Consider the following 71434-nt stretch of genomic DNA (forward strand, 5'->3'; position numbering starts at 1 on the left):
AAACTTCACATTACTGAGAAATAAACCAGCAGCATCTGCTTGTCTGAACCCAGTCGCAGAAAGTGGCTCATCCACTCCTTGTCCTACAATATAAAAACCCATTACCATTAAGACATGTACATTTTAGATCATTCAGTAGCTCAGCAAGCATGGCAGCAACAAATGCTATGGTCAGGCATAGTAACGTGCTTCTCCTTCGGGAAAGCCAACCCCTGGTCCCTGTTCCTCTGGTCTTCCCTAAACTCAGTCACACAAATTGTACAAAAAAGGGAGTGCACACTAGACAGAAGCATCACTGTCGATGGTATTTGTATTAATGGATACACATGACAAATTTAAACATAAACCAGAGATCTATGTTTTTTAAATGTGAGTAGTCATTTTACATCATTTGTTGTTTTTAAGAATGGTTGCTGGTAGGCTTCCTGCAAGAGGAATCTCACAACTGAAACTCTGTACACAGATTTGCTGATTGTAAATTAGGAAAAAAGACAGTTATCAACTGCTCAATACTAAAATACATGTATGGAAAAAACAAGCACATCCTGAAAATATGAAGCACCCACTCCTCCCCATTCCCCAGTGTTGACAATGCCTTGAAGAAATGAGGCAGCAAGAAGGGATTCTGTGCAAAGCGGAAAGCAGCAGACTCTCTTTGCCAAAAACGCAGTTTCACAGGAATTTTACAGCTGATGTAAACACAATCTGTCATGGTCTCTCCCTTACTCCACCTTGCACACTGACACCGGTGCTCATGCAGCTGCACAGCCTAGCTGAAAAGCAGCAACCCTTCCAAAAATTGTTCTCAGTCAGAGGAGGATGTGAAACTAACTGGCCACAGAGTTCCAAAGGCAGCGCTGACAGAACCAGCACTGTGGTATTCCAATTTGAATGAAACAGGTGTCCTCCTGTCACAGCCTGTAAGAGAACCAAGAACTGTAGCAGAAGGACAAACCTATAATAAACTCCTGTGTCCACACTTGCATCACCTATTTTACTTTTGTAGGGAGCCAAAGCAGGAAGCATGCATTTCTCATTAGATCCACAACGACAAAAACAAGTTTTCACCAAGCAAATGAGCAATCATTTATATGCTTCCCATAGCAAAATACAGGACACAGTAAGTCCAAAACATGAGGTTCACAGAATCCTAAGAGTTGGAAAGGACCTCCAGAGATCATTGAGTCCAACCCCTCTGCCAAAGCAGGTTTCCTAGGACAGGCTGCACATGTAGGTGTCCAGACAGGTCTTGAATATCTCCAGAAATGGAGATTCCACCACCCCCATGTGCAGCCTGTCCCAGGGCTCTGTAACTGTCACTGTGAAAAAGTTCTTCCCCATATTGGTGCGGAACTTCCTGTGCTCCAACTTGAGGCCATTGCCCCTTGTCCTGTCTCCACAGACAACAGAAAATAGACTGGCCATTTCCCTTTGTCTCCCACACTTCAGATATTTATACACATTGATCAGATCCCCTCTCAGTATTCTTTTTTCAAGGCTGAACAGCTCCAGCTCACTCAGCCTTTCCTCTTAGGGGAAATGCTCCAGGCCCTTAATCATCTTTGTAGCCCTCCTCTGGACTCCTTCCAAGATATCCTTGTCTTTTTTATACTGGGGAGCCCAGAACTGTATCCAGTTCTGAGCACCTGGTCTGCAGTTCGGCCATTAATAGGTTGTACCCCATCACTCTGGTATAGGTCTTATGCCTCTCAAAAGACAAAGGTGCAGATGCTTCTGTACGAGCTGGCAATGTTCACTTTCTACACAGTGGCCAGGAGGGAAGAGAAGAATCTTACTACATGTCATCTGCCAGAGGGACAGGAACTTAAAAGACATCACTGATACTTCTAAGAACGTAAAGCAGGAGAGCGCTGCTTCTTCACTTTATTATGAGCACAAAGCTATGTTGCAAGAACTGTAAAGTGCAATATCAAAACAGAGGTAAGAAAATCTAGAAGCATGATTCTTCCTCACAAAACACAGCCTTGTATAAATGTTATTTATTTGGAGCACAAGCCCACTAGGTTCCTTCCAGCAGCAAGACTTGGTTTTCCTACAACAGATATTCAAGCAGCTCAGTGTTTTCAGCTCTGGGTGTACAGGTCAGCAGTCACTGAGGAAAAGTCTGGCTTAAGACTGCCTTCCTAGAAAAAAAGCTAGAATAAAACAATTCAAGCCTTTAAACAATCTTTTCATTCTTCCAATCTTTTCATTCTTCCCTGCTGTACTGTCAGCTCTTCTCTCAGTGGCAGATTTACCTTTTTAAGGCAGCAGCCTCCTTTACAACATGACCCTTTATACAGCCTTCTGAGGCTCCTTACCAACTTCACCATACCAACATTCACCTGACTGGTTCTTTGCCAGAGCTGCAGCTTTCATTTCTCATCTAAATCCTAGAAGCTCATTCCCCAGGCTTGAAACAACCCAGATTTAACACTGGGACTCTCTGGCATCCTTAGTAACAGGTACTGCTACCACTTTATTTGATTACAGGCAACTATTTTTTTCCCTTTTTAGAAAAAGGAACCATTCTAATATTCCTGTCGACACCAGAAATCATTATTTTTTGATACTCTGTGGAGACAAACTTAGAATCTTTACAGTTCTCAACAGTTACCAAGGTAATATACTGGCTTACAAATAAAGTCTCTTAGAATTTGCAATATTATTCTGTAATAACACTTAACATTTCAACATTTGGTTACTGCTTCTCTCACGGTGCAGGGAAGAGTAATTTGCCACCTCTAGCAAGCTAGTAGAAGAACTGATACTAACCTTGAAGTATCTTGTCTTTGTTGTATCTTGTTTCTCCACTGGAAGACATTATAAACATAAAAAAAAATCACAGCAATTTTACAGAATGTTCAAGCACATTATTATATTAGATAGCAACAGGAGACAGCAAAGTCTGAATATGCCTCTTTTCAATAAGATGCACCAGAAGACTTTATAATTTTTTAAAAAGCAACAAACAAACCACCAAACTATTTTCAAGCAGCCAACCCCAACCATGCTGTCAACATTTACTGTGACAAACCAACCTGGAGTAAAGGGGCATAATTTCTTAAATTTACCATAAATGCATTATAATTTATCTATTACAGAATCACAAGGTTGGAAGAGACCTTTGAAGATCATTAAGTCCAACCATTCCCATCCTATGCTAAACCATATCCCTAAGTACCTAATCAACCCTTTTTTTGAACACACCCAGGGAAGGTGACTCAACCCCCTCCCTGGGCAGCCTGTTCCAGGCCCTAACAACTCTTTCAGTAATTTTTTTTTCTAACATCTAATTGGAACCTGCCCTGGCGCAGCTTTGTGCCATTTCCCCTTGTTCTATCTCCTGTCACCTGGCTGAAGAGACCATCGCCCACCTCTCCACAATCTCCCTTCAGGTAGTTGTAGGTGGTGATAAGGTCTCCCCTCAGCCCCCTCTTCTCCAGGCTAAACACCACCAGCTACCTCAGCCATTCCTCATACGATTTGCCCTCCAGCCCCTTCACCAGCCTGCTTGCCCTTCTCTGCACTTGCTCAAGGACCTCAATGTCCTTCTTATGGTGGGGAGCCCAGAATTGGACACAGTACTCGAGGTGTGGCCTCACCAATGCCGAGTACAGGGGCACAATTACCTCCACTCATGACTGGCCTACAGCTGGATTTGGTTCCATTCACCACCACCCTTTGGGCCCGTCCATCCAGCCAGTTTTTAACCCAGTTGAGGGTCCACCTGTCAAGGCCAGTGGCAGCCAGTTTCTCGGTCAGAATGCTGTGAGAAACCGTGTCAAAGGCTTTACTGAAGTCCAGGTAGACCACATCCACAGCCTTCCCCTTGTCCATTAAGCGGGTCACCTTGTCATAGAAGGTGATCAAGTTAGTTTGACAGGATCTACCTTTTGTAAACCCACGTTGACTAGGCCTGATCCCCTGGCCATCACACATGTGCTGCATGATAGCTCCCAAGATGACCCTCTCCATGATCTTCCCCAGGACTGAGGTCAGACTGACAGGCCTGTAGCTCCCCGGATCCTCCTTCCAGCCGTTCTTATATATGGGGGTAACATCTGCCAGCCTCCAGTCGAGTGGAACTTCCCCAGTCTGCCAGGATTTCTGATAGATGATGGAAAGGGGTTGGGCTGGCACATCTGTCAGTTCTCTCAGCACCCTCGGGTGAATCTCATCTGGCCCCATTGACTTGTTAGTGTCTAACTGGCCAAGTAGGTCGCTAAACATTTCCTCCTCAACCATGGGAATTATGCTATTCTTCCCCTCTCTGTCAGCCAGATCCTGAGGATGAGTACTCAGGGAATACCCATCTTTACTATTATAGACTGAGGTAAAGAAGGAATTAAGGACCTCAGCCTTGTCCTTATCCCTTGTCAGTAATGTTCCCTCAGCATCCAATAAGGGCTGGAGATTCTCCTTGATCCTCCTCTTACTGTTAATGTACCTGTAGAAGGACTTTTTATTATCTTTTACAGAACTGGCCAGTCTGAGTTCCAGTTCAGCTTTAGCCCTTCTGACTTTCTCCCTACATGATCTCACTAAATTCCTAGTCGGCCCAAGACACCTGCCCCTTCTTCCAACGCTCATATTTTTCCCTCTTTTCCCGAAGATCTTCCTGGATCTCCCTACTCAGCCAAGCTGGCTTCCTCCCTCGTCGACTCCTCTTCCAACAGAAGCAGTCTGGGCCTGAGAGACTGAGAGACATTCAATGATTTCTGACTCCACCCCACAGCAATGACCCATGCTGGGGCAGTTGGTGAAGAGCTGAAGTCCTGTGAGAAAGGACTGACATGGGAGAAGTTTGTGGAGGACTGTCCCCTGTGGGTAGGACCCCACACTGGAGCAGGGGAAGGGTGTGAGGAATGCTCCTCCAGTTAAGAAGGAAAACAACTTGTGAGGAACTGACCAAAACCCCCATCCCCCATTTCCCACTGCCTCCCAGCCATGACATCCTTGGAGGGAGAAAGAAGGGAGAGAAATCATGAGTAAAGTGAAGTCTGCTAAGAAGAGAGGGGTGGGGGGAGGTGCTTTAAAATCTGGCCACAGTTCTCATTACCCGACTTTGGTGTCACTGAGTGTGTGTAGTATAATAAGTTAGAGAGTTTTCTTTCCTTTATTCTGTGTTGAGTCTGTTGTGCCCATGATACTGATTGCAGGATGATTTCTCCCTGTCCTTATCTCGACTCCTGAGCCTCTCAATATGTATTTTCTCCCCTGTCCAGCGAAAAAGGGGAGTGATAGAGTGGCTTTGGTGGGTGTCTGGCCTCCAGCTGAGGTCCAACAACTACAGTGGTGGAAGAGCAGAATGTGCAAGTAGCGCTAAGACAGCACAGCATACACAACCAAGGAACTTCCATCCATTTGCTGGTGAATAAACCAGGATCTTTCTGAAGCATCTGCAAGTGAGACACCTGGAGACTTCAAGTTCAACAAATTGCTTCAGGTTCACAGGTTTTCTAGCTGATGTAAAAGTAAGACTGTAACAGGAGTGCCACATCAGCAGACACAGGTCCCTAAGGGAAGTCAAGAATATCTCTTAACTGCAGGAAAATCAGGGAGAGAAAAGAAAAAACAAACCCAAACAAGTCATCGCTCCAGTTGCACTAATCAGGTGTTAAACTGTGTTATGCTAAAGGAGAAAAAAAAGCTTTGCTTTCAGAAAGATTAACGAGTTGACTACTGTCAATTGCTGGAAGCTGGAGGTGAGTAACTAGTTAACCACAGATCTTGCCAACTTATTTTTGTGCAAAGAAAATCTCCCATTAATGATTTCAACTAAGTCACAGACGCCAAGTCTGTAACGTTTCACAGCAGAAACGTTAGACTACCGCTCCTGAGTAAGCTCTTCACCCTTCCACAGAGCTTTTGGCAGGAGAAAGGTCCTGTGACCAGCCACCTTCGAGCTCACAAACAGCACTTCCTAAAACGCTGTGCACAGCCCTGCCACCCCACCGACACCACACCGCGCCGGCATGACGGTACCTGGCCGTGCTGAGGCACACGGCGCCAGGCTCACGCCGCGAAGTCACCCCGGAGGCAATAACCACACAGATCCCGCGGGGTCAGGCACCTCCCTCCCTCTCTCCTTCCTTCCTTCCCTCCCTCCCCGCCCCTCCGGGTCTCAGGGCAGGGATACCGCCGGACGCCGGGGCCCCCGGGGCTGCCAAGCGGCCCAGCGCGCCCGTCAGCGGACGTTACCCCTGAGGGAACGGCGCGCGCCTAACGGACCGCCCCGGGGCGGGGAAGGAACAGAACTCTGCAGCTGGCGTCACAGCCCGTCCCGGCACCGGGGCCGGGGGGGGAGAGGGGAGGACAACAGGGAGTAGGGGGAAGGGCAAAGACGAGGCCCGGCTCTGGCCGGGCCGGGGCGGGGAGGGGGGAGAGCGGGGTGATGGGGGTACCGCGGTACTCACTGCCGGACGACGGTCAGCCCGAAGCGAACCATAGCGCGTCCGCGCAGGCCTGGCCTGGCCTCGCCTCGCCTCGCCTCGCCTCACCTCACGTCGCGTCACGCCGCCACCTCCCGCCTGCACTGCGGCGCCCGGCCGCCCCGCGCGCCCGGCGGTGACGTCACGGCCACGCCCCCCCCTCTCCACCGGCCCGGCGCGTGCGAACGGGTCCCGGCGCCGCCTGTTCGCGGAACGGCTGCTCGCCGGGGCGGGGCGGGGGGAAGGAGGGAGGTGGCGTCATAGAATCATAGATAGACTCATAGACTCGCCTGGGTTGGAAGAGATCCTGTAGATCATCGAGCCCAACCCCAGGCTGACCCTGCCCAGTCCGGCCTCTAGACCGTGTCCCCAAGCACAACATCTACACGCCTTTAGATCCCTCCAGGGATGGTGACTCCACCACTCCCCTGGGCAGCCTGTTCCAGGGCTTGACAGCGCTTTCAGTAAAGAAATTCTTCCCCATATCTAACCTAAATCTCCCCTGGTGCAATTTCAATCCATTGCCTCTCACCCCATCACTTGTCACTGGGGAGAAGAGACCAACCCCGACAACTCTGCAACCGCCTTGCAGGTTCATGGTAGCCCTAAAACCCCACATGTTTTGGGTATTTGGGGTTTTTTTTTAAAGCATTTCCTAAGGTCTCAAGGAGCATGTTTTTACTTTGCCCTTTGTCGGGCGGCTTTCACCTTAAAACCCTAGTTTTCACATAATCCTGTAATTCAGGGCCTGGAAACCTGGGTAAGTTTACCACATGGCAGAAGATGCAGTGTCTGATGATGTTCTGTCTTGTTATGTCAACTAAATTAAGCAAGGACTCTAATGGGCGACCGGACTTTGCTCAGAGTAATCTCAGTAGTTGAATAAATTACACTAATTGCAAGTCAGTTAAAGTTCCTGGAAATCAAATCATAGCCCCGAGTCATCACCGGCAAAGCCGTGACGCGTTCTGAGGCAACAGTTTCAGGCTCGATGTTGGCAAGGCAAAGTTGCATGGGACATAACCGTATGCAAGGCAGGCAACCACAGCACAAAGCCATGTGCTGAGGAAGTCCAGAGCTTCCCTATGTTTTCTGGAAAATGGGACTGGCTGTCATCATCTCCTTCAGGCCCTATGTACCCACATCATTTCAGCTTTTGGGATGTAGATGGGAGATTGAGTAATGCAGTCTTGGGATGCATAGGCCTGGGGACGGGTGAGCTTCGTATTAAGATGGAGGCTGCTTTCTCTCCACAACCGTGTGGGAAATAACAAGAGACAAGTTGGGGGAGTTGCAGGGAGAGAGAAAAGCAAGCCTACCGCCTACCTCTGTGAAAACCATCACACACACATACTATGTCACAGTGACCTTTTCAAACTCAGGGTTAAAGCTGACGTCTGATCTAGATACAATAAATGGACTCTCTTTTACCTGGCAGTATTCTTTCTGAACCATCTGAGAGCATTTGCAGGAAGACACAATACACCTTTGGATTTTGTAGTTCACACTGTTGTTGCCAATGCGTAACTTGATTGGTGAGGAAGAGGATTCTTCCTTCAGTTGCTGGCGTGTGACATTCAGACTCTCACTTTCCCTCGTGAGGGTGAAAAAGCAACACAAAACCAAAAAAAAGTCTTACAAAGGTAGATATTTATTTTGCTGTTCCTTCACCACTTCCTGTTTTTGAAGATTTGTGAAGAAACATACGTACATCTCAGCAAACTGCAAGAGTATGGCATCAAAGGTATTTTCCTCAACACAGAAATACAACATTCACCTCAGGAAACATTCACCTGCATGACCCTGGAGTGTGCCCTTGTAGCCAAGAAGGCCAATGGTACCTGGGCTGTATTAGGAAGACTGTGGCCAGAAGGTTGAGGGAGGTCATCCTCCCCCTCCACTCTGCCCTGGTGAGGCCACAAAGTACCATGTCCAGTTCTGGGCTCCCCAGTCCAAGAAAGACAGGGAACTACCAGCAGTGGAGGCCTACAAGGATGATGAAGGGACTAAAGCATCTCTTGTATGAGGAAAGGCCAAGAGCGCTGGGTCTGTTTAGTTGGGGAAGGGAAGACTGAAAGGGGATCTCATCAACATTTATAAATATCTAAAGGGCGAGTGTCAAGAGGAAAGAGACACACTCTATTCAGCTGTGCACAGCAACAGGACAAGGGGCAACAGGCACAAACTGGAACACGGGAAGTTCCATCTCAATGTGAGGAAAAGCTTCTTCACTGTGAGGGTGGCAGAGCACTGGCACAGGCTGCTCAGAGAGGTTGTGGAGTCTCTTTCTCTGGAGGTATTCAAAACCCACCTGGATGCCTGTCTGTGCAACCTGCTGTAGGTGATGCTGCTTTAGCAGTGGGGGTGGACTAGATGGTTTCCAGAGGTCCCTTCCAACTCCTGCCCTTCTGTGATTCTGTGAAAGGTCATGCTGTCCAGAAATACTAAGGATTAAAATTGGTTGACGTTTCAGGAAATTAACCATAAAGATTTGGTCAAATCACTGTGTTATTGATATGGAATACAATAACAGGTAATATGTATTATAAGGCTGCAAAAAGCCAGGAAAGAAATGTGAAAGCCACTTAAGGCTGAACAAAAATATCCAGGGAGCTATAATAGCACACAAGAACTGAGAAAATAGTATTTAAAGTTAATATTTTAATCATTTTGCTAATGGTGATTTCTAATAGACAATGACCCAAATGCAATTATTTAATAATACCATTATGAAATTACTGCTGGTAAAATGGATAAAGTAACAGGAGACCACAAATCATCCTTTTCTTCTGAGAAGCCTGAAGTTTTATGGATTACAGACTATCCAATTAACCAAAATACTAGTTAGTCAGATAGCTGAGAGAATTTCCTTTAGGATTTTACAACCAGATCGAATAAATTCTATCTAAAAATCAGAGAAATTCTCCTGGGTTGCCCAGAGATCTGACCTACCTTTGAAACTGGTTTGTGCTTTAGAACCAAAAACATTCTCCATGAAGACTAAACCATAATTCTTTCATTTTACAGCGGTTTAACACAGATGATAAATTAAATATTTAATACAATGGTAGGTCTGTTTCATTCCCTTTTTATCTTCCTTTGGCAGCGTGACACTACCCTGTATTTCTACAGTGCCTCTCCTCCACAGATTTCAGAACTGACATTTTCAAAGGGTGAGACTAGTGACATGTCTAGCCTCTAAATGAGCCAGTGCCAAATGACTCAGCTCCGACCTATTTCTATTGTATCACCATTAAAAACAACTGTGTTTTGCTACGATGGTAAGACCCCAGCTGTGTGAAAACAAATGTGAGCCAGCACTGTGAGCGTCTCTATTCTTATAAGTGCAGGGTTTGATACAGGTCCCTTTGCAAAAGTGACAGCCCTTCAGGCAAAGTTTTAAAGGGACTTGAAGGGTCTGAAGTCACGCAGCTTGGGCTTGTGAGAAAACAGCTCCAGAGGCTGGCAGCTTCTAACTTACAGCCTCGTGGTTTGGCGACTAGATCATGTTTCCCTTTTCCATTGATTAGCCCTCTTGTTTTTGCTCCTTCATCGTTATAGCATGTGTGGGTATGTTTTTTTTCCTGAGCATTAAAACTCTTACTTGTCATTCCTTCCTCCTTGGTAATTTCTCTGCTTTTCTGTAGCACGTCATGTCAGTCCGTGTTCGTGAGCCAATTTTTGTTTAACTGGCCCGTTGAAACAAAGTGTTCACAAAGCACAACTGCTAACACGAGCGCTTTGCCTCAGCAGATGAAGAATAGTATGTTAAGGAAATCATCTTAGGAAGAAAAAGATTGTGCAGAGCTGGCAGTTAAACGTTTTGGAATGAGAAAATTTTATTCTAATAAAAGTTTTAAACCCTAATCCATTCAATTCATCATCATATGGATCTCATACCACGAGCATCAGAGAATACCATCAATCCAGGGAGAGTTATCTACATGAAACATGAAACAACAGTTGGCAGTTGGGAACACAAAACTGAAATAATCAGCTGGGCTATATTCCCTGCAGCTCACTTGCCATCCTCAACTTCATCTTGCTTCCTGCTCTTGCAAGTACCCCAGCCCAGCAGAAGCATAGGATTAATTTATTCCTTCTTTTCCTCCTCCACTCCTCTCCCTGTGTAATATGCCTCTAAAGGGCGTGATGGCATGAAGAAGTTCATAACCTGATCAACTCCAAGCACAGAGGTTGTGCTGTGTCCAGTTCTCGAACTGGACAGGCCGGAGAAGGCGGCTGTGCAACACCTTTGCGGCAGCTACACCAGTGGCTGTCATGAAAAAAGTAACTTCAGGAAAGTGATCACTTATTTTTAGAGACGATTTTCAGTGTGATATACCGGCTGCACACAGGGAGCAGGGCCAGCCCCTTCTGTCTGGCTGGCTGAACATAAAACCTTCTGTGCTCCTGCAAGAACAGCACTTTGGACCAGCTTGCCCGAGCCCCCCCAAGTGTAAACGTTCATGCGGCGGCTGCAGGCTTTCTGGTTGACGAAGGCGTTCAGGTGAGCTTCTGGAGGAGTGAGAAGGCTCAGCTAAACATCTTAACTTTCCAGAAGGTTAGGAAAGCCCAGCCAGCTCCTTCCTGGAGCAGTTCCAGGAATAGCTGTATCTGTCGGAGTTACGTTACCGTCATCTAGTGGTCCTGCCGCAGCCTGCACCCTCTGGTCCGAGGGTCCGATTTTAGTCACTTCCCATTCAGAGAGCCTGGCATTTTGCTTGGATTTCCTGTTTCATCTTTTGCTCTGGCACTTCTCACTGTCAAGAAGAATCACACCCAAATGTCACTCCTTTCTGTCGTGAATTTCTGTAACGTATGGCCAAACCTTAATAACTAAACTTGGAAACTAAATAATACCATCAGAGCACTCTGGAAAGATCGATAACTTCTTGTGTGCAAGATGCAAATCCAGAGAAAGTGTAATAATAATAATAATAATAATAATAATAATAATAATAATAATAATAATAATAATAATAATAGACCTTCTTAAAGAAGCAAAAAGGTTTAACTTGAGGGAGCTGGAAAAAATGAGAAAACGTTTTGTTCAGCTGCGCTGGGCGACAATCCCGAATTCAGTCCTCATCCTCCAGCCGGTTATGGTCACAGTTTTGTCCAAGTTCTGAAAACATCAGAAGGGTCAGTCTGTTGCTCTTCAGGGATGCTTGCTAGTCTCCTGCCAGACAAACCAGGGCTTCTTGCTCTGAGAAACCTTACCGAGTAATCTGAGGAGCCGTAGCCCCAAACGCGGACAGTCTGCTGACCTTTCCCTCTCTCCTTCGCTGCTCTGTCCTAATTCTTCTTGTAGTTTCTGCGCGTTACATTTTGGAAGAGCTCAAATAACATCCCAGTTTATTTTTAGAGAAAACTCAATAGCAAGACAGGGTTATCACCACATCATTTCCAGAGAAGGACAGACATTTAAGGAGACAGACGTTTCCACCCTTATTATTTCCCTTTACTTACTGTGCTTTGCCATCAGCTCCTCTCTCTCTCGCACGCGGGTTACATCAGAACTCAGAGCAGCCCCTCCTGCCAGGCATATTGCTTACGTACTTCATACCCAAGCGTAAATACCTCGGCATTACTCACCTTACTTTGCAAGCCTTGATTTAATGTTTCTGCTACCAAGGGATGTCCCTCCCCCACAGTGCACACCGCACCTGAATCCCATGCTGAGTGCTGGCCTGATGTTGCCCCCCGGCAAGCGTCTGTGCCAAGACCTCCACAATTTTCACTGTTGTCCCATGGCAGCAACATCACCTGCCATGCTCCCTTTTTGGTATAAAAATGTTGTGGTACCTGTGCCCCTGCACACAGCTGGAGTGCAGGTCGCCTTTGAGAACCCTTTGCAATGTGCAATTTCCTTCCAAAGAAATGAAAGACCATGTGGGTTTATATTTCAAGGACATACAAAGTAAATGTGGTACATCCAGCTTTTCTCCCAAGATCTAAAGGGATCCCCAAAGTCTTTTTAAAATAAACTTTCCCTTAATTGGGAGAAATGATTCAGTGTGCTGTGGGGGGCAAAGAAGTAGAGCATCGCCTGTTTCCATTCGTGCCAGCTGGCTGACTTCAATTCGCAAACAGCGCAGAGAAGGCTCTCACACAACTCCCTAAAAACCAAATGCCTTTTCTCTGTTTGTGCCCGGAAGTGATCACAGAAGGACGCAAAAGTCAGTAACAGGGGCGCTTGCATGAGCAAAGCTGTGCTCTTTCCTGGCCTGTTTCTTCCCCGTAAAATGTAAGATTAAAATGAACCCTTTCTACTGTATTACATACATTGCCATCAAGCAGCCCATGTGATCGATGGTGCATGTGGTCCTTGCTCTTTAACCATAGAACATTTGGGTTACAGTGTGTTAAATGCTTGAAATTTGTGCGTCCTCCTGTGCATCCTTCCCAGCAGAGTATGGATGACTGATGGGCTGTGGCTGCAGACAGTGGGCTTCAGTGACCTAGAGAGTCCCATGTGCTGATTTTAGTGTGACAAAACACCAATGTAATGCTCAAGGGATAGTGCCATTTTGAGAAAGATGAACCCCTTACCTGTCCTAGCTCTTGGCAGCGAAATCCTGGCTTTTTCTTCTGAAAAAGTAAAAGAAAAGGAAACTACTCGGACAGACTTAACCAAATTTCTACCTGCTTTTACATCAGCTTCACATTTATTGATGTGACTGGTAAGAGAAGAATGAACTTACTAAACCTGTTAAAAGTGTGCAGCAGAGCTCCCACTGTCTTCAGCAGGGATAGAATTTCATTCTGTTCGTGCTGGTTGCATGATATTTGTAGGGAATTCCACTTTTTAGAGCAGCAGTGAATGAAGAGTGGCTGCACAGTTCGTGGACAAATTAAAAATATAGAAATTGCAAAAGAAAACTCTTGAACCAAGCATTAACGATACCTTCTTTGAAACACAAAGGATAGTTCCCTGCTTAGAAAGAAAAACTACATTTCTAGTCCCTACAGAAAAATTTGGGGAAATAAATAAAATATCATCTAACTCTCATACTGAGATTGGAAACACCAAGCAATTGTGTGGGCTTTTTTTCTCTTCTGCAATCTCAGTGCTAAAGCTTTCTTCTCTTTGCCTGCCTTAAACGCAAAAGCCAGTCTAGCATGCAGTTGTTTTAAAGCGTGATTTTGCTATGCTGTCCTCCCTTAAAATCCTCAGGCTGTCCTTATGTAAAGTATAGGATCACGATGGGCAGAAATTGTTTGCAGATGACAAGAAGACGACAATAGAAAAGGGTTTTGCAGGCCACATAATAATGGAACTTAACACCATTGTATGTGGCTTCTCAGCATTCAACCAGCTTTCTTTAAAGGAAGGGAACAGGCTGTTGTCCAATTAATTACAATTTTAGCTTCTGCACCCTATATCCACCAATTCTGAGAACATACATTTACTTTAATGGCAACAAAAAATCTCCGTTCTGTGAAATCTTGATTTAATAAAACCTTTCAAAACACCAAACTGCAGAGCACATCCCTGCACTTCCAGGAGAGCTATTGGTGACACTGTAGTGGGAAAGGAATTAATCCCCTAAAACCTGAGATTAGGCTGGAGAGCACCCCTTTGAGCTTCAACCCGCAAATGGAAGGCGTAAGAACAACCCCCACAAGTTCCAGCTTTTCACAGGCTCTAAGTTACACTTAAGGAGTGCTGCAGATAGCTGGTCATGGTGTTAAATGGTGGCCAGAGGAACATGAAGACTTGTGATGCTTTAAAATCTCTTGTCTTTGGTGCAGATATCCTGTGAAGGGTGAGGCTCACAGGTCACTTTCCAGGGAAATTTTGAGAGACTTTGCCTAAAGCCACAGCTCCCAACATTGAGTGATTATGACTAGAGAGGTCTTCATCTCCTGACTCATAACCTCATGATTTAGTTCATATCTCCTATCCCATCCTTGATTTTTTTTTCCTATTTGTTTTTATCTGATTATTTTTTGCTGGTATGTTTCTTTATTTTAACATGTATCTTTTGAGTAGTTTTCCTTCTCCCTGTCATTACATCTTGGGGGTTGTGATTTTCAGGGCGGGAGTAGGGGTGTGGTTTTATTTCTCTTCTGGTTTTGGCTGTATTATTCGCTTGATATGACAGTGTTACTTTTTCCCCAGTGTGTCTGCCCAAATACTACTACTTTTTTTTGCTGCCTCTTTGCTCTACTGAAGGGTACCCAAAAGCCTGAAACTCTGTAGGAGAAGATGCTACTGGATGGCAGTGGAGAAGGAGAGGTGCTGAGGTCAGGCCAAGTGCGTCACACAGGAGGTCACTCAATCCACAGCAAGCATCCATGAGCAGGAGATGTGTATGGAAGAGGGCGAGCACCCTGCCTCCTGGGTGCAGGCTGAGCATGGAGGCTCATTTCTTCCCCTGGTCTTCACCAAAACGCCCTCTTCTTTTACTCTCAGTTTCCCCAAAGCTTGTAGGAAGCAAACTGGCAGGACTTTTGTGGTAGCCTTTAAATGCAACAAGCAATTGAGCGAAGGTTTAAATAATATTTCAATTTTTTGTAGAAGTGTGGGTTCCCTGTACTTCGGAAGGCACTTCCACCAGCTCATCTTATAGCGGCCTTCCAGTACCTGAAGGTGTCTACAAGAAAGCTGGGGAGGGACTTTTTAAAAGGGCGTGTAGTGATAGGATGAGGAGGAATGGTTTTAAAGAAGGGGGTAGATGTAGATTGGATATTAGGAAGAAATTATTCACTACAAGGGTGGTAAGACACTGGAACAGGTTGGCCAGGGAGGTGGTGGATGCCCCCTCCCTGTCAGTGTTCAAGGCCTGGGCCTTGTGCAGCCTGATCTAGTGAGAGGTGTCCCTGCTTGTGGCAGGGGGGTTGGAACTTGATGATCTTTAAGGTCCCTTCCAGCCCTTACCAGTCTATGGTTCTATCATTCAATTTATTTTCCACAAAATGTTTAAATTCATCAACTTACCATTTTTAGCACTTTGCTCTCCTTAAATTTCAAGGGACCTGTTCACAGAAGAAAAATGCCAGAATTTGCCTACCCAGTACTAGGCAAAGGGCTATGTCTGAGAGGAAAACTGGTTCTGTAGCTGCAACGTTTGACAGTTCACGTTTTACATGCACGTTAACACCATCTGCCTAGAACCACAGAATCACATCTCCTTTTGCACTCTCTCCACACTGAATGAATAAAACCAAGACAGGCAAATTTAGGTCAAGGTGAGTTTATTGTCCATACAGCATACCTAATCCCGCCAAAACACTTTTCTTAGAACCATCTTTAAACTAGTCAAAACAACAGGGTATTAATAAAAATGACAACACTGAACAAAGAAGACCTTGTAAAAGGTAATCAAGACTACACTGTATCAGAGTCTTACCCACCGAAAACAATCTCGCATACTTTCTAGATACTTTTGTTTACACTGATCATGTCTACTACCGCACTCCCTAGCATCCCCTGACCATATAAACATCCACACGTCTTAAAGAGCACATTGTGAGAGAGTAACATTGACTTGATATGGCATCACACTCGATAAAGCAAAAAAAAAAAACAAAAAAAAGAGAAAAAAATTAAAAAAAAGAAAAGAGAAGAGTGTTTGAGAACAGGAACTGTGCAACCGAGAGTGATTTCTGAGGTACATGAGAACATGGTAATAAACATAGTGGAAAAAATCCAGTGGCCAGGTGGTTTGCTGAGTAATTAAGAGCCGTCTAATTAATCACGCATAAATCATTGATATTAAAATGGGGTTAATAATAGTCATTTTCTCTTTCACAAGCATGTTGGGGAATATAAATGAATTGATTATGAGGTGCTCCTATATGTCAGTAACGGGAGGGAGGGGAAGATCATCAAAGTACCGTCAAGAGGAAAAGTTGAGAGAGATAGACTTTTAACAATTGTGCCAAACCTCTGGCACTTCCAAAGGCATAATCAGCAGTGTTGAGTTTTTTTAATTTATCAATAGGAAGGTTTAGGATTTCTGCATTTCAAGGGAAAAAAAAAAACCCTCACACCTCATTTGCAATAGGAGTATGATTTTAATATCCCTTATATAAGGAATACTACGCAGTATTTTTATTTTGAATGTTACTGTAAAAATGCTCAAGCTCCAGGTTTTCCAGCCTTCAAACACAGCACACTTCTGGGTGCAGCCAGATGGTGGGTACATCACTACAGCCGAGTACACGCTTACCCCTGGCAGTGATCCAGGCAGATCCGCAGGGATGCTAGAAGGGTCCAGGACTGCCAAATGGTGCTGTAACTCCCACGCCTGCTCCTTGACCCTCCATGGACCTCACCCTACACCCCCCTTTCCCATCAGTGCTGCAGAGCCCTGGGAGGACAGTCATGCAGCAGGGGATCCCCATGTGGGACTGGAGCACCGCAGGACATCAGATCAAGAGCAGGGGCAGGCACCCTAAATATTGCTCCTGCCTGCGCCCAGCCTATAGCACGGAAGGCAGGGAGCCAGGCAAAGGTGATGGGACGCCATGCCTCCTACACTGACTGCAGCCCAGCATGGGGAGGGCATCCCCCTATGCATGGGGATACACTGGCACACCTCCCTGTCAAGCCACTCTTACTAGTTGTAGGAGGACAGTCAAGGAATGTTCTCATCTGTCGTATATACACTGCACGAGGCTCTGGAGTCTTGCTTTCTCCAGGAGAGACACCATCATGCAACTTTGGGTGCTCTCAACGTGGAACATCAAGGCAGGAGGTGACGGTGGTGAGAACAAGGCTGTCCCCACTGCTGGTTTTGGGAAACATGGACCTGCTCCAGCGAAGCCGCCCACAGAGAGTCAATGTATTTTTTCCACTATGAAAAGGATACCGAAGACCAAAAGGGAGCCAGTGTCGGGCTTCCTGCAACCTCTCCCAGGCGCGGCCGGAGCGGCAGCCCCAGGGAAAAAACCAAACTGTCATGTTGTGAGGTATTGTGAAAATGGGAACCATTTCTGTTTTGTCCAGTAAACCTGAGGTAAGTATACCGTCTTTGTAGGATGTGATCAGGAAGGAAGGGAAGGGAAAAAAAAAAAAAAAAGAAGAAGAAGAAAGGAGGAGAAAAATAAAATAAAATAAAAAAATAATCATGAACACGCTATTAGGGGAAAAAAAAAACCAAAACAAAACTGTACAGGGCATTTCCAGTAAATCAAAGAACTCATCATATCTCCACTTAACCATCTACTTCAGGATTTGAAATTTAAGCAGTAAAATAATATATTATAAAAATGTTTATAAAATAGCAGCACACTCAGTGAAACAATACAGCTAAGTACTGTTAATGTGAATAAGAATGAAACAAATCATAGCTTCTTAGCAGCGCAAAAAAAAAAAAAAACCAAAACCAAAAAACCCCCCAAAACCAAAAAAAAAAAACCAAAACCAAAAAAAAAACCACCCCAAAAAAACCAAACCCCAACGAAACCTTAGAATCTTACTCCATTTTTCTACCCTCATCTAGCCAAATATGGTTGAGTCCATTCATAAAATATTCTTCAAAGTAGCATGTTCTTTCTGGATATTTTTTTTTTTGTCTTAAAAAATGCAAACATCAACGTTTCAACCGACAGCTTCATACTGTATATTTGCAAACTGTTAATACAACTGTGCAAAAAAAAAAAAACCAAAACCACCAAAAAAAAAATAAAAACAAAAAAAAAGAAGTTGCTCCAACCCCTTTGCCATCTAAATGCCTCTTCGTTACAGATGGAGCAGAAAAAATAAATTCAAGTACACTGAATACACCTTTGTAAATAAAACTCTCCGAGTCACACACACCTCGATGTTTACCGCTCGTGGCTTTTGCACCAGCAAGTTTCTTTTGTCGTCCATAGATAAGCATGCAGGTGGGTATTAAGATCCTTCTGTGGCACCGAACAATACGAATCGTCAGGCTTTTATCCGGAATGTCATGACAGGAATGTCATCTGAAGCAGGTGTTGGTATTTCCAGCAACACCGCAACTAACCAAGTACACCAGATACTGGACTATAAAAAGCTATATGCTTTGATTTATTGACTTTCTTTTTTTTTTTTTTCTTTTTTTTTCCTTTTTTTTTCTTTTTTTTTTTTGTTTCTTTCTTTTTTTTTTTTTTTCTCCTCGGCAAAATCATCATAAACCATCTCATTTAATCCCTTAGGAACAATTTTCAAAGTGCTTTTCGAATGAAATGGTTTACAAAAACGCTCACTGTGGATCAGGAAAGTTAATGAAATGCTGAAAAAGCGTTCGGGGGGGCGGTGGGAGAAGATGGGTAGGTAGAAGAGGGGTCGAACCCAAATCTCATGTTCTTTTAACACAGTGAGGATACGTTAAAAAAAAAAGGATGATGGACAGAGCATCATTTAAATGTCTTTATGGCCAAGCTAAGGAGCTGCCAAAAGTTAACATTGACATGAAGCATTAGCGCTGAAAAGGAAGATCATGCTTTTCACAGGTGATCCACTGCATCTTGCGATCCAAAGGTTGGAGGCAGTCTGATTAAGCCGACTAATCGGCGCGTTTCCCCCATCTAAGGTAACTTTGGCTTGGCCCACAGCTGGGTGAACAGGATTGCCCTTATGCCAAAGATGCTGCTGTGTTTAGAATGAACCATTTCTGAAGGGAAAGTAGAAGAAGTCGAGAGGGGAGAGGGAAATTTGGAAAAGAAAAAAGAACACCAAAAACAAACAAACAAAAAACCAACCAAAACAAAACAAAACCCAAAAAACACCTGCTCTTCTGGCTGGCAAAATAAAGCATCTTCTTTCTTAGGTAGCAGCTACCACAGACAGCAAGAGTAAACAAAACTAACATACAGAGATCCAACAAACACTTCTGACTAATAACAGAGGTGACAGATCAGCAAATCTCTTCTGCATTCAAAATGGTTCAATTGCTTCAGGGATCTTTTCCCACTTTGTCCTAAACCCCTTATTCTATTGCTTTGCAATCTAGTCAAGCCATAAAATCGCACACACGATTCCTTTCTTAAATCTAAAAAAGGGGTGTATGCACTAAGTCATAATACACAGACAAGTATACTCTACTTTGTTCCCACAAATGCAGGCTTACATTTATCTAGCTACTTTGTATGCTTTTATAAGCATTTAATATCACTGATACATAATCAAATAGCAATTACGAAATATACTGTGGGATTCCCTTCTGTAGAACATCACAGGCACCAAATGTGGGTTTTTTTTTCATTATTCCGTTTTTGTACTTTTTTTCTTTTTTTTTTTAAACCTAAAAGAGCTTTAAATACGTTCTATGTGGGAGCGGATAAAAAAAAAATCTCTAAAAATAATAACAAAAATATAGGGGGCTGGGGAGCAAGCGTGACTTCCTGTGCTGATGTCCTCACAGGTTGATATCTCTCACATCTGTGGGAGTGCTGGCCTGGTCCAGTTCATCCACCGTCTTAGAAGGATTGCTCTGCTGTTGCTGCTGCCGGACTTGCCTAAGGCTGTTTACTAGCACCGCCTCGATCTGTTCTTGACAAGCTTTAAGGCAATCCTAGAGGACAGAAAGCAAATGGAACTGTTAGTGGAGAAAAGGGTTTGGGTTTTTTTTCCCCCCTTACTGAGCTAATAGAAGTTTCAAGAGCATCATTCCGGTATTCCCAAGGAGTGCCTGCTGTGACAGAACACAACCCGGAGCTCTCACAGGTAAGCACTGTGTACAAACTCCCTGGCTAAAACAACACTAATGTACTCATTAGGCTCTCCAAATCTCAATGTTTTACCTGGTCTTGCTCATTTTGTGTTGTCTTCTTGAGCAGGAAGCCAAAGTGTTCCAAAAAAACCACAGGGTGGGGTATATGAAGTTTTGCATTCTTCTGTGCAAGGTTAAGTGACTTGGGAGGGTCTTCACTACAAGCAGGCTGCATTTTTCTGCTCAAATAACCAACCAACCCACATTATACTGAAGCCATATGGATAGAGGCACCTTGGTTTTACTGTCAAGCAAACTGACGGTAAATCGAAGTGAAGCAGAAGTTTTGAGGTTCCCTGGAAAAGCACAAGTGCTGTCAGGGAGCTTTTATCAGTCATGCATTTGGGTCCCCAAGGCAAAGGCAAAAGAAGGGCCCGTTTATCTGCAAAAATTCAAACAAGGGAACGAATGGTGCAGCCCCAAACACACAGCTATGTTATCATTTTTTGAGCGCATTCCAGAGAAGGAAAGTCATTTCAGCAGCTGAGGAAGAGGTGTAGGATACATTCCCACACCTTCACTATGAGAGCAGGACTATTTTAACAGTCCCATGCATAGTCATTGGCAATAATTCACAGAAGACATTAAAGCACGGACAGATACTAGAAAAAGATTCAAGTCCAAAATTCACAGCCAAACCTCAGAGACCACTACCTGACAAATTTTACTAATCTCTTGGAGAAAGAGCAGGATAAGACTACAGCAACACAAATCTGGGAGCCCTGTAGATGCACATTCAGAGTCCCACAACAATACAGACGTACAAATAATCAAATGTGAGGGATTCACCACACTTCAACTAGACACAGTGACAGAGACAACCATTAAAGTATTACAGGATGTTCCACACTCCTGGTAATACACTGGAAGACCAAACAATATGGTTATTTAAAGACATGTGAGAACACATTGAGAAGCCCTTGGTTACAGCAGAAGCTGAAGAATAAAACCCAATCCTTGAAGCCTCAGTCTGTGCAAGAGACATCCAGCAGCAGAGAAACACAGTTTCTGGTAGCAAGGAGTCTTTACAGCAGAGGATTTTGAAAAGGGCTCTTGGCAGCATCTGGCAGGGGCAATGAGACCTGCTATTACTGTTCCCACTTCCAGGCAGGGGAGCTGAAGAACGGAGCTGGGCACTGACCTCCCACTGGGGCTTGTGTCAGCCCAGGGACAGAGTACATGTTGTAACTGTAATGCTGGGGAGCGGGGCTCTGAGCAACTACGCCCGCTTTCTACACTCAATACCTGGTTATTCTGGAGAACTTGAAATATTAATGTGTGGAGGCTTAAATTGCCATACTAGCCAGACAGCAAAAACACGTCAAATGCAGAGTATCTGTTCTGCTGATGACATTTACGTTTGTGACACACGCAATTAGCTCCGGAGGATGATGAACACCCATTTTTCTTGGCCACCAGCCAGCAGCTGCTAGCTACAAAATCACGGCCTCGTCTCCTTGTGAAACTGTCCTGCTTAACAAACATCACCACCTTTCTCTGAAGGCACACCTACCAAATAGGGGCTGAGAGGGATGGCTTTTCAAACTGACCCAAGAAAAGTGGGTTGGATGAGATGCCGCCTGTATTAGAGATTCCAGTATCCACAGGGATGTGGATCACAACAGCTAAAGCCAGAGAGATGTCACTGAAATCTCCTGAGTATCGTCTCAGCTACCTGCCTGCAGTCTGGCTCAGAGATTTCTTCCCTCACACAGTTAGTAGCACCACAGTGAACAGAGTACAGGGCACAGCAACGTGGAAAACCTCTGCTGCAGCATCGATGTGCATGCAGTGGGCATGCTGAGCCTTCCCTGTGCTCACCTTTTGTCCTGAGAGCTGGGGACTGCTGGATTGTCCCTGAAAAAAGAGCTCTGGTCAAGTTAACTGGCTTGCTGGCTTGCAGTACCATACATACCCCACTGACCTCAATGAAGCTCCCCTTAAACAGCGTTTCTCACCACTAGCAACTTTTTCAAGTCTCGGCCACTGGAGCTCAACTTTCCCACACTTTACCATCTGCCTCAGGCTGGCTTTTACAGGGAAGGGGAGAAACCACAACAACAACAACAAAGTGCTGCTGTGTCCAAGGAAAGGGTTAAGGAAAAAAGGTAATTTTACCAGTATTGGCCAGCTCTTAACTGAAGTCTGCAATCATGGGCTTTTTTTGAGACGATTAATTAGGATTTGGCATGGCGCAGTAGAGCAGGGACAGGTCTCTTTTGATACCCTCAAGAAACATTATCCAAGATACACGGTTCAGAAAACTGCATATTGCCTGTGCTCAGGAAGGCTTATGGAAGGCTTAGTCCTCCGCTCCCACCACGCTGGACCACCAGGACAGATCCTCACAAGCTGACCCACAACAGCTGCTGTATCCTCAGCCTATGAAAAGTCCAAAGCCAAACTGCAGTGCTGCTGCAGGAGTCTGTGCACACTCAGAGGTGCTGCTAAGTCTGGTGAAGAACCTTCAGAGCCCTTTTTCATTGTGAAGATCTGTGCTTTGGAGGAAGGCAACCTTCATTCCTGTTTGCAACTAAGCCCTGATGAACACAGGAAGGTCCCTGCAGTGGTGCACTGGAGTTCCTTGCCAGCCCAGGCATCCACGTTTCCTTCCTCTGGAAACCAGGTTATAGGAAAAATGGTGTATCTATGTGCCATACCACTGGCATGGAGCCACAATGGCAAAGCTGGGAAGCTGGGACATGGAGCTGGAACATGTTTCAGTGGGCAGCACTGAATATTGAACTCAGGCAACTGGCTGAAGGCTCCTCATCTCATGGAGCACAGCACTCTGCTCCAGAGCTCCAGCAGGCACTAGCATAGCCCACAGTACAGCAAGGGAGTGCTGCAACCTGCTCTGGCTCATTGGTAACCACTGAATAACTGTGGGGTTCAGAATGATGCCTAAACATGGCAGGCAGAGCCCTGGGCAGCAGCCCATCCCCACTTGTGCTCCCATGGTCTGGTGACTGCTGTCTGCTGGCCTCCTGCTCCTGGCGATGAGATCTGGGACAGCAAGATTTTAACATGCCTCACCTCATAGGGTCCTTCTTTTCATTTTAGCAAGATGAAAGGTGAAGGGCTTCTCTGCCTGTTGCCACTTTCCTGCTCCTGCTGGCAAGGCTCATTCTTTTTAAGGAAAGACTATATACTTTTGTTTAACCAGGTAAACATTTTTACAGCTGGGACTTGCTGCTGTACTACTAGGGGCTTAGTGATTTCCTAATACTGGAACTGCTTGTTTAATGATGGGAGCTGGACAAATTACTTGGCCTTTCTTCCTTTGACCTGACTGCAAAAAGCTATCAGAAACTCAGATAAAGGAAAATCCCCTGTCATTAGATTGGGTGTGTTTTAGACCTATTGTCAGCATTCACCCATTTGCAAGAGGGACACAGCAAAAAAGTTACTTCAAGGGTCAAGGCATTTTCAAATGAAAGAAGGATCAAGGGCACCAACCAACGGTGCCAAGGATCAAGGTTTGGAGACTCCTGTGACCAGCTGCACTTGTAATGCACCTTTTTTTTTTTTTCAGATGTAAGAATCTCTTTTTTAAAGCACAGTGATGCCTAATTTCAAAATAAGCCAGATTTTTTTACAAGCAGCTTCAGACTGGGGAGCATAATGAGGCAATTTCCTTGCAGCCAGGCTTGGGGAAGGAAGGGTGGTGACACGTGGAACCTAAGGCCTGCATGTTTGCAGCCAGCTTTGTCTGTTCCTGAACACCCTTAGATGTGATCATTTAGACTGTTATTATAAAAAGCATCTGATGGTCAGAATAATGTTTCATTTAATTTATGAAGGGGCTAAAATCTCTAGGCACCCCTACACAGAAATGGCTCATTTCCGATGTCTTAATTTTGTACATAAAACCTATAAAGGGGCCCAGGCTGCAGCTGTCACAGTTCACATGGATTTTATTTCATTCAGGGATCCACCAAGCCACTGATGTATTTGTTCTGTCATGCGTTAGCTCTGGTCTATGCTTACATTTTGAACTTAAAATAATGCAACACTGAATTCCTTAAAACTATGGTAAAACGACCAGCTTGCTGCATTCAGCAGGAAACAGCTTCAGAGAGGGCAAAAAAAAAAAATGCCTGCTAAAACTCTTTTTTTTAAAAAAAAATTAATCTGAGTAATACATTCTGTTTAATTACTCTTTTCTATGATGCATCCATCCAGGAGCCAAAATTGCCTGGCCAGCACAAATCAAAACCAGCGAAACCTTAATTTTGCAGGGAGTCAAGCTCTGCAATCAAAACCTATTAAAACAAAAACCAGCCCAAATACCAGATTCATGAGTGAACCTCAGTCATGCAGCAAAACGAGCTGGAACACACCAGCGGACGCAGCCCAAACTCTCCATCCAGTACTGATGACGGAGATACAACAAGCTCGCCCACCTCAGGCTGCGCCCGTGCAATCATTAATCCTGGCCCCGTGCATTAATCCTGGCCCTGTGTATTAATCCTGGCCCTGTGTATTAATCCTGGCTCTGTGCACTGCCCCAGCAGCCAACCACCCACCCCAGTTTGCTGAACATCACGCACGGGTGCCTCACACTGCTGCTTCTGCCCAGGGATTCAGGTCACGCGACCGGGTGATACCTGGCGCAGCAGGATGTCAGAGCGCTGCGGGCAGCGTGCTTGATGCCAACTTAACCTGTCAATGGATGGTTTCTTTAATCAACTGGAATTGGCAGAAGATGTTCACACCCAACCAACATGACACACGGAGAAAGTGCTCGTACTCTTAGAGAAAACAATCCTAAAACCGCATCTGCTGTAAATCGCAACCACCGCCTTCGCATGCGCCCCGTTATCACTGCCTCTGCCTGCACCCCATTTTAAGACATAAGAAGTACAGCACCTGGGTGGAAATCTCACAGGTGAAAGGGAACAAATAAGGTATTTACTATGAGTATCTTTTCACCCCAGTTGTCAGAGTGTGAATCAGCAAGTGGTTTCTTTTACAGATGGGGCCACCACTTCTGTTTTCTTCACTGGGACTTTCTGTTAATCCAAAGTGACGTGACACAACACGCCAAAACAACGAAAAAAAAAAGCCCCAAACCACCTATCAAGACAAACAGCCTGGCCTTCCCACAGTGCGGTGGTTTTAACCCCTCCAAGGTTCATGTGGATTCGCTACGTATTTCACTGGCGGACTTTCACTTTGCAAGCTCTAGACAGGGCTGACAATAGAAAATTAAAGCTTTAAAAAAATTATCCAAGGAATAAAAAGAACAGCTGCATTATTTTCAGCAAATCTTCCTTGGAAGAACACTACAATGCACTGAAGAAACAGCCCTAGACTTTGCAACACAGGCACTGGGCCGTTCCTTCACAATATTGTAGGGCTGCCTTTGTTGTTTTTATAAGAAAGCTTTTTAAATGTGTGTCACATGGATCAACTTCCCCATTCTTCTACATGGTCTAGTAGTTTTAATGATTAAAATAGTTCAGGTACTTTCCATTCCATAGTTTTATTTTTACTTCACCATGTACAGAACTAAAAAGGCAATTAACTTCTGGCTTGCTTGCTGCATTTTTTTTTTCCTGAAACTTTTTCATCCCTGGGTGATTTTACTAGCACACTTGAAATGCATTTGAAGGGAAAGTAGTGCTTTTCTATGTCCGGTGAGAAGCGCCCTGGTGGCTTTGATGGAAATGCTGGCAGTGAAAGTAACTTGGAAAGAGGAATCTGCAGGCCTACGAAAGGATCTACTTATCCTAGTCAATAGTAATTAAGGACTTCAATTTCCATGCTTGTCCATCTTTAAAGAAAGCACAAGCACTAGGAAAGATAACACAGCATATTATACCATATTATACCCTATACTGCCTAACCTCAGTGTCCAGCTTTAAATCAATGTTCATCATGCCACTGCGAGAACAGCCATTGGGAAACTCTGATGGGAGGCATCTCACACAAGTCAACCAACAGGCTATCCTTTTCCACTGATAATTATCAGGGATTTTCAGTCCTGACAGCTCTGAGCTCCAGGACTACCTAATGACAGCCACTGCAGTCTGTCTCTCCAGCTTCACTGAATTAAGCACGTGTAAGAATGTCCTCTCCATCTTACAAGACCATGACTAGACCGACAAATTAAAAAAAAAAAAGGGGGAGGGTATTGAAAAGACAATTTATAAGTATACCAGTAACACAGATTGGGTTTCTGCCTTAGACTTTACCTAGCCATTTTCAAATATTCCATGGCCCCCCATCCAAACTGAAGGTGACTGGATGTACTTTTCAGATGATACCGGTCTCTGCATCAGAACCCCCAGCAACTGAGTTGCAGTACACCACCTTCTCCACAAAGTAAAAAACCACACTGCTCAAATGCCAACAGTGGAGTGCTGTCACAAGAAGAGTAAACTATTTCAGACATGCTCTTTTCTCTCTTTCCCTGTTTTGAATCAATCCAGAGTTTCTACGGCTGTAAAAGGACTGTGGCTGTGTATTTCATAGAATCAGCGAATGGTTTGCATTGGAAGGGACCTTAGAGATTATCTTGTTCCAACCCCTCTGCTATAGGCAGAGACACCCTCCCCTAAACCAGGATGCCCAAAGGCCCATCCAACCTGGCCTTGAACACTGCCAGGGAGGGGGCAGCCACAACCTCCCTGGGTAACCTGTGCCAGAGACTCACAACCCAATTTACTGCACCTAGACCCACAATGACAACCCCTCTAAAGCAGATTTAAACTACTCCATTCATTGCTCAGGCAAGCATGGCTGAGAAACAACAGCACACCCCTGGATCCATACTGGTCACATATCACCCAGGCCTGTCAGAACATGCACTCCTTGTGCCAGCAACCAGCTTTGCCACTGACAGGGATGCATGCCATGCAGAATTGATGAACTCAGCTGCAGTCTCTTCCACAATGCCTCAGGACACGGTGCTTTTTGTATTGTGATTTTTTTAGATACCCCGTTTGCATCTCAAGTTTTGGTCTTTCCTGGGAGAAGAAATAAGAAAACTTATGCCAGCAAGGCTCCTAATGGGTACATGGACACTCATCTGAACCTTGCCTTTGCCCATCCAAAACAGCACTCTTTTGGGAATACCAGTGTCCAGAGAAAACACGTTATGGCAACATTTAAGGAAGAAACCAAAGACCGCAAAACTACTGTTTAACAAGGTTCCATTTTAATGTCATCAAATTCAAATATCACTTAACCCTTGACAAGATCTCAGCCCTACAGTGATGTGCAGATACAAAGTCCAGCACCAGCCCGAGCTAGTTGAACAGCTTTGATCAGACCAGTTAGAAACCACTGAAGAGAAGCCACGCTGTATCAGAGTCCTACCTGGGACACAGGGACATCCAGCTGCCAGGAGCTCAGCTTGGTAACCCCAGGGAAATCGGCAGGGATTGGGACAGCACGCCTGCCATCGTTACCACGGCCCAAACTGAAGCCAACGGCAAGGCAGAGCTGTGAAAACAATCATGACCAGCCAAAACAGTGTGTCATGAAGTTCTTCCTTTGCAGTGGCAAGACTGAGGACAATCATGCTAAGCAACTGAGTGGGTCATTTCTCAAGGGCTTTCAAAAGCTCAACTGCAACCCTACCCTACCCTCCTTTACAACCAGCAGAAGAGTAACAGTAAGACTGTTGTTATATAAAACATATGCACACAAACGATGCAAAACACTGACCTACAACATTATGGGATACTTCATGTTTCTCCTACACTTCTTGACCAGATTTAGAAGCCTGGATCCAAACCCTGGGTACTTTGCTGTGCACTCCAAGGCCCAAAGCCAGGAATGCTGCAAAAGCATTCTGGCTTCTTTGTGTTACAGGGTGGTTGGTTTTCCACATATACCTTAATTACTTCACAAATAACTGCTAACGCCCCTGATGAATGCCAAAAAGATCTCTTCCCCTTTCTATAAATGCAGAAGGGAAATATGAAAATACTTTTTTTAGGTGCAGGTCTTGGTATGCTAGATGGAAAGAAAGCTGGAGAGATGTGAAATGACAATGCTGTTCACTGGTCATATGTGCGTTGCTTGGATAATCAAAGAAAGCAGCAACCAGCTATGCACTAAAGAGCTGAGATTTACATAAGTTTGAGCATGGAATGTGTCATCTGTACTCCTAAATACAAAGGACGGCTGGATTCCTCCGCTGGTTCACATTTAGGCCCCAATTCAAACCTCTCCAAAGCGCATGCTTCATTGTTGACATAAACAGGGATTCCTTCCCAAAGCGGGGCCTTCGTGTGCCCAGCAATGGCCTTCGGCTCGCTGACATTCTCCAAAAGGAGAGCCTGAAAGGCTGCTGTGGGAATATCATGCCCATTTACTCCACTTGCTGTATCTCAGTGGTGACACATCTAATGGGGGCAGTTTAAAAACAGAAATATTTTCCCTCCTTAAAGTGTCTATTTTTGCTACTGTAACAAATAGCATCAATTACAGATAAATGTCTATGTCTCTCTTTTTCCATCTGCAAGAACAGAAAATAGTAATTTGCTGTTCCAAAAGGCATTTCATGCAGACTAACGAGGACATCTCACTTTATAAAAATCACATCTCTGCCAGAATTTCTCCAGTTACTATTGCTACGTTACCGCACTAATGCAATATGCAAGATAGCTAATGCTGAGGCATCTGAGGGATGTCACATTTTTCTCTGGCATTTTTTGGTCTTTTCAGCACTTTCAATGGTGTGCTTTTTAGATTCAGTTCCACTGTGTGCTTCAGCAGTCCGTTTGCTGGTTTCCTGTTGCTCATGTGGGTATTTCTCATAGCAACAGGAGAGAACAATGTTTTCAGAACTGGAAAAAGTGAGAGTAAAGCCAAAAACACTGGCAGGGTGATTCAGGGGCAGATGCCATGCTCCAATTTATACTCCCGGGCTTTAATGTGACTTGGGGTTTCAAGCTGATCATCTCTAACAAGTCTTACCCTGCAAGTGCGAAAACCCGTTGGTTACCCCGCTGCAACCAACCACGTGAGCGTTTTATCCAAAAAAAGAGGATTTTTAAGAAGCTGTGACAACCTGCCCGTGTTACACAAAGCTGTACGAGCTGAGGAAGGATTCCCCCACCGGAGGTCGAGGACAAGGCTCCCACCAGACTATCCATCACCGGCCCATGAGCTCCTCCGGCGGCGCTGCTCGGGCCGCAGGGCCGGTTCCTCGGGGGGCCTGGCTTCCTCGGCGCGCCAGCGGAGGCTGTATTTATGAATGGATCTGACGGAACTCCGCCATCAGCCCGCGGTGTAACTGCATCACCCCATTGTTGCTACACACGCACAGCACTCACTGGGGAACAAAAAGCTGAATGAAGCGGAGCAGCTGCCAACTCAGGCGAAGACAACTTAGGAAACTATCTCATTCTTCCTTTCTTTTGGAGGCTATTTTGCCTGTTGTTTCCTTGCATACAAAATGCGGTCTGCAACAAATAAGGCAGGATAAGATACAGCGAGTCCTGTTACTCGGTTCCAAAACCACAGGCCCTAAACACTACAAAAGAGGGGATAAATGCTGTATGTGCTGTAGGGACAATGTTCAAATGCTATCCATTCAAGATAGATTTCCGTGATTTTATACTGTGGCTCAGCAGAAACGGAATTCTTCAACATGGAGGCTCTGAATGTTGGGGTTGTTTTTCCGTGCAGAGATTTGCAGGCATCTTGATGAAGTAACTTTTCAGACCTTGGGGAATAAAAATAAATCCCAGCACACTGAAGTGGAGGTATACTGCATGCCATTTATTGTGGACCCAGTCTTCAAAACAGCCCGACTCCACTTTTTGGAAGGCTCACAGCCAGCTGTTTCGGTAAGACTTTAAGAAAAGCTTGCTTCCTTTTTAGTTTCTACCCCAGGCACCTAAACATGCTTTGGATTTTTCAAAACCATTCAGTATACACCAATTCCCCACCTGGGAACTGGCTTTTAGAAGGGACTTGTGCCCACGTACAAACCTACATGTTGGCTGTGTCTGAAAACCCTTCCCCAGCTGATCATGCTGGGGAGGACAACCCCTTTTGTCACCTGGATGCAACTTTGAGAGCTGGGCTCTAGGAGGAAGATGGTCCTTACATGCACATGTAACCCTCATTATCACAGAGTGAACCTGGCTGGCCCTTCTGCCAGCTATGGTGCTGCAGAGATCATTACACAAACAGCTACTAACCAGCCTAATTTGGGATTGAACTGTGCTAGCTTTTGTCACTGATGTCACTGATGTAAGCCTCAGCACATTTTTAATACAAGATAATATTTTCTGTATTTCAGTACACTCAGCCTTAAGGAAAGAGATTGGAAGGGACCCTCTGGAGGTCACTAAACACAACCTTCTGCTCAAAGTAGGGTTATATCCTCAAAACCTAGTTGTGTGCCTAATACTCACTGACTTGAGCCTACAAAGTTCTGGTCCAAGGTGCTTTGTAATAGGTAAAGTCCTCACCTACCTAATGCAAAACCACAACACCCCTGCACCATTTTTTTTGAGCTTCTCAGAAACGTGAATGTATTTCTCTTCCACAAGGAGATCTGGGACCCCAGGAATGCAAGGGTGCAGGACAGACTTAAGGGAGATGCAAGCAGGGACCAGGTCAGGGCATGCAGGCCCTGAACATCATTTACGAGAACGCTCCCAGGCATGGCCAGAGAGCCAGTTTCCAGACAAGCGGCCAGTGAGCTGGCACACTGCACTGGTGGCTGCTTTTCCAGAAGGTGAGGAGAGAGATTTGCCCAAGACAAATGTCAGTGGCAGAATATTGATTGCCAGGTCTGAAAACGTGCCCTACCCCTTCAACTATCCTTCCTCATATACTGTAATTCTACACAGCAGGGATGCTTGTATCCCCCTCTGAAGCATCCGGCTCCACCGACAGGATACTGCACTCACTGGAGTGCTAGTCTGAGATGCTATGGAAATTCCTGACTTCCTGAGTTGTTTATTTTTCCATTGCAATGACCCACCAAGAGATGCACAGGGAGCTCCGCGCTTCCTGTGAGTAGGTCTGTTAACTCTTTGCCCACCAGCCTCTCTTCTCCTCTTCAAGAAACAGCAAGGGAAACATTCCCACCCTCCGTCAGCAAAACATCTCAGAACATGCAATGCCCGTCCTGCTGTGTGGGACTCTCTGGGAAAATAATGACCAGAAAAGGCACTTCAGATATACCATGCTGAGCTACTTTCACTACCTATAAGGCTGCTGAGCTTCTCAGTTTCTCCAAGGGTATCTCCCTGGTGTTTATTTTGGTAGATGGAAGGAGTAATGAAACCAAGGTTTGCATGGTCTCAATGTCACTGTCTCATCAGACTGCAGTACAACCTTCACCAAATGGCCCAGGGCAGCTGTTTATCAGAAATAACTGTTATCCATAGAATGACACCACTGGTGGGATGCCTTGTATTATCTTGTCTGAACTCTGGAGTGCTGCTTTGGATTCATACAAGGATAGCCGACACCAATGTGTTTCTGAAAAAAAAAAACTTGTGTGTTGCTTGTTTGTTTACCCAACAGCTGGGTTATAAATTAAATGTTGTTTATTAGTAACATATTTTTGGTCTAATTCTTAATGAGACACCCATTAAAAGCATTAAGCACCAAATGCCAATCTCCAGTTGCAGTTACACTGGTGTAAATCTAAAACAACTCCACTGACTTCAGCCTCTTGGTTTATGCTGACTATTTCCTAGCAAACAGTACCCTCAAATTATCATGACAAAAAAGTACCCCTCATTATCTATCATTATGTATCATAGAAGAGTGCCCGTCTACTCAGCTCTGGTGAGACCTCACCTGGAATACTGTGTGTCCAGCTTTGGAGCCCTCAACACAAAAAGGACATGGACCTGTTGGAGTGTGTCCAGGGGAGGGACATAAAAATGATCAAACGGCTGGAGCACCTCTCCTGTGAAGACAGGCTGGGAGAGCTGGGCTTGTTCAGCCTGGAGAAGAGAAGGTGCTGGGAGGACCTTACAGCGGCTGTCCAATACCTGAAAGGTGCCTATAAGAAAGCTGGGGAAGAACTGTTCACGATGGCATGTAGCACTAGGATGAGGGGTGATGGTCTTCAACTAGAAAAGGGGAGATTTAGGTTGGATATTAGGAAAAAAATCTTCAATATAAGTGGGGTAGATCACTGGAACAGGTTGCCCAGAGACGTAGTGAAGGCCCCATCCCTGGAGATACTCAAGGTCAGGCTTGAAGGGGCTCTGAACGACCTGATCTAGTTAAAGGTGTCCCTGCTCACTGCAGGGGGGGGTGGACTAGCTGGCCTTTAGAGGTCCTTTCCAACCTAATGCATTCTATGATTCTAACAGTAAAAGTTCAGAAAAGCTCACTGCAATCGAGTTGCACCAGGATTTCATTATCTTCCCGTACTTTCATATGCATGCAACTGTGAAGCTGAAATTTTTCATGCTTCACCTCCAACAGCAACATTTTTTGGGAAGCCAATGAGAAAGACCCATCATCTGTTTCCATGCTAAGCAATCACACACGCCAGAAGGGAAGAAAACCAACAAAAAAAGCAGAAGCCTCTGGGACCTTTTGGTCAGGAAAGATTCTTCCCCAGCTCTCTGCTGTTTCCTGTGGGCTATCAGGAGGGGGTGGGGGACAGGCAAGAAGTTTTTTATCCGCAGAAACGTAGTTTCTCTGAGCTCCTCTGCTTCGTTTTTCCACTGCATGATGCTCCTGAAGCGCGGGAGCTCCCATTTCTTCCTCTTCCTTAGCCTCCCCTTTGAGAACAAAACCATTCACACAGGGAGGATGAATTAGCTGTGTCGCTGCAGGAAGAGCTCTCAGGCACCAGAAAACAGGAAGTGAGAGAACTGAAGCTGTTCATTCAACTTTAATTAAGTCCCATCTTAAAATATATATTACAATAGCCTTTACTCTTCATTAACACAGCCTTGGGCCAACTCTTACACAATCTAGCCAGAACATTTCTTCCAACAATACATTTTACAGATGAGGCCAGTATTACTACCTAGTGCTAAGACCGCCCCACACTTCTCTGAGACTCTTGTTTTCAGTTGCTTATCTCTCTCTCAAGTTTTAACATCTGGGATCAAAGCTTCAAATCCTGGGCCCTTCTGCATTTTTCCAATACAAAAGTCACAGAGAAAGTTTCTACCAATCTATTTCCCTCACTTCCAAATAGGTGGTTGATAAAAAAAATACACTACTTGCCCCACATTAGAAATTCTGGCCACCTTTGCTTGGGCTGAGTCTTCAAACCTTGCAGAAGACACATTTTGAGTTAATCTTGAAAAAAAAAATGATAGCACCTCTAACTTTTGCAAAGAGTTGGGGGGTTTTTAGCCATTAAATTATCCAGAAGCTTCTTCTGTCCCAAGTGTGCTCTGATGTGGTGTCCATTTGAGACTCTCCTCTGCAGTCTGTGTTGCTGTGGGCTGAGACCAGGAGCGAAGGGAAGAAAGTTCATCTGTACCCAGTGCCAGCAGACTCTTGGAGAGGAGATGTCACCAGTAAAATATTAAGAAGTCTTTGTTATTTGGGAAAAGTGATATTTTTTCTTTTTCCAAAGGCATACAAGCTCAGCCAGATCTGGGAAGATTTTCACCAGGAAAGCAAAAAACACATTTCCCAGAGAGGGGATGTGTGTCTGTGTAGGGAGGTGGGGGGGTGGAAATCTGCTAAATTTCAAAGAAAATGCATGAAGTTTTCAATCCAAAACCACAGTATCTTTCTTTCTTCTATCCACTTCAGAAGTACTAAGCTGTTTTGCCTAGTATTTTCTTTCAGACTTTAACATTCAAGAGAGACAAAGTTTATCCAATCAACAAGATGCTGCAAAAGGGCCTTACGTTAAGAAGCACTGGGATGCCTGACAAAGCTTCAGTATACCTCCTACACAGAGAACAAGAGCTTGAAATGCAGAAATACCAAAGACAATCCAGAAAAAAAACTCCCAAGATAGAAAAAAGCACCACATGTTCTCTCCTCAAATGTCATTATGTGTAATACGCTTGCCACATGCTTGGAAGCTCAATTAACACCGGCTCTACTGTACCAACGAGAAAGAAAATTCCACCAGAAAGATTACCTGGAGTTCACCGATATGGAGAACATGGTCTGGTGATGGAAAGACTACATCATTAGTCTGATGGCATAGGAACAAAGTAACAAGCTCTGCTGATGGTATCTGTTCTAGGTCTGGATTTTGGGAGTACCTGAGCACCACTTGCTTCTGCCTTTATAAAAGACTTCCGAAGGGACTACCCAAGGACTTCTGCAGGCACTGGTGTAATCCATTCTGCTTCACAACAGGAGAAGCAGATGCCACCATGTGAAGGATCCCTCTAAACTTTCCAACTACTCTCTTCTCCTTCACTCTGCTTGTCAACCTGTCCTTTCCCTGCCACCATAAAGATTACTCATGTTCCCATTCCTCACTCCACGTTGTCATTCCTTCACTCTCATCATTATCCTTGCCCTGCTGACTACCAAGTTGATCCCTCAGTCAGACTGTGATTTCTACAGCTGTAGCACAAACTCACAGACAATCATGGCTCAAGATACTTCTCTCATTCCCATCTTGCCCTGCCCATTAGAACATTTTCCATTGGAAACGTTCCTTTATCTGTGAGTGATCCAGTTTAGAAACCAAGCAAGCCCCCCTGACCAGCCAACTCTGCAACAAGTGGTCCTTCCCCACTGCTTGATGCTGGATCAGTTCCAGGATGGGGTTTGAAAATACAAGGATACCAACATCAGGTTTTGCTGTAGGCACACACCAGCAAAACTATGTGTGAAAATAAGCAGCAGCCAGGCAGGAACAACCTTATCTGACATCATCATATAACAAGAAAAACCACAGTGCCTTTCAGACACTCCACAGAGTTAAGCCATGGAGTTATACCAGGAGCATTAAGTGGCTAGCACCAACTGCTTTCCTTGTTCTGCAGATACTCACAACCTTGGCTGAAGAGAGCACGACTGCTAACAAGATGTGAAGTCCCTGCATAAATCCTTCCCTTTCTCTGCCCTGCTTTCTCTTGCTCCCCTCACATCGGCCCACTTGTCTTATAGAGTCCTCCTGGACAGCTGCCTCCTGGACAGATGCAGCATCCAAAATGCATCAAGTTTCATCCAGTCAAACAAACATCCAAGGAGAAAATTTCATAGAACCACAGAATGGTTATGGCTGGAAGGGACCTTAAAGATCATTAGGCTCCAAGCCTCCTGCCACAGGCAGGGACACCTCTCATTAGACCAGGTTGCTCAGGACCCCATTCAGCCCAGCCCTGAACACCTCCAGGGATGGGGCATCCATCACCTCCCTGGGCAACCTGTTCCAGTGCCTCACCACCCTCAAAGTGAGGAATTTTTTCCTAATACCCAATCCAAATCTACCCCTTTCTTTAAAACTATTTCCCCTCGTCCTATCACTACACACCCTTCTAAATAGTCCCTCCCCACTCAGCCAATACCTCCCACCAGGAACAGGCAGTTCTTGTCATCCACATAAACGAAGTGCACTTAATGGATTTACCCAGTCTAAATGTTAGTGACTGCACAAGTAAGCTTTATGCAATACTTGCACCAGGGCACGCAGTCTCAATTGTTATTCAGGATTCTTCTTCTTGCACCCTCCTGCTGCTCACTGTGATGTCTCACCACTGTTTCTCCACACTTACAAAAGAGGCACAAAAGAGCAATTACCTGTGTACAGTTTTCACTGACACTGAAACAAACATATCTTAAATTTCTGGAGCTACTTGCTTTACGTCACCAGCATTCAGAATTGAAAACATTCCTTTTTCTGTGCAAAACCCAGTTCCAATCAAAACAAAAGGGAAACCCCAGAACAGCACTCAGAAATCAGGCTCAATCTGATTGAAAGGAGAAAAGGAATAGTGAAATTATTCCCTTTTTGTTAAACTGGACTATTCCTTTTTAACCAAACTGTAGAGCATTTGTTGGGAGAAGCAAACTTTCTTTTGACAATGTTACCACAGACCTAGTAATTGCACAGTGTATTTATATTTACTCTTCAGAGCAGAAGCAATACAAGGGTTTACAGTTAGCACATGTTAAGGACAACCAATTGGAAAATGATACTTTTGTGGTAGAAAAAAGCTTTCTCTTTTTAGGTGCTTGCATTTCAGAAAGCCTCACTCACTTTCTTTCCTTTTAAGTGAATTTCAGTGATTTTCATCACAGCAAAACACATCAGCTTCGCAGAGATGATATCAACAGACCAAGCAGTTTTGATTTGGAAGAGTGTTAAGCTCTCCTTGCAGCATCCCCTTCATATGGTGTCACAGCAGGAGAGGTGCCACTCCTTCGGGAAGGCATCCTGAGCTCTCCTGACAGTCCTCCCAGCTTGCTGCTGGGACCACCAAGCACAGCTGTCAGGTTTGGCGTTTTCTGATGTCCCCACCAGAAGCTGACCCCACAGCAGCACACTCACTTGTGAGTGAACCTGAGCACCACTGAACTGCCACCCGACTGACCTCTCCTACTGATGAGGGGAAGTCTGACAAGCCAATACCCTTCATGGGCTGAGCTTAGTGAAGCAACAAACCAACACCCAGACAGCTGGGGTTACAGCTGCCTCATGCTGTGCCCGTGCTGGAGGGTTAGTTCATCATTCACTCCCTTGAAGTGAAGGATTTTCAGATGATACCTCAATATGGGCTAGAAAAGCAGTGCCCAGGTTGTGAACACAGGACCGACGCACACACTGGTTTACCTTACACCCCAAGGGATGCTGTCTGCCTGCTCGCCCCATCACCCAGAGCGCTACTGGAGGCAGCTCCCCCACCACAGCAAGCCTGACCGTCGGCCAGGGTGGGCAGAGCAGGCTTTCCCCACCAAGCCACTGAACAAAACACAAATGAAAAATGAGGGCAGGGAGCTCTGGACGTCCAAAGCACAAGCAAGGTGTTGGGTCCATGCCTCCAACCCGCTCACTCCAGGAGCATCCCTCTCCTTTGCTCCACTTGGCTTTCAAGATCAGGCCCAATCTGATGGTCCGGTTCTCCACCATGCTCTCCAAAGTAGAAGGAGAAGAGGAATGCAGGACACTCACCACATCTGTGTTTGTGATCTTGGCCAGGAGGTCCGTGAGGCTGTCTCCATCATCAAGCTGAAGGCCACAGATGGCTGCTCCCACACTTCCAGTTGCTATCATTGACGGTGGGTACATGGCAAAGTTAAAATCTGCAAGAACAGATCTGGGAATTAGTCCAAGCCCAGACCAGAAAAGCTGCAAAACATCAGAGGCGAGCAACATAAAAAAAACCACACCCAGGAATAAAAAACGGGGAAGTAGAAGAAAGGGAAAAGTGCCGCTCTTTTTGGTCCGGCGGAGCTCATTAGTCACACTGCTCATCACAAGCAGTCAAAGGAGAGGTAACAGATCTGCAAATTAAAATGGAAATGCGGTTTGGTCTTTTATTCTCACTGATGCATAAAGTGAACCTGGACAATTTTTAATAGTCTTTCCTTAGCTTTCAAAGAAAAGGAAAGAGAAGAAGGCGGCTTTCTGTAATTTATGTCAGAAATTTGGGTCTCGGTCACATTAGAGCTCTCTGTGTAACTGGAAAACTAACTGGAATAAGGTATCACAAAAGGACCAAAGTGAGATTTTCAGTCACGTCAATTTTTAAAGACTTAATTAACTCGAGCATGTAAAGACCTGTCCGGGAAAGAGATTTTAATTAACAATTCATCTTCACCACCTTTGCAATTAGGAAGCAAGAACACTTAGGGCTCGTAGCTACGTAATCAAAGAGAAAACAAAGATCACATTTGTCATTACTACTATTTCTTAACAAACAAGTTGAAAACACATTTCAAAACTGCCTCTCACACGTTTTCAGAGATCAGGAGAGAAATGAAAATAAAACCAAATGTTCTTGTGACCTTTGTACGGCCACTTTATGGTTCATGATACTGCCATCAGCACCGGCCTACCAGCATGTCTTACTTAACACCATTTTCAGGAGATTTTTCTTGGTTACTGGTATATTCCTAAAGTGAAACTTGGTTTGCAAGTTGTTTGGTTCAACTGTAAGTCATTGACAAACCCTTCTTCACCAGTTTTCAGTTGGGGGGGACTGGCAGAGCAGGCAGAGGCAACCCAAGTAATACTTAATATGAAATAAACCACCATGAATGCATTCAGCCTATTTATAGAAACAGATTGTTACAGAAAACTGCCCCTCTGTTAAGGGCAGATCCCAAGCCTTCTCTCTTTGGCTAGCACGAATTCTGTAACCTTCTTGATGACTGCGTAACCACTCAAGCTTTAGACACATGGAGAGTTGTTCTCGGCCTCCCAGACGCTGAGCTGGCAGATACTGCAATAGCTGTGGAGATGTGCATGGTCTTCTCTGGGCTGGAATACGTCCCTGGGACCCACAAGGAATGAAGCAGACAGATAGGAACGGAACTTGGGTCCTAGCATTCATCCAGATGGGACCGGAGTGGGGGGATGTTACAAGTGGGGAGAGAGAAGAAAGAACTGGAACCCTGTTTATCTGTCTCATGAAGCTACCAGGAGACGACCACCTGCAAGCCCACCACTGCACACTGTTGAAGCCCACTGCCCTTTCTACCACCAGACATCACACTCTGACAGCCACTTCAGAAGTAGTATATTTCCACCAGCTGAAGCAATGAGTATGGACTGTCATTACTCTAAAAGCAATTATGCACTACTGTAATATTAAGAACCCACTGTACATAGGAAAGCTGGTATCTTGGATATCATGGTCTGTTTCTCCTGTTGTACACACTGCATTTGCCTGGGTTTGTGAATCCTGTGTGCTTACACTGGCGTGAATGAGGTTGCATTTGGCCAAGGTGGCCTAAAGTTAAGGTGCAACTCCCTCACACCTTTGGACTCACCAGCTCATCTCTTAGTTATGCATGGGGACTACGTGTGGCAAAGGGCTGTCCGTTCTGCTCCTCGTCTTGAGTTTCAGGGAAGATGTAGCACCAAAATGATGCAAAACCTCTCAAACTCTGCCAGTGTTGGGACAGTCCCTACAGAAGTTCCCACGCAGTGAGTGAGAATGAAAACCCACCTCCTCCTGCCCCCCCACTGGAGCCAGCAGCAGGGAAAAACACACCTGCTCAGAGGCTCGAATGGGCCTACACACTGAACAGCTTCAGCCAACCCCGATCGGATGTCGGGGAGACCCATGCAAGAGGGAGCCCCTGCATCCTACAACCAACACTCAGCATCACCCAGGCATGATGGGTTGAGGACACTGGTCGAGCCTGCTTCTGAACTTCCTTGCCTCCTAGGGGCTTGCATCAGGGCCTTCACATTATCCAAACGCTGGTTTTCTCGTGGTTGATTTTATATCTACTCCCAGAAACCGTCCTCCTAGGAAACTGAATAAAGAGCCACAGTGCCCCTGCCAACTAGCACTGCTGTAGGTCTGCTTCCACGTGGGGTCACATGAGAGCATTTCTATGCCCAATAACCTTGTTAGTTCCCTTAATGTCATTCATAATGCAAATGAGACAGTGAGCGAATGGCCAGAGGCCCAGAGTGACTAAAGCTCAGCATCCAGAAAGTCTTACATTGCCTCTAGCTCTAAACTAACTTCCCTCCATAACAAGCACCATAAACTTGGCTATCAAAGCTACACATGCCCAGTCTTTGTTGTACAACAGGCAGCGATTTGTATCACTGGCTTCTATTTTTAGCATATTAATTAACTACTGCAACTGGTGAGGCAAGTGTCTCCAACTGGAGAGTGTGGCGCCATTGTCTGAAGTCATCACCTCATCTCGCGCTATTGAAAATCATGGCAGTGACCCTCCTGCTGATATGAATTTAACCTGACATGCCCACAAAGGGATGGGGGGTGGTGCACCAATTTTGTGCACATGGTTCTCCACATCACCCTGGACCCTATTAGTGTGGAAAGAGCTCATTGAAAGAAAAGAAGCCACATTGTGCTGGGCCACCTAGAGGGTTGAATAGAAAAGGCTGAGGAAAAGAGCAGGCAGTGGGATAAAGGCCGTAATTAACATATTTCCATATTCAAGCAAAGCAATAACTACGTGAAATGTTTGTCAAGGTGCAATGGAAGCATAAATATTAAGTGCCGTATCTGAGGGGATGCAGAACCTCCCTCTGAGTCCCCTACATTCCATCGAGAAATTCAAAACTGGCTTTTTACACAGCATTTTCAATTATAAACCTCTTTCCCCCCTTCCCCTGTGACGACAAGCCAAGTCCCGCCACCCTCACTCAGCTTTCACCCAGGTAAAACTGCCCCCAGAATTAAGGCAAAAGCTAGCCCTTAAATTTAAAAATTAAACACAAATAAAATCAAAGGGGGAGAGAGAGGACCTAAACATCTGAAGCCAAAAGACAGGTTTTTAGTTTAAATTCTTGTCGGAGATGATGAACCCTGAACTAGAGAGGGCATTTTATAAGAAGCACTTCATACTGGACACCTGAGGCAAGGCTACGGGCTAAATCCTTCTTTGGCACCTATGTGTAGCTTTGGTTAACGGGCACCCAGAGCCGACACCAAAGGCATGGCTTGGTCCCTTAACTTTGTTGTGATGTATGCCATTCCACGGCAAAGTACAAAAAAGCCTCGTCAGAAGTCAGAGGGGTAGCACAACAATGGGTAGTCCATGAGGATATGAATACACAAAACTTCAAGGAGGAAAGGGGTTGTTAGAAAGCAGGACTTGTTTTGCCTTCTATTCCCAGGCAACAAATGCCACAAACCAACGCATCCCCATTTCAGCATCACCTTTTTCTAAAGGACCTTAAAAACAAGGGACCAATCTTGCACTACCTCACTGACTTCAGTGCTGAGCATCAGAAAAGGCCGCAAGAAGAAACACAGATGCCTCTGGACCAGCCAGCTGGAGTCACCAAGGAAATTCAGGGTACCCTGAATCTGCACCCTGCCTTCACACTGGAGCTAATACAGCCAGGGCATGAAAGTACGCACGTGCCAAGGACGTTTTCCTGCTGGTGCAGCACATGCAAGCGACAGCCAGCTTCTAGGACCCTGGGCATCACAGACAAGCTGTTTGGCTGGCTTCCTCCTGATCCAGTGGACTTGTCTACCTCCGAGCCAGGAAAACGCAAGGTTGACAGTCAGTCTAAAGCAGGAGGGAACCAGAGGCAGGAACCCGGAGAGGTCCTGCAAGGGGAAGCCCTAACTCACAGCCAATAAATGAAAATTGCCGGAAGGAAAAGAGCACTGACAAAAATCCAGGCTGAACGTGCTCGGTGTGCCAAAGCCAGGTGGGAACTCTACCTTCTTACAATGACCCTTGTTACTGCTATGAGTGCAGCCTGGCTTCTTTTAACAGCAGGTTTTCATCTCTGTAATTTGATAGAGGTTTATTTTCAGAGTTGAAAACAGAGAATTGGAAACCCCCTGTCTTGAAGAAGGTAATGCTTCTCATGGGGAAAAAAAACCCCACATAACCTAACCAAAAAAAAACCCCACCCAACCCCAGAATATTACCTCTATCACAACAGAATCATGACACTCATCAATATCAAAGTGATACAGGTAACAGTTTTGATTTCACCCAGCCTCAAACTTCACCTAGCCACTGATAAGTGTCAGGAGCACAAGCACAGATCCATGTTTTACCAGGTAAGTTTAAGAAAAAGGTCAAAGAGGAATAATTTAAGTACTGAATATAGGCTTTGCCTGGTTAAAATCCAATTCCAGCATCAGTGTGTTACTTTGTTTTTCAAATGCAGTTGGTTTTAACTGTGCTGGCTTTTTTTTTTTTTTTTTTTGTCTTGCTCTTGTGTTTCTACAAGACACAGCAATTTTTCCCCACATTCACTGTTTCTACTTTTAAAGGCAAAACCAGATGACTTCAGCCCTTCAAGAAAAGTGCATGGCAGTAAGAAATACGACCAAAGGGGAAAAAAAAATCAAGTAAAATAGGGTGCAGACCTACTTCTATTTGTTGAGTAGGTGTGAGGGCAGGCACCTAATTCTGTTCCTGGGCTACAGTAATGCAAGAAGTAATTGCCCTTTATTCAAACGGGTCTGAAGTACCATAAATTCTAATGCAACATCACAACCATTCATATGAGGTAGATATGGGGAAACAGGTTGAGCAGTCAATGTTAAGTCTATGAACACTCTGTACAACATGCTTATCAGCTGACCATAAATTCTATTTCTGAACAACTGTTCTCGCTGGTTATTATTCTCCCTTGTTGTACACCTTCACTAGGGAAGCTAAATCAAGGATCAGGATTATGTTGGCACTTGAACCATTAAAAGGTCAGATCCATGGCTGGTAGAAGGAGGGTAACTTATCTGGCAGCACAGGAATTACCTCAGCTTCTATCAGCAAAGGCTGCCTTCCTCATTTCCTTCCACCTCACCTTCCCAGATGTGATGGGTCTTACAACTCAAGGAGTCAATCCACTCGTACAAACACTCCCCAGGCCCTGCTTACTTGCCGATGGAGCTTCCACGGTTCCTGTGATTTCATTTTGCTGGAAAGCTCGATATACTGGTATGAGCTGCCTCTCCCAGGAAGAAGCAAGAGCCTGCTTTTCTATGGCAATCAATTTGCGTGGATTATTCTTTCTCCTGTCATGCAAGAAGCGTTCGTGCAACCACTGCCGCTCTGCAACACGTATTTTATTTCTGAGAGATTAATCCACACAATGCAGCCTCTGTGGAATTCTCTCTTTCCCTCAGCAAAAGAACAGGTCCTGGCTAAAATTTGTATCTCACTTTCCTCCTCTGCAGGGACAGAGCCCAACAACTCTTACAGGGGCTGAGAGGGGAAGGATGCATAGCAGACGTGCCCAGCGGGAGTCCGAGGACCAAACATGCCTCTTGGTGTTACAAAGCATTTCTGTGTGGTTACCCTCCAGATCACTAGGGTTGTGGGCCTCATCTTGCAGCCTTTTCTCAGACAACACTCCCATTGACTTCCACAGAACTTCTGTCTGAGTAAGGACCCAGGATTTGGCCCAGAATTCAAAAAAAAAGCCTTCTCAGCTTTCAAATGTAGATGATTAATGTCCCAGAAACAGTGGGCAGAGGTTTGGCACACTGTACCAGACTGACTTAAAGCTGAAATTTTGCTCCTCTTTCTTAGCCTCTTTGCAGACACAGGCTTTGAAAGCCATCAGTCCATGAGGTGCTGCATTGTACCCATCATGGGAACATCTCACCTGCCACAGGACTCAGCTGAAGCACACTAGAAACCATGCAAGTGGCCAAGCCTAGAGCTCAACACAAGTTGCCTCCTGTCTCTGCAAGCCAGCAAAGCTACTTCTTCCAAGTTCTGCATGCCACTTAAATCAAACTCTGAAAACCTCCTCACTGAGGTGAAGTCTCTCCATTACAGCTTGCGTTTGGAGCTGTACAGCTCCTTTTTCTGAAAGCCTGACTTAATATAGCCTGTCTGCCCCCAAAATCCATTCCCTTATAGGCTCTGACATAAAAAGGGGGTAGCCCATGCCAGAACAGTGGCAAGTATAGCCTCTAATGCGAATGCCTAACACAAGGAAGCATCTGGGAATCTGGGACTCTGAACAGCCTGGAAGAAGAAGAAATGAAGGACACACAAATCGAGGAAATAAGGAATGGTCCTCTTCAGTTCTACGTGCAGCTCTGGGCTTTCCCACTCTTCCAGAAGCGATTCCCTGGCTTGGAGCAGGGCATGTGCAAGCAAACAGACAAACCCAGAAGAAAAAAGCGTTTCCAACCTGTGAAACGCCTCTGTGAAGAGGCGGAGGAGGAGCAAAGGGTGCAAAGCAATGAACAGGCAGAGGTGGGGGCACAGCAGCTAGGTGATGGGATCCCAGAGAGAGAAGGACGGATGATCTCTATTGGGCTCAGAGATAAGCAGGATCCTCCCAAGATGAAAAAGTGGTAGGCATCAGTTTTGCCATGCTGTACTGTAAGGACAAGGGGTCCAGATGCAGCTTCTTTGTGCCTTTGAAATTCAGGAGACTCCTGAAGGAGCATTCAGCTTACACGGGGAGTCACCAGTGGGATGAGGAAGCAAATGACATCATGACAGACAAGGCTGTAACAATGTGTGCCAATCCATACACTCTTACAGCACAGAGAGCGCATCAGCTTCAAGAAAGCCGGCCTACACATGAGCAATTCCCAGACAACACATCAAGCCCTGGCTTAAGAGCAGTACCCTGTTCGCACAACTACAGTGTTGGAAGCACAGCCCAGGCAGGCTGTGGGCAGACGCCACTTTCAGCCCCTTCCCATGGAAAAGGAGGCTCATTAAAGCACTGGAAACACAGGGCAGGGGAAAGAGAAATCTTTTTATTCAGGGAGTAACTTTCTGTCTTGCTCGACTGCCATATATTCAGATGGGACCAAGGGCAAAGAGAGATACATTCCGGTTTCAGTCATGCTCATGTGAATCATTAATCACTGCAAGGACTGAGAGGCTGTAGATTTACATCCACGCAGGGGTTTTTTTTCAGGAACTGGGCTCAAAATAAAGATGGAGAGAGAGCCAAAATGATAAAACATGACTGAGAGGAACACACAAAAGAACTGAGCATCATCTCCTTTTGCGTTAACACTCACACGGGAAGAACAGATGGCTATCAAGGTGATCCTACACACCTCGCGTAACATCCAGAACTGATCAGGGTTGCTTCCTTCTCTGTTTCCTGACACACAAGTACAGGGATTTTCTGTTCTAATGCTTTTGATGGGAAATTAAAATGGAGCGGCTGGTGAAGAACAACTCGGGCTAGAGGAAGAAAAGTTCAAAATACGCCAGATTTTGTATGATACACTAAAGGAGAAGGAAAGATGACTTGAGAGCAGAGAAAGCTGCACTGGGAGGGAAATAAAAAGAGATTCATTGCTCTGCTCCATACCAGAAGCGTTAGCCAGCCTGTGAGGTCAGCTCTGCTCACAGCAGAGTCAAAACCAGGCTAAAAACATGCATAGAAGGAGCAAGGGAAGAGGCAGACACATGTCAAAGGCCATCCTGCTGAAAGAAGGCAAATGGGGAAGTGAAACACCAGGCTTAACCCGAGCTGGCGGGGAGCAGAAGCTTTGAGGGAGAAAAGGAAAGAAGAAACACAGTGGCCGATGAGAACTCTGCAACAAACAGGACAAGGAAAAGGAAATAACAACTGCATCTGGAAGGAAGTCTGATGAGAAGGGGCTTTTCTTCATCAAGGAGGGCAAGAATGACCTTGAGAGGAGTGGCAGCGAAAGGACAACACAGTACTAATAACATGGTATTTCTGTAATGCAAATGGGGGTACTACTTTGCTAGTAAACTGGGAATGAGGTGGGAAACTGGGAATGAGGGTTTAGATAACAGCTCTGCTTTTGAAACTGCATGGGCTTGTGGGTCCTTCTTAAAATTAAATGTCAACACAGCAGTCTATGGAAAATGGGACAAGAAAGGAAAATCTACAGGCAGCATCATGGTGTCCTGCCATTCGGGAAGCACTGTGTGTGCTTAGTTATGTCTTCCACATGCAAGAGAAGAAGTTGTGACTTTTTGACTCTTCAAACTCCACATAAAGGACTTCGGTTCATGGATTTGAGACCCGTAACATGAAAAATTGATCACGGGGGAAACACATGAGAGAAGTGGATGACTGGACTAAGCGTTGGAAAGCAGATGCTGTTCTGGATCTCAGTACATGAACCAGCAAAGCATGGAGCTAACCATCAAAAAATTAATGGAAAAAGGGTGGAAAGAAGCCATGGTCTTTGGAAACTTGTTCATGGCCCACAGTCCTGCAATGGTTTGGTTATATAGAAAACTTTAAGGGCAAAGGAACCAGACCAGAATCAGAGAAAATAAATCATAATGAACTCTATGCGACTCAAGAAAGTATCCTCTTGGATAAAACAAAACAAACCAAAACACTACTGTAGGAGGTGAAAGTGACAAAAGAGAGGGAAGATTGGTTTGGCTTGGAAGACAAAGGACATTGATGGCAGATTGGCAGCGTGAGGATCCTGAGAAATGTCCATGGGATCAAGACCATCTTTTTCAGAAGAAATGGGTAGTGTGAATGAGTAAGGGGAGATAAAGGGAGAAGGTAAAGGAAGGCGGCAAAGCTGACAGAACATATTAGGACTAAAGCAAAATGCCAGTTAGTCCAGAAACGTCCAAAGAATTACCAGGAGTGCCCCTGCAGACTCTTGAGCGGTATTTTGATTGAGTCCTGTGGCCTTTTGCCTGAAAAGGACCACGCAGCAGTGGGAAAAGAAGGAAAAGATTGAGCATCGCAGTAATGGGAAAGTCAAGTTGCTCTACCTCAGCCCCTACAAGATTCTTTAAAATCTACTGACTGAGGTAGCATCATTGGCCTACGTTGTAAAAGCAGTCACTGCATCTCAAACATTGAGAAGCCAATACAGCATCGGACATTCGCACCCAAAAGCTACACCCCATCTTCCCTTCCCCTCTGCAAACATGCAGGCAGAACAGTTCTATCACAAAGGACTAGGTATGTCAAACCGTAGTGACTGCAGACACTGAGGCATATAGTACTTGATAATAACCCTGGAAAACACCACATGCTGTTTATCTGTCCCACATCTAGCTTCTACAAAGCAGTCTAACCACTAATCAGTTGGATAAAAATTAAGAGATTTATTTTCTCGAAGTCACTGAGTGGGGTAGAAGCAAAGCCAAAAACCCAGTGTTTTGTAGACAGGTATAAATTAAAAGCCACTCTTCCACAGAAGCAGTTATTCTCATGTAAATCTTCAGAAACTATATTCAGCCAAAGGCATGACAAAAGGGGAGTGGAATGGTTCCCTATGAAACAGCCTACTTTCACTGCTTTTTTGGGAGTGAAGTTAGAGAAAGGATCCAAATGATTTTAGGAAAAGTCACTGCTTTTCAAATTGTTGTTCCCTGGGCTTCAGTATTGTGGCAGCAGCACAGAGAAGTCGAGATACAATTTTCACTTTATCTGGACAGCACCCAGCTGATGGAAAATTTGCTGACACATTTATTTAATGCATCAGTCCAATGCGTTTTGGGGCTAACGTGCTGTAACAGCCTCTAGTATTTTGTCTGTCCTTACAAATGATCTGTGGCCCTTTAAAAAAAACCCATAAAAATAAAAAAGTCAGTGAAAGTAGAAAATCCTGTGGTCTGATCCAGCCTGACTGACTCCACTGCAGCAGCACTGCACACGTTAGCAGGAGTAGGACTGCCACCACACTACAGCTCCTGAGTGCGAGAATTCTGCTCATTGCAACTTTCAGGGCCTGATTCACGGCTCCCTTTGCCAACTGCCAGTGGTCCCACTGGCTCCAGCTGCTCTTCCTGCATCCCGTAAGAATGGAAGAGGAGATGAAAAGCCTTTGTGCTGCCAGTGGCTTATCTGCCCTCTCAACCACAGAGCAACGCAGCAGGCCGCGCCTGGAGCACCTCGGCCTACCTGTGGCACAAAGAGCAATGAAGGTTTGTGCATGCTTCCGGATCAAAAGCAACTTGTCTTTAGGTAGAGGCAGCTTCCTTAGGATGTGTTCAATGAAATCGTGGGGGGTGACGGCTGCGAGGTTCCACTTCAACTTCCCCAGCACCACCAGCTCCCATTCCTGCAGCGGGGGGAAGGGAAAAGAGAAGAAAAGCCGTAAGCAAGCCTGAAAAAACACCCCATTATCTGATAGTATTTCTCTGATAATAATTATACCACTGTTAAATTGGGTTTGCTCAAACATTTTCTTCCCTATGCCCCAACAACTGCTTTGAAGTTGTTGACTTTTTTAAAAAAAAACAAACAACAACAAAAAAACAACCAACCAACCAAAAAAACCCCACACTGGAAATGTCAAGCTCTACTGAAAATAATGAGACCTGGCAGCTCCTGCCAAGTTTTTACTTTTTTTGTATCCAGTGCTGAATGCCCACCCAGAAAGTTTTGCCTGCAATTAGATATTGCCAAGGTCACTGTGGTCCTTTCCTAATAACTTCTTTTAAATGGCTATAGTCCTTGCTTTATAGCCATTTAAAGCCCTAGAGATAACCATGCACAAAAATAACCTAGATATACATTTTTTTTTCTTTAACTGGGGAAGTCAACTTGATTGCGTTCTCTACCAAAACTGTATTCAGAACCGCTTGCAGATAAATCTGATGGTGCTCAAACTACTCCAAGACAGGCTTTGCAGAAAGGAAATACACATAACACAGCCAAGAAGTAGCCCGTGTAAATTATCTGCCAATAAATCAGGGTAGGATCCATTCCCACATTCTTTGCACGCTCACAGCTCCCAGTCAAATTAAAGAAAAAGCCTGGGCGCCTATGTAACTGCTGGTCATTCCCTGCAATGTGATTACACGGAGAAATGGTACCTAATCAACAGATCCAGCCATGGGGTTCAAGCAGGGCTAGACCTGAATGTTTCAACATTTAAAGTAGGTCTCAAATACCTTACAGGGCCTCGCAGAGCGAGCAGAGCTCAGGCCTTGGACTCATTTTTGTCTTATACATCAACTATTTATTATTAACTAAATTCCATGCACTGATTCTTGAGTCCTGATGATGCGTGAGCCTGATGGAGCCCAGCGTGGCGGGGAGCCCCAGCTAAGCTTGTAGAGCTGGCAAGTCGGGGAAAAAAAAAAAGAAAAAGAAAAAAAAAGAAAAAAAAAAAAAGAGTCCTTTAATTTTGCAGCCGAGGAGACGTCAACCAGCGTTGCTGAGAAACCATAAACATGGACCCCACAATGCCATTTCTGCAGACGATTCTCTGAATAGATGCCCGCTTTAACAGCAAGTTACTTTCCTACAGACATTCCTGCTGGATTATGACAGAGCCTTCCATGGTCCGAAAAATTTCGTGTTCACATATGTAACTGGGCCCAGAAACTATATGATTTTTTTTTGGTTTTTCTTTCTTGAGAAAACCTGCGAGATGTTTGAGCATGATGGCAAATGCACTAACCAGGGGCTGAGCTTCCCTGCATTTACTTAATGCGACAGACTCTGGTACAGAAGTGCACTTAAACTAAAGAGGACTGAATGCAGGGAAGCCCTTAAAGCACATCCTTAAATCCACGTGGCACAGAAAGGTAGGCAACATCCTGAACACATCTTCTTGCGCAGGGGTCACGGCACATCCCCTAACAGCCCGTGCCACTGGCGGGACACCTCGTGGTGGGACACCTCACGTCCGTGACAGCCACAGCAGGGTTTGCAGTACAAAGCTCTTTACCCTGCAGAAACAGGTGGTCCCAGCCCCTCCTGAGAGGGAATTCCCTTCACAGGAGGTGAGTCCTCCTGGGATTTCGGCTGGCTAGGTGCACCCATTGGGATCTGCGAGAACAAGGCTATCTGGCCCTGCAAGAACAAGGCTATCTGGCTGGGCATGCATCTCGCTGAGGGGCTTCAACACCTGCCCGGCGCTCTTAGGCCACGAGGCGCTTTGAGGGTATTAATCACTCCGCTGAATAATTCTGGTCCCACCGCGTCCGGATGAGGCGCAGCAGCAGCAGCCAGCGCTACCGTGGGAAGCACCGTGTAACGGCCTCTTCACTCGCGGCGATGCTCAACCGCGCTCCATTTCCATCTCGCCACCTGCCTCAGCGGTAACCCACGGGGGAGGCACGTTCGCAACACCCACGGGAACGCAGCCACGGCTTCCCGCCTTGCCAACCCTGCCGACACCCACCAGCCAAAGCCCCCCCCACCCGCGCCCCTGCCAGCCCCCGGGGCTCCACCGAAGAGAGAAACCCACCCTGTGCGGGGACGCCTCCGTCCACCGACAGCAGCTCAACCGGCGGGAGGCCGCCGGGCGCTTCTCCAAGTGAGACCCCCCCCGCCCCACCTCTCCCGCCCCCGCCCCGCCGCCACCGGGGGCGCGGGGCCGCTTGGCGGCCGCTCAAGGGGTGAAGTCACGCCCGGCGTCGCGTGTCTGCCGCCAGGTGGCGCCGCCGCCCCGCGCCGCCCGCCCCGCGCACGTGCGCCCGGCGCCTCCCTCCCCGGCGAGGTCCCCGGCGGGGGGACTCCCGCACCCAGGGGGCCGGGAGAGCGCAGGGCTGGGGCGGTGATGGGGGGGACGGGGAACGGGACGGGGCATGGCACAAACGCACGGGCCCCGCGACAAGCCCCGCGGGCTCCCGCCGGCAGCCCCGTGCCCGAGGCCGGGAGCCCGTCCGAACGCCGCGGCGTCAGAGGGGCCAGAACCCACGAGGGAGGTCCCGTGTGCGCCCCCCGCACCCCTCCCCCGCAGCGCCGTGCGCCTGCAGAATGGGGTGCGCCCCTCCGCCGAGTCGTTAGCGGGGGCTGGGGGTGGGTTGACAACTCAAGGAGTGCGTGGAAAGCCACGAGAAGGCGATGGGGGGGGAGGGGGGGGCAAGGCGGGCGGCCGGAGTGGCAGCCGGCTGGGCCGAAGGGGCAGGGAGAGGGGGAAGGAGGCGGCCGCCAGCCTGCGGAGAGAAGGTGGCATGGGGGCTGCTTACCAGCAGCTCTTGGGGTTTGATGGAATTGTCCGTGTATATGCACAGCTTCTCGGCTGTGAGGGGGATTGTCTCTTTCAGCTTGGAGGCCAGGAACATGCACACTGCCCCAAGCAGTTGCAGATGGCACTTTCGAGTGGGCACCACAGCTAAGAATCTGTCCAAGTAATTCATGGCCAGGGGGAAAACTTCTTCTTCGCACTTCTGCTCTTCACAGACCTGCAAGGCGGGGAGCGCGGGGAAGGGAGGATGGGGGCGGCGGGGTTGGGGGCGAAGGAGGAGGGAGGTTGGGTGGAGGGGGGTGGGGGGGAGGAAGAGGAAGAAAGAGATAAGAAGGATAAAAATTAAATAAATGAGCGATCCCACGAAACAGAAGACCACCGCCTCCCCGCTACCACCGCTCCTGCTATTTTTGTTGCCCGGGGAGCTAAATTTTGGGGGAGGGGGAGATCTCCAGAGAGGCTGGGAAGGCTGTCAATCGGCTTTCACATTCCTTTAGTTCATTCAGTAAGAAATGAATTCAAGACACTGTGTGGGAGAGCCCAAAAGCCCCATCCAGCAGCAAGCGAGCAGCCTCCGACTGCTTCTTTTTTTTTTTTTTTTTTTTGCGACCCGACTTTTTTTCCTTTTTAATTTCGTCATATTTTCAAAAAATCGATAAAAATATCAAAACTTCTCCCAGGGTCCCGGTTTTGGTGCCGCTGGCATCCCGGGACGGTCCCCTATCGTTTCCGACAATTGCAAAAATTCCCCCGGGGGGGCGTCCCCCTGCCCTGAGCCCCCGATCAAGCCGGGGGGGGGGTGGTGGGGGGGGAAGGACGGGAGACACAGCGAGGGCGAGGTGGGGTGGGGAGAGCCCGAGCAGCCTGGATCCTTTTAGCAGGAGCGAGCGAGAAAAATTATTTCAAAAATTTACAAAAAATCGGAGCCGGGGAGAAAAAGCACAAATCGCACATGAAAACCAAGCGGGGACTCCGGTCTTTCCAACCTTGGGGTTTTGGTCTGGGAAAAGTCCCCCCAAAAGGAGATACGGTGGGGCAAAGGATGGGTGGTAGGGCCAGGGCAAAGCAAGCGAGTCTGCGGGGCTCTGGGCCCGCTGCCGCGCCGCCTGAAGTATCGGGGCGAAGGGGGAGGTTCGCCGCCCGCTCGGTCTCCCCAAACAGCCCGCGGCTGGAGTGCGGGGGTGCGGGAGGCTGTGTCGGGGTGCATTTCCGACCCCCTTCTTGGAACGGAGGGGGGAAGACGGGCTCTGCACCTCCGAGCAGAGTTGCATGGAACGCAACATGGCGAAAAAAAAGGCACGTCCTCACCACTGCATACGTGGGCATGAAACCCTCCCTGGGCAAAAGCCGGGGGGCACCGGGCACCCCCCGTCCCTCGCCCTGCCCCGGGCGCAGGTCCCTTTCCCAGAAAAGCCTCAATCTCAAGCGCTGCCGGCCGCCCGCAGCCGAAGGCGGCTTTTCTTTGCTTTTTAATTGCAAAAGACTTTTTTACAACTCTGCCCCTCGCTTCCTCCTCTCCCGCACCCCGCTTTTGCAGCAGCCCCCTGAAAGGGGCGATTTCCACCCCGGGCTGTAGATGCTCCCTGCGCCCCTTCCCCCACCGCACCGCACACGGTGAGCTCGGGGGGGGTTGGGGGGGGGTGGCGGAGGGGGAAGGGGAGGAAGGGGAGTGTGGGTGAACAAGAAGAACCCCCACCGCGACCTGAGGGGCATTGCCTACGGGGGGGCGGGGGGGGGGGGGGAAGGGACGAGATGGAGGTGCCTGCCCGCAGCGGGGAGCCCGCAACCGGCCGCTCTGCTTCCCCCACCCCACCTCCACCGCCACCCCCTCCGCTGACCGGCACCGCTCCGAGAAGCCGGAGGAAGCCACCGGGATACGAACCTCCAGCATCCAAGTGGCCACCATCCTCCTCATGAAGGGCTGGATGTCCTTCTGGACGCACTTGAAGTAGGAGCATTGGGGCAGATACCTCTCCTCTATGGTTAGTAAGTTGTGCAAAACGCGGTCATCGTAGAGCAAGTTTGGGTCAGGCAGAGCTCTCCTCATGGGATCCACCTCGCAGCACAGCAGCTCCATGTTTCCAAAGAGATCTCCCTCTTTCTCTGATGGAAAAGTTTTTTTTGGTTTTTTGGGTTTTTTTTTTTTTGGAGGGGGGGGAAGGGGGTGGGGAAAGGAGAGGGGTAAAGGAGGAGGGGTAGGTGGGTGGGAGGAAGACGGCAGGGCTTTCCAGCTCGCTCCTGCCTCCCTTGAAACTGGTTTCTCGCTCTCTCTTGATTTCTAGCCTAAAGTTGAAGCAAAGTGACGCAACTCGCCAGGGCAGGCAGTTCTCTCTCTCTTGTTATTATGGAGAACAGCAGCTGGTCAGACGTAACATCAAACGCGCTTCTTTTTTTTTTTCCCCTCTCTATAAGCTAACAAGGAACCAGGAGGCCCTCGTATAGGGACACACACACAGGCATAAATGACAGCTTCTCTTTTTTTTCTTCCAGCGACCAAATGAAATCCGCTCCGCACTTTCCTTCACTGAGAGCCCGTCTTGAATCTATTTCCCCCCCCTGCTTTTCTTACTGCAAGAAACTGAGCCCCCTCCCGTTCTCCCTCCCCCCCGTCGTCTCCCCCCCCAGTACCCACCGACACGATGGGGGGGCAAAGACTGAAACGTCCTGGCTCGGCGGGGTGCCACATCCACGACAGGTTCTCCTCCCCCTCCCCCCCCCCAACACACCCCCAGCCTTTGATTTACTACCCCCTCCCCCTCTCCGGTACCCCCATAATCTGCAGCTGGAGTGGGACCGAGCTCCGCACCAACTGCAGCCTAACAGCACACCCGAAAAATACGACCGCAAAGCTCCTTGAGCGGTGGGGGTTCGGCGGCGTTTTTCGGGGTGAAATCTAACAACAATCACCACGCTACTTCCTCCGGCACGCATACGCGTTTCTAGCAGGCGAACCGTTTTAGTGTTGCATGGCCACACTGATATAACTTTCTAGGAAACGCAGCGGGGGAGGGAGAGAGGGAGGGAGGCGGGAGAGAGGTTGGCGGGGGGGGGGGGGGGGGGAACGGGGACGACACGACAACGACGATAGGAGTTTATGTCCCGCACCGGGTGACTTCCAACCTCTTCGCACTTCGCCGGCGTCCCAGTTGCTCCCCGCCTGCGAAATGTGTGCGGAGGCTCCGTCGCTGCCGGCTACGGGAGAGCAGAGGCTCCCGAGGGGGAAGGAGCTGCCCGGGGCCGGCCGGGGATGAGGTGCCCGGGCGGGCTCGGAGCGGCAGCGGCCCCGCGGGGCATGGGAAGAGCACGCTTCCCGGAGCGCCCGTCCGCCCCCCTCCCCTCCACGGGCGCCACGGAGGTGGGCTTGCTGGCGGGGGGGAAAGGGGGGAAGAAATACCGCCTTAAAAGTGCGAGTGGGGAGTTTGGGGCGCCGCTTCCCCTCCCTCTATTTGCATAGCCAATAGCTCTGGGGCTCTCGCCGCTGCGCGCTGATTGTTACCGGGCAGATTATATTTTAAGGACGCATGCTGCCCGGCACCGAGAACAGCCCGTGAGGGACGGGGGTGAGGTGGAGACCCCCCCTCACCTGACCGCACCGTCGGTCGCGGAAGCCGCACGGGCCCTGCTGTCTCCGGGGAAGGCGGGCGACCGACGGCCGTTGCCCGCGAGTGGGCAAACGCGCCCCCTCCCACGCCAGCCTTCCCCCAGCTGCATCAAAGCGGATGGGAGGGATGGGACCGGATTTGCCGTGGGTTGCATCTCTTCGGAGTACAGCGGCGAGGGTTCCCTTGCAAAACCCGGCTGGGACGGCCCCCCACCTAACCCGCCCGTGGGAGCAAATGCCTCGCTTTCCCACCAAAAAGCCAGCAGGACTACCCCACACCCCCCACCCCACACCCCTCACACACACCCCCAGCCCGGTAACGTGGAGCCGGGACGGGACAGCTGAGCTCTCCGCGCGTTGCTAGCAGCATTGCCCCGCACAATCGGGTCCGCGCCCCCTCGTCCCGTCCCCGAAGCGAGCAGCCACAGGCGCGGCGGCGGCGCCGGCCGGGAGCTGTCGGGCACCGTGTGTGGCCCCTCGCCCCCACCCGCCACCCCCGAAGCGGTAGCTTACCGGGGCTGAGCCCGACGTAGGAGGAATTGGGCAGAGCTTTCCCCTCAGGGCTCGCGTTTTAGGAGGGTGAAGGAAAGGAGTAAAAAGGGGACACCCTCCCCACCCCCCGCCGTACGTCGAAGGCGGCGAGCGGGGACCCGCTGCGGCGCGGCGTGCTCCTCAATGAAAGGCTCTTTAACTTCCACCATTCATTTCCCCTTCCTGGCTACTCCTGTGAACAGGGAGCGTGTTGTGTCAGCGCACGTTTTCCTTCTCTAAACTTAAATTCATAAGCGCTCCCGTCTGGCTTTGTAGCCCGACAATGCAGCGATTGTGATTTATGTGGGTTTCGGGGGGGGAGGACAACGGGTGTCCTAATTGTCCGGCACCGACTTTCCGAAGTGGGGTGACGTCTGGGGCACGGCGTGGCTGCTGGCGGCAGGGAGCCGCGGGGAACCGCGGGGGAGATGCGGGGGGCCCTTCGCGCCCCACGATGGGGCGGCCGCCGGGAAGTGGCCGAGGACCCCGCGGGCGGGCCGGGCCGTTGTCTCCCCACCACCTTGCTGCGAGGGGTCCCATTAGGATAACAAACCCCCTAAATCAATACGTGGAAGCCAGCCAGCTCTGCGCGCGAAGGTGCCATGGATGTGCGGCGACGTCGTGGAAAAAAATATCCAAAAATATAAAAAAAAGACCCCACAACATTTTACCCCCGTTGCAACGGCTTCGATATACGCGGTGCCCGTTCCGAACGGGGACGCGCCGGTCCTGTGACGCGCGGCCGGCGGGCAGGCAGCCGGGGCAGTCGTCGGGGCGGCCGCGGCCGCGGAAGCCAGCGTGCCCGAGCTGCCCCTTCGCCTTGTCCCCGTGCCCACGGGCGCTGCCGGGTGCGTTTGGAGACAGCAGATGTTTTAACAGCCCCCGCGCAGAGATTACCGAGTGCCATATGGTAAATATCACACATCCCCCTCCGGGGAAAAAAAAAATTAAATATATATATGTGTATATAAAGAAAATAAATACGCGTCGCGTTCGCTCCCCTTCTTTTGACGAGCTGCTTCAGCCGTTTAAAAGCACAAACGATTACATCAAACACCGTCGGAATACGTATTTTCTCCCGGCGGCTCCGGGAGCGGCGGTGCGCTCCAGCCGCGGGCGGACGCTCCCGCAGGGCAGCCGCTGCTCCGCGCCCGCGGAGGAGCCGCGCTCCCGGGACAGCCGCGCCGACTGCACCCCACACATAGACACACACACACATACAGCCCTCCCCACCCTTCTTCCCTTTGCCGTTTCCGCAGCCCGGCGGGAGGGGGCTGCCCGGCTCTCGGCCCCACCGCAGCCGCCGGGGGGCAATACCGCGGTCACTGCGCTGGTGCCTTGGGAAGCCCCTCTTCTTCGGGTCACTGCTCTGATGTCACTGCTGCTCTGGTGTCGTCATTAACCCGACACGCAGGTATCGTGACAGCGCTGACACGCAATGGTGTTTTATTGGTGTGAAGCCCGAGAGCGCTGCTAAACGCGGCGACTCTCGGGGCGCTTTCTCTTTTTTTCTTAAATAGATCCTTAATTCGTCATCGCTCCTATCTGTGCCTCCTCTTCCCTTCGCACATCCCGGAGAACCATCTTGAGAGGGCTCCGGGGGGGACAGCATGGGACCAAGCTGTGGCCCCGCACCGCAGCCCGAGGGGTGCGGTGTGTGCGCGGCTGGCCGCAGGTCTCTTTTTGTTTGCTCGGGTGAGGTAGGTATTCCCTTGCAGCGCCTGAAACCTGAAGGCTGGAGAGTGAAACATGAGAATCTGGAAGTGAAACCCGACTGGGAGCCAAAAAAGAAACAGATGAATGTGTTTCCACTGTCCAAGCGGAGGGAAGCCCCGACAGCAAAAAAATACTGTGAATAACAAAACGTGTCATAGATTAGAAATTAAATTCTTGCGCTTTTAGTCACTGGAAACAGTTTATACTGGTGGTTTCTTTTCTATTTTTTTTTTTAAGAAAACATCTGATTTTTAGCTGTTCAAAGGTGAATTCCATAATTCCACACCGTGCATTCAACAGGAACAACGTGATAAAAATTCCCTTTTCTTTCCTCTGGTTTCTGATTAAAGACTGGAAGAAGATTTGGATACCACAGGAACTGCTGCATATTGCCCATGTTTTGTTTTGGTTCTTTTTCAAAGAGTTATTTTTAATTGTACAGGCAATTTTCACTTCTAAATACCTGTGTAGTGGCAGCTTTGTCATTAACAGCCACCTTAAACAACATAATTACTGAGCAGATGAAATATATCCTGCAATAAAACTATGCTTGCCTTCAGAGCATGATTTCATGCAGGCACGATTGTTACAGCATTAACTAATTAATTCTGTGTGGTTGCTTAACATATTTTAATTATTTCCTCTTTTTTTTTAATGCAACATTTCTTTATCCTCTCTCATTCCTTAGCTTGAAGTTCTTCAGAGCAGTAATTAGAAACTGCAATGCATATGCAAGGAGTGCACAATTCCACTAAGATTTCTTCATTAGATGGGATGAGAGGGACTCAAAAAGAGCTACAGGAATGATCACAGACCTGGGACTCATGTTTTAGGCTGGAAGCCTTCATAAATTCATCAGAGTTAGCTGAAAGACGCTCACAGGTTTGACATGAATGTAAGCTAGAGAAATCTAGAGAAAATCAGGGAGATTTCCTGTGGTAGAGGGGGTAATCATATATCCAAGGTAACAACAAAATGAGCTTTTCAACTACAAATGTAATTAATCCCTTGATATTTCATTTTAGGCTGTATCTTTAAGGTTAGGTGGGGTTAAAGCCTAAAAAAAGTGTATTCTGCCACAAATAGCAATGGCAGAGTTGAAGGAAGAGTTTTGGTGTTACAACAAAAGAAAACCAACCAAGCAAAACAAGAAAAAAATCAGGTCCCAACCCCCTGTGATGTGTTCTGGCCTCAGAACTGTTGGATGTTTGAACTTCTGTAGGACCTGTAGCTTGTGGTAACACAGGCACATGCAGAGTTAGGGTGAGATCTGAAAAGTTTTCCCAGCAGCTTAGGAATTGAGAACGATGAGGAGTTTCTGCCAGAGCCCTAAATCTAGGGTTGTGATTTTTCTCACTCTACGGGAGACAGGGCAATTTCTGTGTGTTGCTTAACTCCTCTGGTGCCACAGCCTTGTCTCCTCACAGAGCGAGTTCTCCCCTCCTCGATGTCCTCCTTGGTGAGCTGGGCGATAAGGCTGCAGGGAGCAGGAGCACATGACAGGTGCCTCCCACACGACAGGAAATCAACTGGACGGGGAGAGCGCTTGGCATTTTTTACAGGATCTGGCCCCTGGCATGCAGAGTTGTGCATAAATGCCATCGGTTTTTGGTTTTGCTAAGGCTTGTTGGGGGGGGAAATGTTGGCTTTTGGAGCAGATATTTGAAAGAGCAAGAACAGCTCTGACAAATTACAGGTATGGACCATCGGTAGATCTTTCATCGTTAATAGAATAGTATGACTGGACCTGAAAGTGAGAGAATCCTTCCCCCCCCCCTTTTCTTTTTGCCCTTCTCTGCTTATTAATCTGCTTGCTTTGCTGCTCAAAATTGCCTTCACTGTTATTAAGCTCTTGTGTTCTGTATTGTGATTTCCCTGCTTTCTGAGGTGTTTGTGTCAGCGCCTAGTTCAAAGGCGGCTTTCACAGTAAATGCTCAATCTTTTTTCTTTCCAGACTTTTAGGAGAGATTAATAGAAGACACTCAGTCCCCAGACCTGCAGCCAATCTCCAGCTCCTGAAGCATCTCGCTGTCACATCCCTTCCATCAAAAGTAGTGATCTACCTTTTTCCCTGTGGTCTCAGACTCGATCCAAGATGTGGGTTTGCACCAAAACAAATGTGGAACTTCTGTCTTGTTTTCTTCCTGCCTACACTGAGGCAAAGATTTCACATTTAGGATGTGTGTGTAACATCCCCAGGTCTATACACACAGAGAAGGAGAGAGAATTGTCCTGACACGGGTTCCCATGTTGAGCAGTCTGCTGAAATGAAGGAATCACACATTGCCTGGCAAATAGCAAGGTGTTTTATGTGGGGCTACATCGACACGAGACTCTGGTTTGGAAGCCATGTGAATGGCCATGTGAAGTGACAACTTGTTACAGGGATAAGTTGGATGATAAGTTGGACTTTTAATTTCATAGTGACTTACTGAACACGTTCGAGTTGTGAAAATAGGTGATTTTTGTAGGGCAGAAAAAGCTCCTTACAAGCTGGCTTGCTTCCTCTGTAAAAACATTAAAAATTATCTGTAAAGAAATACTAGTTTCACAAGTATTCTGGCTTAAATAACCATTGGTACAGTATTTTGGATGTCTCCTTTGCATTCCAGGGTCAGTGAAATACTCTCCAGATCTGTCGACTTCAGTCTTAATGTGATCAAACAAACAAATGGAATGAATAAAGTGTAATTGCCTGACAAGGAGACAAACATAAAAAGCAAAACAAGGGTAAATGATAAGAGAACTGTGTAAATAAATGCCCTCTACCAAACTAAACAATTTTACTCGTTAATTTCCTCTTCCAAACTGCTGAATTAAAAGCTATTCCCACAGAAAAGCAGTTCAGAACTTTTACTCCTCTGTACCCATTACACCCGCATCTGGAAAAAATAATTACATTAAAAATATGAACAGCCTAAAATATTACTTTGCATATGAAATTAATGGCCACCTAAATGTGGCACTATCACTTGCTGCTTTTTTTTCTTCCTCTTCCTGTTGGGAATACAGTATTTTCTTCCTGTTGTGGAGTCTCTCAGCACCAGCATGCTACAAATGAAGAAATGGGTATTCTAAAGTTAGTCATTAAATTAAAGCACTCCAAAAGTCTGTACCCCTTTTCAGAGCAGAGATCACAGCCAGAGTCTTCAGCCACTCTGGCGAGTGCTACATGGCTTTTGAAGACATGGTTTTCTTGAGAAGTAAGAGACCATGGGTGGTGTGAAACCCCTCTCACCCATGAGCTCTGTAGCATCCCTCACTACCCCAGGTCCCCAAGCTCAGCATTGCTGCCCAGGTTGAGGTTTTGATGGGCATTTGGGTGAGTAATGGGACAGTAAGACCTTGGACACTGCCCCTCTGCCTTTGTGCAATGGATGGACAATCAGCTTTGTTTCAAGCTCTAGCCCCAGCCGTTTCAGATCTAAGCTGCTGGCACTTGCATGCAGATAGTTTTTGGCTGACAGGGGTGTCTTGCTAGGCCTGGTGAAAGTCATGTCTGCTTTGTCTCAGTTACATCCAAAGAGGTGGTTGTTTGGTCTGGGCAAAACTCCTGATGTGGGTAAGAATGTTGCTTGGCAGGGACTGAGATAGGAAGGCAGCTGAAATGATAGCTGCCCTCCTGTTAAAGTGGAGAGAAATTCTCACAGGTCTCTGTGAAATCCACTGCTGCTGCCCCTGGAGAGCTCCCAAAGCTCCTCCACCGTCCCACAGGGGCAAAACACTGCTGCAGCAGCAGCTGGGCGATGGTGAGTGATTTCTCAAGGGCCACCTGTCCCCAGGGCTGTCACGAGGAATCTCCATGTGCAGCTCTGCTACCTCACTTCTACATCATCTTCTTTTGCTCTCAACTAGGAAAACCTTTTGCTTGATTGCTGTGTTCCTTGATTCTGAAGTTGGTGTTCACAGAGATACCCAACTTCCTATGCATGATGTGATGCTCCCTAAAGGGTGGTGCTGCCCTTTAGCGGTCTTACTGGGGGTAAATATGCACAAACCTGAGAGAAACATTGCTCTTGGAAGGAGTTAGGTCGGAAGTCCTATAGTACAGTCCACTGTTCACAGCAGGGTCAACTTGCAAGTTAGTTTGGGTTGCTCAGAGCCTTGTCCAGCCAAAATATCCAAGGTTGGAGGTCCCACAGCCTCCCTGAGTAGTCTGCGCTGCGTCACTCTCAGGGAAGAACAACCTTTCTTTTGAGCCTGGTTGGAGTTTGCCTGGCTGCAGCCTTTGCCCTGAGTTTTTGAAAACCAGCAAGAATCAGTGACAGACACTTGCTGTCCATTCACATTCTCCTTCACTGAAGCCTCTGGATCTCCTCCATGGTCTCCTCCCTTGGCTCCCTTCTTGGTTGTGAACTGTGCTCTTTCTTCATCCCTGATTTTGCGGATTCATACCCCTAGGAAAACTCTCTTGTGCTGCCCTCTTCGTTCTCTCTGTATGCTGAAGTTCTCACCTGGGCTGAGTTCTCACCTGGGCTGAGAACTATTGCCACCTCAGGATGAGCCTCTTTGAACAGGCAGCTATTTCCTGGGGCAATGTTGCTAGCTCCTCATCCTGTTCTTCAGCTGTGCCCATGTTCTGCCTGGCTGAGTCAGGACACTGGGCTAGGGGACCTTCTGCCCCAGTGGCTGTTCTAATGTCCAGACATGAACAGTTTCATTATTGGGTTTCAAATTTTTATTTATAAGGCTCATTGGTAGCAATCCCCATCCTCAGAACAGATGCTTCACAGTGACCTGAGAGTTAGGAAAGCATAATGTCTATTTTGCAAATGGGAAGCTGAGGGTCTGTGGTATAAAGCAACATCCTTCAGAGGCTTCACAGCATATCTTGGAGTAGCATTGCCTTTCTGATGTCAGGGTGGTACCTGAACCCTCATCAGAGTGGACAGTAGAAGTAGTATTTTTAAAGAATCTATACACAGTATAGAATCCCAGTTTTGTTTTATAGATGGTTTCCACCCTTACGTTCCAGGATGTCTCCTGTGTGCTCTTGTCTCACAAACATTGCACTAGGAAAGGAGGGAGTGGAGCTGGTTTCTCTGTCTATGAATAGATGGACTATTAGGGACTGTTGGCACCTGAATGGGCTCGTTATCTTCAGATAACAAAGGAATTGCTACGTCCTGGAGAAGTTTAGGCTACCCAGCTTCCCTGAAACAGGCTGGTATTGAGGGATAAACATTCCCTTGGAATCAGGACTAGGAACCCACGTGCAAAGAAAGCTTAGGCAAAACAGCAGAGGAACACGTTTCTGCAGAAAGGAGTCCTTTATATTTCTGCCGAAGAAAGTCCTTATAATGAGATGGTACCTGTGAATGGGAGCTGCAGAAGAAGGGCTTCAGTTTCATGTTTCAACACCTTTTGCGGGAGTGAAAGAAGGTGGCCCTGGGAGGACCTGGAAAGGGGGTGACAAAGGGTGGTGAAGAAGCAGACACAGGGAAGCGGGGATGGGCTCTTCTGTACATCTTCCTGCACATCTCAAGTAGAGACCAATGATTTTAACAAAGATTACAGAGTCAGTCTGCTGTGTATTTTAATAAGTGTTTATCCCTGAGGTGGTAAATTAAAAAGTAGAAGGCCTACAAGAGTGGAGTACATGCAGAAGTATAAGCTGAAACTCCTGGAGAGCTGGGAAAGCCGATGTTAGCCTCTGGTTCTGGCTGTGGGATCTCCAGGATGAGTACTCGAGGGATGACCCATGCCCTGAGAACATGCTTAGAAAGCTACCATGCCTGGGATCTGTTTGGTTTAAGGAAGAGTCAAAAGCACGTGGGTCTAACATGCTGTGTTTATGAATAATCAGAATATTGTGTGTAGGATTTGGAAAGAATTTAGCAGGTTTGGGGGACTGTGATTTTGGTTGGGTTTTTTCTCATATTGTGCTCTTTTTCCTGTGAAAGTCAGGGACAGATTGAAATCTGCTGACTCTGGCATTTAGAAGACATTTCAGAGGACCCAGTTCCTGGCTTAGAGTTTCCAAACTCCTCAGAGACTCAGAACATAACATCCAGAAGAGGATCAGGTACCTCGAGAAAGTTAGAAGAAGAAGTAATTTTGCTTCTCTTCTGAACTGAATCACAATTATGTTTGCTGACAACTTTCTAATGCTTACTGTAACAGTAGCTTTTTTTTTTTTTCCCTTTCTTTCTTTCTCACACTACAGAAACAGCATATTCTTGTCATGCAGCTGTTGCTTACTGTGTCTTCCTTCTGCTTTGGGTGGATTTTCCCATGTTCATATCCGTAGCTTTTGAGTCCTTCTGTCACCGAACAGCTGCAGGCTGATACTAGATAGAGCTGAGGTTCTTTCTTTATTTCTTTCTTTCTTTTTTTTTCCCCTCTCTGTGTTCACACACAAGCAGGCTTGTGAACAAAAGATTTTTAAGAAAGCTGATAAATGAACAAGGTCTTTCGGGCGGCGCGGTGTTGCTCAGATTGCAGAAAATAAAAATCCTTGTACTTGCACTCGGCTGCTTAAAGCAAAGGAAGACATAACTCAGCCTGTTTTATCTGGGAGACTCCAAGCTTTTCCCTACAGGCTTGGGAGAGGATGTTCTATAATGAACTCATCTTTCATGTGACAGAAAGGGAAATGCTATCTCACAGCCTGATGCTTACATTTCTATTTGCCGGTTAACTTGAGCGCTGCTGTCTGAGGGGAGCCCTTGTTTGTAGCAGTCAGAGCTTAGGAGAGGATCAGACCTTCCCAGGGTAGCTGTAGCTCCCACATGTGCAAACGGCACAGCTTCCCTCTGTCTAGGAGGGAAGCAGATAGAGTTATCCTGATGCCCGTCCATCCCAGGCGTGCTCTGAGGTTTGATTCAGTACACTTCGCCAGCTGTTTGTTAGGCAGAGGACAGTGGGCCCAGCCGGGCACACTGGCTGCCATTGTGTCCTGAGCGGGATGGGATCGGGAGCGTACACGGGGATATGTCATGTACACGTGTTCTTGCATCTCTCACACGTTTCCTTACAGCTTTTGGGTTTGCCTGTGGACCCTGGGGACATTTGCTTTATTTGTTTCTTTTTTCCCACTTCCTTAACTTTTTTTTTCCTTGTTCTTGAAGTAATTCTTCCACATGTATGGAAAAAACAAAACCCCCACAACCCATCAGTGACTGACCCATTTAGCTGGCACATCCTCTGTCCACTCTGGCACAAGTGGGTACAGGGACAGAGACAGATCCTGGTGCCATGGGAGGGGACACCATGGGGACTTCTCTGGCTACCTCACCCCAAGCAAAGTACAGGAGGCTTTTGAGGAGGGAGGGGGAAGGACAGGGTGTACAGTGATGGGTTTGGCACAGAGCTGACCACCCTTTGCCCCCTCTGCCAAGGGGCTTTGCCAGCATGGACATTTGTGTGTGCTGGGGAGAACAGTGTGGGCTCAGGATGGGGGGAGGGATATACAGACAGATGGACAAGGGAGGATAGAAGGGTTATGCCCAGCTTTGCTCAGCGTCCCTGAGACAGCCCTGTGTCACAGCTGCTTGGGACATTGCCAGCGGTGGGCTCTGGCGTGAGCATGGTGGGAGGCAGGGGGAAGCACCAAACCCAGGGCTGACACTAGAACAGGAAAAGAAAGCAATAAAAGAAAGCTGGACATAGCTGGAGACAAGGTATGGGGCGAGGCAGGTCCTTGGTCTGAACTGGCTCAGTTGTGTCCCATTATTTTCCTGCTTTGCTTCATTTGTCTCTTGTCTTATGTGTGGTATTGTGAGGTTGCTGAGAAAAATATTGTGCCATGGTTCTGTGTTCATGCAGGGACACATGTCCATGCACCATCAAGGACACCAAGGTTCAGCTCCACCTTCTCTTAGAACAGCCCAGATGGTTTAGACCTGTGGTCCACTTCCCAAGCCACAAGAGAGCTGCAAGGAGAAATATGTGAAGATTTCCAGGGCATTCACCTGTTAGACAGTATTTACAGCAGGTGGAAGGGCAGAGTGAAAAATCTTACATTATTTTAAGATTAAGACAGCAAAGACATTGCTCTGTTGGTGTGGGTCTACAATTATTACAGCCTTGTGGAGGAGAGTCAGACTTAAGAGACGTTTATCTTTCTGTCAGCTGAAAACATGCAACACTGGCTGAATTAGCTCTCACAGAGACTGACACAAAGCCAGCGTGCCGGCTTCTGCTCTGGAAAAGTTATTCCCTGTTTTCATCCTGTTGGTGAGATCAGGACATGTAACTTGAAAGGGATGAGGAAAAGAAGCCTAAAGATGGGACACAGCTAGTCCGCTGTGGCCACTTTCCAACAAATGTCTGGTCTTTACACAGGGAAGTGTTCCTTGTAAAGCATCACAGGTTTTCTTCACTGCCCCACAAACCTTTTTCCATGCTGCTCTTCTCTTCCTCAACCCCTACAGAAACTTGGCAGTGGCAGTGCATCTGGTGTCCTATGGCTGTGGCTCAGCATGCTGAATGGTACCATCTAATTTCTTCTCTGGGCTCCCTGCCCTTCAGTTCAGACCCACCTGCTACCTCTCATTGTACTTCTGCATGTGTGGCCCGTACCATGGTGGGAGCCTGGGTTGTTACTAACCCCACTTGGGACAGTGCTCTCCAGCCAGCATAGATGAAGTGAAATCCTAAGAACAGGACCTCATGCTGGGGAAGTGTTGCTGCTAGCCCTACCCTATTGCAAATACTCCTCATATAATGCTGAGAGATTAGGAAGATATTCTTCTGAGTTCTTTTATTCTCTACTCCCACCAACAACGTTGGTGGTGAAAGCGTGGACATGGCAGCATGAGTGAGGGTAGAGAACTGTGTGGCACCTGAGGCACAGAAGCAGCAGAGCTAGAGAAGAAACAGAAGAGAAGCAAGAGGGAGCTTTTTCAGGGGAAGAGAAGAAGAGTTAAAAGTGTCAGTTGTGTGAAAAGTGGAGACCTGCAGTGAAAAGCACAGCTTAAACTCTGCACAGGGTCCCGTGCCAGCAGGAGCTAAGCTACAACAGTGGGCACTGATAGAAAATGACAGCTGCAGTTTAATTCAAGGAAGGATTCAGGGCCATCTTCCATCACATTTTGACAGGCTGCAGCATGGCACTGGCCTGGAGATACTGCATCATCTTAGTTGGCGTGAGGGGGAATTAAGAAATCTGGCAGTAATCTGAGCAAACCGAGGAGCTGAGGTGAAGGAACACAGGATCTGCAACACCCCAAATGTTAGAAAACACCTTTAGCTAAAGACTTCAACAAAACAAAGTGTGTTGGGGGCATTGTTTACACAGTGATGTGACAGGATTTTGCACCAAGGAATTACAACCTATAAAGCCTTCTTAATTGTGACAGTACATTGTAAACCAGCAAGAAATAGAAATTGTTCTCTAAAAAGTAGCACAGGATTGGGATGGATCGCATTCATCACCAAGGCATGTCTTCTGCAAATCACAGATCAGTGAACAAAGGTGCTGAACGCAAAGTGGGTCATCGCCCATGTATTCCCAATGACCCCATCACAGCTTAGAGGGATTTTCAGCACTCTGTAAGAAAATCCTGCAGGAAAAATTCAAAGCAAAGCCATGGGAAGACTGTGTCATGGAAGAGTGGGATTGATAAAGGACTTTGCTGGGATGGTCAGCTCTTGCAGTGGCAGGGAGTATAGCTTCCCTGTTGATCCTAAAAATCAGCTTCCAACGGCTCTGTCAGTCAGTACCCTGGTTATGTTCAGAGGGTGTCAGCATGACCACTGGCCAGGGATGCCAGAGGTTTCAGTGTTCTGAGGAGTCCTGCATGTTTACCTGCATCTTCCTTCAAACCCTGGCTGACTAGGGAAAGGCAAAAAACATGGTTTTCATGGAAGCATGGCATTCATCAGCTGTTGCAAATGAAGAGCAGTTCAATCTTTGCTCCAACTCCCACGGAGATGATGCTAAGACCCATGGACTCAATTCCAGGCATAATTCTTTCCCTCTGGGAGTTTTCTCATTTAGTTGTCATCTCCTTTTTATAAGTTTCTAAAACTTCATCTTAACTGGGGAAAAAGAAAGGAAAGAGGACTGGAAGGGCAGTTTGAATTGAACCTTGCCAAGTGCATGTGTGCTACTGCATAAGAAAAGGGGTGTCCCTGATGTGTTCCTTCAAGTCTCTGGGAGCCTAAGCACCTTCTTTTGGTCAGCACCGTCCTGCTCAGCTTTAACCATTTCTGGCATGTTCCATTGTGTAACATTTTTGATAAATCTTTTTCCTCATGTGCCACAGCAGTAACTTGCCACGTACAGACCACAACCTTAAGCAGGGAATGGATGAAGTTGTGATCCTGATGTTAACTGGTTTTCACCTGTCAGTATTTGAGGTGATGAAGGAGACCTCTCTGCAAGGAGAACAGGAACTAGGGGCAGGTTGGGAGGCTTTGCCAGAGAGGTCTCTGCTCTGACCTGCTGTTGATTAAGGGGAGGGATAGTCAGTGATAGAGCTTCATTTGCATAAGCTTTCTACCCAGAATTCCTCTGATGACAGTTTGAAATGCAAAGTCAAAATCACTTTGGTGTGGAGGAAGAAAGAGCTTCTCAGAAGTTATCAGAGACTTTCCTGTGTGTTTTCTCTTTTGAATGATGGAAGCTTCTTTGGGTGGCGGTGCAGTCCCAGATGCAGCTTGGGGCAGAGCTATGGTGGGGACTTCAGGATGGCAGGTGATGAGATGAAGCCTTCTGATAAGGAGGTAAAATAGTGATATAGGAAGTTGTTGGATGGCATCCCTGTGTGACAGTTTCCCCATTTCCAGCATAAAATTTCATATACCACGGGCAAGGATCCCCTAACGTGCAGAGATTAAGAACACTGGTACATTCCACTCCTTTTGAGTTTGATTACTGAAGCCTGACTTTTCAACCTTTTATTTATTTCTGTGGAAGTGAAAATTCTTCCATATTCTATGGCTCCACAACTTGGGGCCATAAGAAAAAGCCATGAGACCTAATAAAACACTCTGGCTGCTGTGACTGTGTGGAGGAAGATCTGTGCTGTTTTCTGGTGTGATTTGGGTTTTTCCCCGCACAAAGAGTTGACTGAGCAGAAATGCTGTGAAAAAAGTGACTAAGTCTATAGAGCTTTCAGGGTCAAGTAGAGCTGGAGGTGAAGTTTCTGATGGGTTGGGAGGGTCAAAACCCATTTGCCATTTCTGAGGACTGGGGAGCAGTAAGAACAGTGTGCACTGGGTAGCATGTGAATCAGTGGTGAGAACAGAAAAATTCAGATTTCTTGTACAAGTCATGCAGAGAGTCAGTAACATAATTTCAGGTTTTGTTGTGACAAAGGTACTAGGTGAATGCAAGGAGAAAAGGACAGATCAAGCAGATTTCATTAAAATAATGCCAATCCTGTAAAATGAGAGTTACTTGGCGAACTGCTTTGAGGTTCTCTGAAGTTGTGTAAAGTAAAACTCAGGAAAAGACCCAATTAAACCTCTTTTAAATAAAACATTAACATTTTACACTTTTAAACAACCCTTCAATCGAGACTTTATATTGAGTTTGTGCGATCTCTCTGTCAAAGGAAAGCTGAGCACAAACCAACATCCTTTGGGCTGCCCTGAAGCAATGTGCCATTGCTGATGAAATTTGTGTCTGTGCAGAAGTGTGGAGACTTCCTCCTGAGCTCAGCAAGCCCGTAGCCTAAGCACGGATGCATCCTGGGTAAAAAAAAATGGCAAAGGGCTCAATTTGCATGGTGCTGAGCATTCTGGTCTCAAATCAGCAAAGCTTTCTGTAGGCTTAGTTTCATTCTCAGTCTCTCAATAACTATTTATATGCCTGAAGTTAAGCACCTGCTTATGGATTTTGCTGCATTGGAACCTGAATGTTGGGCAGCTCTGGTCTCAGGTCCATTTTTAATTCATGGACTCATAGAATGCTTTGGGTTGGAAGGGGCCTCAAATATCATCTAGTTCCAACCCCCTGCCATGGGCAGGGACACCCTCCACTAAACCAGGTTGCCCAAAGCCCCATCCAACCTGGCCTTAAACCCTTCCAGGGATGGGGCTTCCACAGCCTCTCTTGGCAACCTCTTCCAGTGCCTCACCACCCTCATAGGAAAGAATTTCTTACTAACATATGATCGAAACCCACCCGCTTTCAGCTTGCAGCCATTGCCCCTTGTCCTGTCACTACACTCCCTAGTGAACAGTCCCTTGCCTACTTTCCTGTAGAATGCCCTTAAACATTGGTATGCCACAATTAGGTCTCCCCAGAACCACCTCTTCTCCCGATTGAACAAGCCCAACTCTTTCAGCTTGTCTTCATAGGAGAGGTACTCCAACCCTCTGATCATCTTCGTGGCCCTCCTCTGGACTTGCTCCAGCAGCTCACCATTTCCAGACTGTTATCCTTCTCAGTATCACCGTCATAGTCCAGATCCCCAACTGATTCTTCCCCCACTCCCCCATTTTTAAGGATCCAGCAACAATCTCTTAATATCTCTGCTTTTTTTTTTCCTTTATATTCCTTGCTTGTCTTTATATTTCTTCCCAATTTATTATGACCTGTAACTTTCATTCATGCAAGATCATTCATTCATCCTTGCTTGCATGATGAATGCAGTTTAGCAGTACCAGTATTAACACCGATCACATTAATGCCTTGGAAAAGAAAAAGTCCTTCCAGTTTGATTCATTGCTGTTTATCATTACCCTTTGTTTCTGGTCTTCTAGCTAGTTTGCAACCCATATGATAATACTTTTTTTCCAAGCCAATTTGGACTAATTTCTCCACTGATGGTTTCATGGGACACGGGACCAACTATTTTTCTAAGATCCAAACATATTGTGTCTGTTGTATTCCCTTCACCCACTAATTGTGTAACCCGTCCAAAAATTAATCACATTTATCTGGCAAAAACCAGTCTTCCCAACGTCTTGCTGTCTATTTCTCACGATTATCTTACCCTGGAGATGTCTAATAATGTACCACCCCCTTTTTGCCAACCCCTCCTTACCCCCCCAGTAGTTTCCATACTGTATTTTGGATGGAAGCTGTAGTTATGGGATGAGGGAGTCTATGGCCACCCTGCATTGCAGTGGGTTGTAGGTCCTGGGAAGAAGAGTGCCGTTGGGAAGGGTGTGTGACTAGATGCACCAGCAGATGAAACGCTTTCCTGCCAAATAACTAGTGACTGGAAGTTCTTTCACACAGTGTCATCCTTGGTCTATGTTCCAAAGAGCACTTTTGAAAGAATAAGCATCAACTCTTAAGCAGTCAAAAGGAAAGCAAACGAAATTGCTCATTGCTTCGGACATTTGGGTCTCTCACCCATGGTCAGAAATGACCCAGCTGTCACTGGTGGCTAGGCTAACACTTTGTAATTTCAGTTCTTACACCTAAAAACTACCTTGAAAAAACCCTTGATGTCTCAGCTAGTGCTGGAAGTAGCTGCGTTGGAGTGGCCAGGCTCTGAATGACCCTTCATTTAAAAGGGATTCTTAGGAAAAGAACCACTACAGTGGGACAAGACAAAGGATGTTCTTATGAGCTGATAATGGGGATATAAATGTTTGTATCAAAATGTTCCACTCTAACTGTAAAATGTACAGTGCTGCAAATGTTGAGGAAGAGGAAGACAGTGTGAAAGGAGAGAATGAACTTTAACAAGTATCTATTACAATAAAATTCAGTCCAATGAGAGTCTGAAAATATACTTTTTTAAAAGCTAAATTTTTGGTGCTTTGCAAATCATGGCCAGGGGTGTGATATAAAGCCATCTGGCAGAGATAACAATGGAAAACAAAACTAGATCATCATGCATCTGGCATTTTGTATTATCAGTTCCCTCCATGTGTGCTGGTGCTCCAACAGGGCTACTTTCATTGCATAGCTGGTAGCAATTCAGTAACCACGAAACATTTGTTTATTCCAAGGAAAAAAATTAAAACTTGCTGAGATTTTAAAAATAATCTGATTCTTCCCAACAGGCTTCCCAACAGCACTTTGTTTTGGGTGAGCCTGATGTTGAAGTGGCCTTGGATGCTTTGAGTGGCAGAGGCTCCACACCGAGCTGTGCAGCATTGCTTCCTGGGAAGGGGAGTTGCAGTCCTGTGCTTGGGCTCTCTGGCCATTCCATGTGCCCCCATGATGTGGTGCAAGAAACCCCAGGCAGCAAGAGAACACGGATGGGGTGGCCTGCAGTAGTGAAGAAGATTGTGAGGTCCTTCTTTGCTCCTTCCCTCGAAGCAGCACCCTGTCACTGCTGCAAAGTGCTGCCGAATTTGGAGCTAGCTCAAAATAAAATGCATAGGATCCATTCAACAGATCAAATTGAGGCATATCAGTCGAAGGATACTGAAATCGTTGTTATAGAGAGTGAAAAAAATTGAGTTTTTCAATGTCTATATAATATTTTTACTGTTGCATTTGATGGCTGCCTCCTGAGGCAGGAGGAAAATAAACACTGCAATATTTTCCTGGTATTGGAAATTCCTGGTTCTGCTCAACTAAAGTTCTAAATTACTTCATTTTCCAGCACACAGATGTTTGTATCCTTGCATACCTGCACTCTCCTAATGCCAAGCCTTAGTTCCTTTTCTCTCTGAATTCGTGTGCTTGCAAGGAGATCTCAAAACCTCAGAAGAAAGCTGGCATATCTATTCTAAGTGTGTGTGTGTGGGGTGTTTAAAACCTTAAACTGTGGGTTCAATCTCAAAGTCCTGATTTAGTTTTATTTAGGTTTTTACTAGGCCAAGATACATTTGATTCAATTGGTGCCTGTGTAAATAAATACAACACTGTGGCCACCCTGGTGAAGACAGCCTCTGGGAAGTTAGAGCCAAAGGCAACCCTTTTGCCCTGCCTCTCTGTGGGTGGATCGCCATGCTGGTCGATGCTTCACTGGTTAATGGCAACAAGACATGGTTTTATCCTCCCTGAGAAGGTTGCCACTTGCTTTGTATGTTTTGTTTACCAGCTCCTAAAAAAAAAACCCCAACAAACCCACATCTGGGCCTATACACTGTTTCGCTACTCAGTAAGCTCTGATACAAAATGTGTACCTTGTAGCTTAAGTTTGTCCTTCATGTAGGGCGGCACCAGTGGATCTTCAATGG

The 71434-nt window shown here is 46.8% G+C and overlaps 2 protein-coding genes and 1 long non-coding RNA gene across 3 annotated transcripts in view; all 3 read right to left on the reverse strand.

Moving 5' to 3' along the window:
- TIGAR (TP53 induced glycolysis regulatory phosphatase) overlaps positions 1-6554 on the reverse strand; it is a 14461-nt gene extending 7907 nt beyond the window's left edge. Inside the window, exons 1-3 of the mRNA XM_084272394.1 lie at positions 6420-6554; positions 2776-2813; positions 1-83 (exon numbers count right to left, since the gene is read on the reverse strand). The exon at positions 1-83 is cut by the window's left edge and continues 39 nt beyond it. Of these exons, the coding sequence (XP_084128520.1) occupies positions 1-83; positions 2776-2813; positions 6420-6451 (153 nt within the window). The 5' untranslated portion in view covers positions 6452-6554. The remainder of the gene's footprint in view (positions 84-2775; positions 2814-6419) is intronic.
- A 4218-nt stretch (positions 6555-10772) lies between these two features.
- Positions 10773-11951, reverse strand: LOC311201614. The gene is made up of 3 exons (XR_014617873.1): positions 11907-11951; positions 11070-11197; positions 10773-10952 (listed from the first exon to the last, which is right to left on the reverse strand). It is a non-coding gene; the product is annotated as an uncharacterized lncRNA (long non-coding RNA).
- A 6118-nt stretch (positions 11952-18069) lies between these two features.
- On the reverse strand, positions 18070-52696 carry CCND2 (cyclin D2). Its single transcript, XM_084271779.1, has 5 exons — positions 52427-52696; positions 50546-50761; positions 47523-47682; positions 37173-37303; positions 18070-19927 (listed from the first exon to the last, which is right to left on the reverse strand). The coding sequence occupies exons 1-5, from the start codon at positions 52619-52621 to the stop codon at positions 19772-19774; spliced, it is 858 nt and encodes a 285-aa protein (XP_084127905.1). The 5' UTR covers positions 52622-52696; the 3' UTR covers positions 18070-19771.
- Between the last annotated feature and the right edge of the window lie 18738 nt (positions 52697-71434).

Source organism: Gallinula chloropus, assembly GCF_964237585.1.
Source record: "Gallinula chloropus genome assembly, chromosome: 1".
Lineage (NCBI taxonomy): Eukaryota > Metazoa > Chordata > Aves > Gruiformes > Rallidae > Gallinula > Gallinula chloropus.

Bases quoted from the DNA above. Each gene is read 5' to 3' on its own strand.
- CCND2 (XM_084271779.1), bottom strand. From the start codon at position 52,621: ATGGAGCTGCTGTGCTGCGAGGTGGATCCCATGAGGAGAGCTCTGCCT. The intron at 37,304-47,522 runs GTAGGCCGAGGT...CTGTTCTTGCAG, and splicing joins CATTGCTCTTTGTGCCACAG to ATTTTAACTTTGCCATGTAC. The intron at 19,928-37,172 runs GTGAGTGTCCTG...TCTGTCCTCTAG, and splicing joins AGATCACAAACACAGATGTG to GATTGCCTTAAAGCTTGTCA.